Source organism: Lampris incognitus, chromosome 1 (assembly GCF_029633865.1).
Source record: "Lampris incognitus isolate fLamInc1 chromosome 1, fLamInc1.hap2, whole genome shotgun sequence".
Lineage (NCBI taxonomy): Eukaryota > Metazoa > Chordata > Actinopteri > Lampriformes > Lampridae > Lampris > Lampris incognitus.
This window is the reverse complement of record NC_079211.1, coordinates 122077916-122150004: the sequence shown is the minus strand read 5'-3', so window position 1 is coordinate 122150004 and position 72089 is coordinate 122077916. Positions and strand designations below refer to the sequence as shown.

Here is a 72089-nt window from a genome sequence, read left to right as displayed (position 1 = left end):
CTTTTGAGGTGTGGCAGGCACCTGGCACACGATGGCATCAATGTGCGCTGCAACATCATCATGAGAAGCACCATCTCCGTAGCACTGCTCTGGGCCTCTGGAGAGTGCATCAGCCACAGCTAAAGTTTTGCCTGGTGCGTATTCAGCCACTGCATTGAAACGCATCAGCCTCATTAACAGTCTCTGGCACCTAATGGGCACATTATCCAAGTCTTTGCTGTTCATGAGAGGCACTAGTGGTTTATGATCGGTGACAAGTCTGAAATTGTCAAGCCCAAACAAGTACTTCTCGAACCTTTCACATGCCCAGACGCTGGCTAAGCACTCTTTCTCGATCTGTGCGTACCTTGTCTCTGCGTCACTCAGCCGTCGGGAGCAGTAGGCCACGGGCTTCCAGTGTTCCCCGTGCTGCTGGAGCAGAACGCCTCCCAGCCCGTAGCTGCTGGCATCTGCTGACACCACCGTAGCCTTAGTGACGTCATAAAAGGTGAGTACCGGGGCGGTGGCGAGTGCTGCTTTAAGGTCTTGGAATGCTGTGTTCTGTGCAGGTCCCCACAGCCACTCTGTCGTTGCTTTAAGCAGTCCATAAAGCGGCTGACCTACAGTGGACAGCTCTGGGACGTATTTTGCCAAATAGTTCACCATCCCGAGGAACCTCTTGAGTTCCGTCACGTTCTGGGGCTGAGGAAAGTTCTCTATTCCGGCCACTTTGTCCGGGTCAGGTCTGATGCCTGCCTCGTTGATGATATGACCAAGGAAGCGGACTTGTTTCTGTTTGAACTTGCATTTCGCTTGGTTCAGTTTGAGACCTGCTGTTTCAATGACCCCCAGCGCCTCTGCTAGGCGCCGGTCATGGATTTCCTCAGTCTCTCCATGTATAAGGATGTCATCCATGTACACCTCTGTGCCCTCTAGCCCGGTCAGAGTTTCCGCCATCTTTCTCTGGAAAATCTCTGGAGCACTCGTTATACCAAATGGAAGGCGGCAGAAAGCATACCTCCCAAATGGGGTGATGAAAGTGGTGAGCCCCCTGCTGTCTTCATGCAAGGGGATCTGGTAAAACCCACTTGCTGCATCCAACGTTGTGAAGAACTTTGACCCTGCGAGCCTTGGCATTATTTCCTCCATAGTGGGCAGCACGTATTTCTCACGTTTCACCGCTCGATTCAGCCTCCTGAGGTCAGCGCAGCAGCGAACCTCTTTCTTGTTCGGTTTCAGCACCGGCACCATAGCGGCGCACCATTCTGTGGGCTGAGTCACTTTTTCAATAATGCCCTCATTTTCCATGCGCTGCAGTTCTTTCTTAACCAGTGGTACAAGTGGCAGCGGTATCCGTCTGGCTGTATGCACCGCGTATGGCTGGGCACCCTCCACCAGAGCTATTTTCACTGGGTCTATTTTCAGCAGTCCACTTGAACCGAAAACTCCACTGACCTCATTCATCCGCTTCACTAGACCCATCTCCACTGCCTCTGGACGACTCAGCAGGCAGCTGCCTCTCCCCTTGATCACATACACTGGAAAGGAGTATTGTTTCTCCTTGTAGTTGGTTGTGGCTTGAAACTGTCCTATGCAGCTGCTGTTTCCACCTGGGCTTATGAAGCATGTGTCAGGAGGTCCCAGTTTTATGTTTGGCTTCAGCTTTTTAAATGTCCCTTGGTTGATAACAGTAGCGTCAGCCCCCGTGTCAATTTTAAAGGTTATTGGTACATTACTTATTGTTAAACTAACAGTCCAATCTTCCTGACTGCTCTCTTTGCCAACTTCTCCCAGAAAGTACAGCTGTTTAACCTCTTCAGTGACTCCTCTCACCGCTTTAGACGCGCTCCCAATGTCCCTTTTTATGACACTTGTTGCACTTACTGTTCGTTGCAGGACACTTCCGCTCATCGGTGTGCTGCGTCTTGCCGCACCTCCCGCATTCATCTACTTTGTTGGTTGCAGGTCTGCTGCCACCATGACGCTGTCCGCCCTTTTTGTTTTGGCGTTCGTCCCGCCATCGGACAACATTGACGTTAGCCAGCTGGGCCTCTGGTTGGTTAGCTTGGAGGCTGAGCTGCTTTGTTATTGCCTCCGCCTGGCGCACTTGTTCAATGACTTTCACCAGAGTAAGGTCCGCTGTGAGCTGGAACTGACGGGAGAGCACCTTATCTTTTATGCCCACTACCAGACGATCTCTGATATGTTCATCCCTCTTGTCCCCAAACTCGCAGTGTTCAGACAACTCATACAATGTCCGGATGTACATCTCCGCTGTCTCTCCTGGCTGCTGGCTACGTTGATAGAAGCACGCCCTCTCATGTATGATGTTACGGCGGGGAATAAAGTAGCCGTCGAACTTTTTCAGTACGATATCATAGTCCACTTTATCACCCTCCGCCGCGAAGTCAAACGAGCTGAATATCTTTTCAGCCTCGCTTCCCATTGCATAAATCAGCGAACTCACTTGAATCTCCCCGTCGTCTTTATCCAGCTTTGTCGCGAGCCTGAAGCGCGAAAACCGTTGTTTCCACTCCGGCCATTCAACGGGGCAGTCAAACTTGAATTCACTCGGCGGATTAAACTTCGGCATGACCGCTCGTGTTCCGATACACAGACTATTCTGACACCATGTAATGTCCGTAGACGCCTTGTCTTACGGACATAAGAATAATTCAAGAACGAGCTGACTTCGTAGGTTCTTAACTGTGTAGCTTTTACTAGCGTTCATCCGACATACAACCTTCATAACATGCGCTTCCAACTTCCCGTATACGTCACACGCACTGCACGTACACCCGTGATTAGGTCAAGTTAAACACGTGACCTTTCATTCATTACACATAGCCTAGACACCGCAGGAATAAACACACATGAATAATCCACACTCACACAGGTACATAGAATTATATATACAAATGTATTATGAGTAATAATTATTAGAATGAATGAAAGTAATAAGCCTCAATGGCTAACAAGCATCTGCATTCATATACACACAAATGAATCAGACCAACACATTAGCATACAGCTCAACAACCCTATAACTAAGCCGGCAATAAAAATAAAAGAAAGTCAACCCCCAGTTGCAGGCCTGTTTCTTTATCGGGTACGTTGGGACCCTAAACAGCCCTCTTTGCTCCCCTTGGAAGCCCGCACATCCGGCTTGTACTCACAATGAATGCTGCTCTTAGTCTCGCGCTCCCGCCGCAGTGCAGCAGCGAACGTCAGGCCGGCAGCCATCCTAGCTAACTGGCTAGTTAGCCGTTAGCACCATCTCACGGTCGAACCGTGCGCTCGCCTCGGCAGCACAACACGGCAACAGACGACTCCTTCTGCGTTCCTCGATGGTCGCATGAACACAATACTACACTGTAACTGATAACGTTACTTCGCTAAACTAGAAGATGGCCCGACTCACTGTGGGGAGAGCCCCTTACCGCATCCAGTCCATTCGCCCGTCTTGCTGTGCTAGCAACGAACACCGACTGGCTAGCTCGCTCCGTAACGTCGCTGGGTCCACATATGGGACTGACGAGTAGTCAGTTTGTCTCCCCAATCCACACAAACAGTTACCGGGATGGGTCTCGGTCAGACACCAGCACACATCACTGTTCACTAAACAGTTATTTTGCTCTAAACACATTCCTCTGTCTAATAAATAAAGATTTTCAGCTGAAATATTTCATTCATCGAGGTCTATATTGTGTTTTTAGGTGTTCCCTTTATTTTTTGAGCAGCATATATCTAAGGCCTATAATTTAAACACAGGGTTACAGGAATCCACCTTCGTCCGAGCCTAGCAGCGACAGCATATTGTCCATGAGATCCACAGCCGTCCCGTTGCCCAAACCGGATAGGGAAAGGATTCTATCTGCCCTCTCTGCGGCAGATAGGCTGTACCTCTGGAGCAGAAGATGTTTGAGGGCGACGTATTTATCGTGTTGCGGAGGGGCGTGCAACAGCTGCATGGCTTGGCGTGTGGACTGCTGGTCCAGCGCAGCGACGACCAAATAGTATCTGGAGTCGTCTGCGGAGATTCCACGCAGGTGGAACAGCGCCTCAACATGCTGGAACCACAAAGCCGGGTCGCTCTGCCAGAACTCTGGGAGCTTCACAGCCGCGGCGAGAAAGGCCGGCTGTGAGAGTTGGGGCGGCGTGGCCGAAGTGGCTTCACACTCCTCTTCTGCTCCAAACATGTTCAATTCGGGGTCACCAATGTGGCAGGATGAGGAAAAACACAGCAGACGAAGGCGAGTTTGATGTTTATTCCTCAGCTCCAAAAACCCCAAAAAAACAACAAAAAAACCCAGCAGGAACAACCCTGCACCAGCAAGCCCGGGAACGTAAACCACGCCCCCAGCTCACAGTCCTGCTGGGTGAGAGGCATAGCCCCTAGTGTCCGCCACAATGTATAAATTTATTTGCCGGCTCAATGACTCTGATAATGTAATCATCAAGAGTTTAACTAATTTAAGATTCAGAGCCACACACTACCAATCCTGGCAGTGGGACCACTGGTATAGCTGCCTTCTTAGAAGACACTGATTTGTTCCATTTATGTTATTTTATTGTGTTTACTCTGTGTATTGTCTAGGGTTTGTCTTTTACGTATTTGTCTTTGTCTGTTATGGACCCTGAGTCTGCAATAAAGTTTTGAATTGAATTGAATTTAATATATATATAAAACAACCCAGATATCCCCTCGGTGTCATATAAAGGAAAATGAAAAAAATTATTTAGGAATGTTGGAGATAAGTAAAACTTTAACAGTTAACACAACTCTTCATCATCATTATATTTCTTGAAAATCATACCTTTGTACTTCTTGAACTGCGTAATGTTTGTACTTTGAGTTCCGTGCTCAAACTGTTGAACAATTTTACCCCACAGATTGTACCATGCTCTTCAAAGTTGTTCGAACACATAATTTCTTGAAGTTTAATCGACTCTGCATAACTGTAGTCCACCGACTTCCGGTTTCTACTGCAGCGGTCATACCAGTTTCCTGTTTGTTGGTGTGTGCTATTGACAATGGCATATTTTTTGCGATGCCTGCAAGATTTACTGTTTTTTGTTTTTTGTTTTTTTAAATTAAATACAAGGAAATATACAAAACAAGACAGGGAGTAAATGTACAAAAAGAAAGATAAAGTTCAGACAATGGTGGAATGGTGATAATAATGTCACATCAGATTCAAACACAAAAAATAAAAAAAAAACAATCAGGTAAACAGATGGAGAGCACAAAGGAGCAGGTTAAGAGAAATTAAAAAAGCAAGGACTGCGATATAGAAGCACAATTTTTTTTTTGCTTTTCTATTCGTTTTTTTCCAAATATTTCAATGATTTGAAGTAATTTACAAATGTATATAAAAACATGGTAAAAGAGGGAGGGCTGCCTTTCCACTTACAGGTATGTAAATAATATTTATCCAAAAGAATCACAAGATTAATGGTATCTGAAATGTTTACATCTACATTATCCATGAAGTAGATGATATCAATGTATGCAAATGAAGGTATGTTTACTAATTTTAAAGACAACCAATTATGGATCTCAGACCAAAACAAATTAACATAAGGACAATTAAAAACAAATGGTCAATAGTTTAAGCCTCAGAAGAACAGAAGATGCAAGGATCCACTTCAAATTTAAATCTCTTATGTAGAAAATCATTAACAGGGTATATCGCTGATACTATTTTAAAATGGGTTTCTTTGACTTTAGGAGCGACAGGACATGACATAAAAAGAAAAGGACTGCCTCCTAAGGGGGACCTCTACATTATCATGTACAAATTCTGGTAAATTCTTCAAATGATAACAAATGACTATCAGAATTCAACAAAACATAAACAAATAATAAACCATTGCAATACCAATTAGCCTTAAAAATGTATTTTCTATTTATGGTAATAACCCTGTTGTTCCACAAAAGAGAATTGTGTGGTGAAAAATTGTGGGTAAATAACATTTTCCTAAAAAATACTGCTTGTTTGTGGAAGTTGGAGAGCTTTACAGAAATTTTAGACACCTCAAAATCACATTTCAGCAAGAAGTCAATCCCTCCAACCTTGTTAAATAATTTATTAGGAATATGGTACCACATAGAATAAGGTTGAAAAATGCATTCTTTTAACCATTTGACTCTAAAAGCTGCAACAACAGATTCCAGATCAATGGCTCTTAAACCACCATTAACATAATCTCTGACTAATTGTGATTTGTGCAAATAATGAGTTATGTTCTTCCATATGAACTTAAATATTATGGAGTTAGACGATTTAATTACTTTTGAAGAAGTGTACAAAGAGTGGCATGGGTATATAAGCCTTGATAAACCTTCTGTTTTGGACAGAAGGCTTTGACCGAATTTAGATAAGTCTTGTGTGAGCCAATGATTTAAATATTTTTGAATGGCTTTCACCCTGGGAATTACATTCAATACTTCTCTGTTCTGCAAGTTTTTTGTTATTACTAAACCAAGGTATTTTACTTCTTCTTTAACTGGGATATTGGCTGTACTACTTAGATCACAGATATGAACAGCCAAAAGTTCACATTTCCTAAAGTTTAAGGTCAGACCAGATGCTTTAGAGAAAATCTATTTTATCAATTGCTTTTGAAACCATATGTTTGTTTTTTTTAGAAAAAATGCTGTGTCATCCGCAAATTGCGTAATTATTCATTCTTTCCTCAGTATTTCAATACCTTGGATGTCTGAGGAGTTTTTAAAGTGTACCGTAATCAATTCTGCAGCTAAAATAAACATTAAGGGACTAATCACACACCCCTCTCTAATTCCTCATTTAACAGGGAACCTCACTGAAAAACCATGGCTGAGAGATACACTACTGTTTATGTCATTGTAGAACATTTGAATACCATTGCAAAAGTTAGTACCAAAACCAAACATTTCCAAGGCTTTAAACAAGAAGGGGATGGTCCACAGGATCAAAAGCTTTAAAAAAAATCTAAGAATAAAATTAAACTATCATGTGGGAGTCAAGCAAATCTAAAACTAATCTAGTATGACTGTGAATATGTCTACCTTTAATAAATGTGGACTGTGTTTCATCAATTAGCTTACTTAGACCTTTTTTAAGTCTATTTGCGTAAACATGTGCTAAAAGCTTGTGATCCCCACAAACAAGTATAATGGGCCTCCAGCTGTCCAATGATAACCTGTCTTTGATTGGTTTTGGTAAGCATGATTATACCTTGTTACATAGTTGATGACAAAATAGAATTATCTTCACTCTTTGAAAGCATCATAAATCAGATCTCTAATTTCAGACCAAAAGTGTTGGTAAAATTCTGTTGTGAGGCCATCTGGGCCCGCAGACTTTCCAATAGGCATCTGTGAAATGGCAGTGTCCAACTCTGTTATATAAATTTCAGCTTCTGTTCGACCTTTAAAATCATCATCTATTTTAGGAATCCAGTCTTTTAGCAAACCCAGGAAAAAAATCAGCCTCAAGTACTTAGAACTATAAAGGGTCTTTTGAAATATAAATACATGATCATCAGTCGTATCCTGATCGACATACAAATAATTATTCCCATAGAGTTTGTTTATAACTTTTTTGACATCAGGGCTGGGCTTAAGTTTGGTGGCCTCCCACGTGCCCGTTGTCAGTTCGTGTTGTAACCTCCCCGCACCCGCGGTAGCGGCTACTCTCCTCCCACGGTCCTTTTCTCTACGAACTCATCCCAGCCCTTGGTTCATGTTTTTCCCTTGCAAAGTTTCCCCCTAGAAGTATCCTGTCGTGTTCCCGTTTGGATTACCCGCGAGTTTTTTCTCCCCTTACTTTCCGTTTTTTCCTTGTCGCTCATTGCCTTCCGATGTTTAACTATTTGTACACGTAAGGAATAAAGTACGCCAGTTTTCGGCTAACCCCGTCTCTGTCTGGTGTCGTGCGCTTGGGGTCTTCCACAAACCCTAACAGTACGAACTGACCATGACGACCCCAGCCGACACATAGAGCGTACTGGCCAGCCCGCTTCGAGCGGCTCTCATCGAACAGATCCAACTGACTAACTCCCACACCCAGCAGCTAGAGGCGGCCTCCGCCCCCGTGAGAGATCTTCAGACTCGGGTCCCGCCCCTCCAGGCCTGTGTGGGTAACCTAACGAGGCAGCAGGCGGCGTTGGCGAGCCAACAAGCAGAGATCCTGCGGCAGTTGAAACCATCACGGCGGCTCTCACCATCCAGCCGCAGGGCCAGCCTGCCCCTGGAGTCGTGGGTAACCCGCCCCCTGGGCCCGCTGCCCCGGTTAACCCTGTGGGGCTCAACCCAGTTCCCCGGGAGCCCTGCCTCTCCAGCCCACGACCGTTTGATGGCGACTTTGAGACCTGTGCCACGTTCATCATGCAGTGTGAGCTGGTCTTCCTGCACCAACCCAGCATGTTCACGTCTGATGCTGCCCGGGTCGCTTACGTGACCAACCTGCTCACAGGCCGAGCAGCTCAGTGGGCCACTGCTTCCTGGTCCATGAAGGCCAGTTTCTGCCTCACCTACGAGGCCTTTGAGGCGGAACTACGGAAGGTTTTCCACCATCCAGTCGCTGGCCAGGACCCTGGTGCTCGGCTGAGCAGTATCCAGCAGGGCAGTGGCAGTGTCACAGACTACTCGGTGGAGTTCAGGCTGGCTGCAGCTGAGAGCGGCTGGAACAACCGGTCACTTCGGGTCACCTTCCGGAGAGGTCTCAGCGAGGCTGTCAAGGACCAGCTAGCCACCCGGGAGGAGCCCAACTCCCTCGAGGACCTGATCAAGCTCGCCATCCTCATCGACGGACGCCTCCGGGAGAGGAGGCGCGAGCGAGCCCTGTGTGGATCCCCGTCCATTCCCCAGTCGTCCAGCACTCCTAACAGGATCCCTACTCCTGTTCGCCCCACTTTCCCTGTGGCCGTTTCTCCCCCCCGCGCCCCAGACCACGACGGGGGAGGAACCTATGCAGCTGGGGCGCACGCGCCTTAGCCCGGCCGAACGGGAGGCCCGATTCAAGGCGGGTCAGTGCCTCTACTGTGGCCAGAAGGGACATCTGATCAGCGGCTGCCCCACTCGGCCAAAAGACTAGGCTTACTGGGGCCCCGGGAGATCCTAGTGAGCCGACTCTCCTGTTCCCGCCGTCCTGCCCCACAGAACCATCTAGTTAGTGTTACCCTGGCCTGGGCTGACCAGCGGCTCATGGTGGGTGCACTCCTCGACTCGGGAGCTGATGAGTGTTTCCTGGACTCGGAGTTTGCTGCCCAGGCTAACATCCCGCTGGAGACGCTGGAGAAGCCCATGGAGGCCTTCGCGCTGGACGAGCGCTGCCTGGCCAGCGTCACCCAACGCACCCACCCTGTCTCTCTCACCATAGCAGATAACCATGAGGAGAGACTTCGGTTCTACATCATCCAGTCCCCGTTAGTCCCTGTGATCCTAGGGCGCCCCTGGTTCGTGCAGCATGAGCCACACATCGCCTGGGCCTCCGGTACCATCATGGAGTGGAGCTCCTCCTGTCATGCCCAATGTCTCCAGGCTGCTCCCGCCCCATCCCCCCGACGTGCCCCTAGTACCCCGCCTCCCGACCTCTCCTCTGTTCCCCCTGAGTACCATGAGTTAGGTGAGGTTTTCAGCAAGACCCGGGCCCAATCTCTTCCTCCTCATTGGCCTTATGACTGTGCTATCGACCTTCACTCTGGGGCACCCCTTCCCAGCAGTCGTCTGTACAGTCTGACCATCCCCGAGAAAGCTGCGATGGATGAGTACATCTCCGAGTCCTTGGCAGCAGGGCTCATTCGGCCCTCGTCCTCCCAGGTGGCAGCTGGATTCTTTTTCGTGAAGAAGAAGGACGGGGGCCTCCGACCCTGCATTGACTATCACCAACTCAATGAGATAACCGTCAAGAACAAGTACCCCCTTCCTCTCATGAGTTCCACCCTTGAGCCCCTCACCCAGGCTACAGTCTTCACTAAGCTGGACCTCCGGTGTGCCTATCATCTGGTCCGGGTCCAGAAGGGGGACGAGTGGAAGACAGCCTTTAAGACGCCCCGGGGTCATTATGAGTACCTGGTCATGCCGTTCGGCCTCACCAACGCCCCGGCGGTATTCCAGGCTCTCATGAATGACATTCTCCGCGACATGCTCGACGAGTTTGTGGTGGTGTACCTCGATGACATCCTCATCTTGTCCAGGACCCTCGAGGAACATGTCCAGCATGTCCACCGGGTACTCGAACATCTCCTTCGGAACCGGCTCTTCGTCAAGGCAGAGAAGTGCCGGTTCCATTCCCCTTCCGTTGACTACCTGGGCTTCGTCGTTGAGAGGGGACAGACCCGGGCCGACCCCCGCAAGATCCAGGCTGTGGTGGACTGGCCCGATCCCACATCACGGAAGGAATTACAGAGCTTCCTCGGGTTTGCGAACTTCTATCGGAGGTTCATCCGGAACTACAGCTGCGTGGCAGAACCTCTCACCAGGCTGACCTCCCCCTCCCAGCTGTTCATCTGGTCCCCGGCTGCCCGCTCTGCGTTCCAGTCCCTCAAGGAGAGGTTCACCAGCGCCCCGGTCCTGCTCCACCCCGACCCCCAGAGGCAGTTCATCGTAGAGGTGGACGCTTCAGACACTGGGTTGGGGGCTGTCCTCTCCCAGCGGTCAGCGTCTGACCAGAAGGTCCACCCATGCACCTTCTTCTCTCACCGGTTCCTCCCCGCCGAGGAGAACTACAGAGGAGCCGACTCCCATCCTTCCTGAGGCCAGGGTGGTTGGCGTGGTTACCTGGGGCATCGAGACCGTGATCAGGCAGGCGTTGCGCTCCCATCCCGCCCCGAGCCACGTCCCTCCACGCCGCCTATTCGTCCCGGACGCAGTCCGGCCCCGGGTTCTCCAGTGGGGCCATGCCAGTCAGTTTGCTTGCCACCCGGGTGTCCACCGCACCTTCACCTTTCTGGCTCGGCGTTTCTGGTGGCCCACCATGAGGAACGACGTCAGGGACTTCGTAGGGGCCTGCTCCGTCTGTGCTCGCAGCAAGGCCTCTCACCAGGCACCCGCGGGTCTGCTGCAGCCCCTCCCAACTCCAAGCCGGCCCTGGTCCCATGTGGCGTTGGATTTTGTCTCCGGACTGCCTCCCTCCCAGGGTAACACTGTGATCCTGACAGTGGTGGACCGCTTCATTAAGGGAGTGCACCTGGTGGCCCTCCCCAGACTCCCATCGGCTTCTGAGACGGCGGACCTCCTGACGAGCCACGTGTTCTGTCTCCACGGCCTTCCCCTGGACGTCGTCTCGGACCGAGGGCCCCAGTCCGTCTCCCAGGTATGGCGGGCCTTTTTAAGGGGTTGGGTGCCTCTGTTAGTCTCTCCTCTGGCTATCACCCACAGACTAACGGACAGACAGAGAGGATGAACCAGAGCGTGGAGTCTGCCCTCCGGTGCGTGGCCGCCAAGAAGCCCAGCTCCGGGAGCCGGTTCCTCCCCTGGGTCGAGTATACCATCAACTCCCTGGTCTGCCACCGGCCTCTCACCTTTTGAGGTGTCCCTGGGCTACCAGCCGCCTCTCTTTGCTGCGCAGGAGTCGGAAGTGGCGGTTCCCTCCATGCAGGCCCATCTGAACCGGTGTCGTCGCATCTGGGAGGTGACCAGAGCTGCTATGCTCCGGGCAGCTGAGCGCGCCAGTCGGGGAGCCAACCGACGCCGGTCCCCAGCACCTACGTACCAACCAGGCCAAAGGGTGTGGCTGTCCTCGAAGGATCTCCCGCTTCAGTCCACCGCGAAGAAGCTGAACCCCTGGTTTGTCGGGCCCTTTGAGATCAGGAAGCTTCTCAGCCCCACGGCGGTGAGTCTTAAGCTTCCGGCTTCCTTGAAGACCCATCCCGTGTTTCATGTGTCTCGGGTTAAGCCTGTCTCCCACAGTCCTCTGATACCTCCGGCCCCGGCTCCGCCTCCCCCTGAGATCGTGGATGGGCACCCCCAGTGGAAGGTCCGCCGGCTGCTGGACGTCCGGCGCCGAGGACGGGGGTTCCAGCATTTGGTGGACTGGGAGGGCTACGGTCCGGAGGAACGTAGCTGGGTCTCCCGCCAGCTCATCCTGGACCCTGGGCTGCTCACTGAGTTCCATCATTCCCATCCCGACAAGCCGGGCAAGTCGCCTGGTGGCTTCCGTGGAGGGTGGGGTACTGTTATGGCTCGCTCACCCCGCGCCGTGGCCCGCCCACCCCACGCCGGCAGCCAATCGGCTCGTCAGGGCCGGGCTTAGTCATCAGGGCTGGGCTTAAATTTGGTGGCCTCCCACGTGCCCGTTGTCAGTTCGTGTTGTAACCTCCCCGCACCCGCAGTAGCGGCTACTCTCCTCCCACCGTCCTTTTCTCTATGAACTCATCCCAGCCCTTGGTTCATGTTTTTCCCTTGCAAAGTTTCCCCGTGGTAGTATCCTGCCGTGTTCCCGTTTGGATTACCCGCGAGTTTTTTTCCCCCTTGGACTTTCCGTTTTTTCCTTGTCGCTCATTGCCTTCCGATGTTTAACTATTTGTACGCGTAAGGAATAAAGTACGCCAGTTTTCGGCTAACCCCATCTCTGTCTGGTGTCGTGCGCTTGGGGTCTTCCACAAACCCTAACATATCTATTTTTTTCCAAATTAAAAAAATACGATGAATTCTTTTCACCATCCTCGATCCATCTTGCTCTTGAGCGAATGAATGCACCTTTTGCCTTTTCTGTGTAAAGGTCATCTAACGTGTCTTATTAGTAGTTTACACAATCATCAATTTCAATGATGACCATAAGCCAGTGGCCCTCAATATCACTCTTATGAGCAACAATATTGCCGTCCAGATGATTCAGCAAAATTGCCACACTTGATGAATGTGAAGTACCATGGGAGAGAAATATGTCACCACAACCCCGTTGGGATGTCCAAAAATTGACATCAGTATCAGTAGAGTGCATTTCTTGTAGGAATAAACAATTAACCCTTGGCTGCTCCTTGCAAAAAAGAAATATTGCCTTGCGCTTTGTGCTATTCCTTAAACCTCTAACATTTAACGATAATAAAGAAAAAAACATACAGTATAGCTTGAGTTTACTAACTCAACGCAGGATTCAAATAAACAATAACTTTCCAGAATCTTGGTAGGATCAACCAACAGCCAAACACTATTTCAGCCCCATAGTAAGCCATAGATAAAAAGAAACCAGCGTTGAAACGAGCCAGTCAATTGTGAATAGAGAAAAAAAAATGTAACGCAAATACCTAGCGTAAAAAAAAGCCATTCATATTAGTCCCCCTACACTATTTATTTAACACTCACAGCATACCTCCAACAAACCCAGCCACTGAGGATGCACAAGCCAGTGCATCCTTAGCGCCGGTCCCAAGCCCGGACAAATGGGGAGGGTTGCGTCAGGAAGGGCATCCGGCATAAAATCTTTGCCAAATCAAATATGCGGATCATAAATAAGACTTACATACTGGATCGGTCGAGGCCCGGGTTACCAACGACCGCCACCGGTACTGTTAACCAGCAGGGTGTCGGTGGAAACTATGCTACTGTTGGGCGAAGGAGAAGGAGAGGGGGAAAGCATGTTCAGAGGCAGCTGGAGAGGAGGAAGGGTAGACATGTGGAGGTGAGAGTTGGAACTTTGAATGTTGGCACTATGACTGGTAAAGGGAGAGAGCTGGCTGACATGATGGAAAGAAGAAAGGTAGGCATACTTTGTGTGCAAGACACCAGGTGGAAGGGGACTAAGGCCAGGAGTATGGGAGGTGGGTTCAAACTCTTTTACCATGGTGTGAATGGGAGGACAAATGGGGTAGGGGTAATTCTGAAGGAAGAGTATGTCAAGAGCGTGCTGGAGGTGAAGAGAGTGTCAGACAGAGTGATGAGTATGAAGCTGGAAATTGAAGGTTTATTGCTGAATGTTATCAGCGCATATGCCCCGCAAGTTGGGTGTGAGATGGATGAAAAAGAAGAATTCTGGAGTGAGTTGGATGACATGGTGGAGAGGGTACCCAAGGAGGAGAGAGTGGTGATTGGAGCGGACTTCAATGGACATGTTGGTGAAGGGAACAGAGGTGATGAGGAGGTGATGGGAAGGTATGGAGTCAAGAAGAGAAATGTGGAAAGACAGATGGTGGTCGATTTTGCGAAAAGGATGGAAATGGCTGTGGTGAATACATATTTCAAGAAGAGGGAGGAACACAGGGGAACATACAAGAGTGGAGGAAAGTGCACACAGGTGGACTATATCTTATGTAGAAGGCGTCATCTAAAAGGGATTGGAGACTGCAAGGTGGTGACAGGGGAGAACATAGCTAGGCAGCATAGAATGGTGGTCTGTAGGATGACTTTGGAGACCAAGAAGAGGAAGCGAGTGAAGACACAGCCGAAGATCAAATGGTGGAAGTTGAAGAAGGAAGACTGTTGTGTGGAGTTTAGGCAGGAGTTAAGACAGGCACTGGGTGGTAGTGAAGAGTTGCCAGATGGCTGGACAACCACTGCAGAAATAGTGAGGGAGACAGCTAGGAAGGTACTTGGTGTGTCATCAGGACAGAGGAAGGAAGACAAGGAGACTTGGTGGTGGAATGAGGAAGTACAGCAAATTATACAGAGGAAAAGGTTGGCAAAGAAGAAGTGGGATAGTAAAAGAGATGAAGAAAGTAGACAGGAGTACAAGGAGATGCAGCGTAAAGCAAAGAGAGTGGTGGCAAAGGCAAAGGAAAAGGCGTATGGTGAGTTGTATGACAGGTTAGACACTAAGGAAGGAGAAAAGGACTTGTACCGATTGGCTAGACAGAGGGACCAAGCTGCAAAGGATGTGCAGCAAGTTAGGGCGATCAAGGATAGAGATGGAAATGTGCTGACAAGCGAGGAGAGTGTGCTAAGAAGGTGGAAGGAATACTTTGAGGGGCTGATGAATGAAGAAATTGAGAGAGAGAGAAGGTTGGATGATGTAGGGATAGTGAATCAGGAATTCAGTGGATTAACAAGGAGGAAGTGAGGACAGCTATGAAGAGGATGAAGAGTGGAAAGGCAGTTGGTCCTGATGACATACCTGTGGAGGCATGGAGATGTTTAGGAGAGATGGCAGTGGAGTTTTTAACTAGATTGTTTAACACAATCCTGGAAAGTGAGAGGATGCCTGAGGAGTGGAGAAGAAGCATACTGGTACCGATTTTCAAGAACAAGGGGGATGTGCAGAACTGTAACAACTACAGAGGTATAAAGTTGATCAGCCACAGCATGAAGATTTGGGAAAGAGTAATAGAAGCTAGGTTAAGAGGAGAGGTGACGATCAGCGAGCAGCAGTATGGTTTCATGCCACGAAAGAGCACCACAGATGCGATGTTTGCTTTGAGAATGTTGATTGAGAAGTATAGAGAAGGCCAGAAAGAGTTGCATTGTGTCTTTGTAGATTTAGAGAAAGCTTATGACAGAGTGCCGAGAGAGGAGGTGTGGTATTGTATGAGGAAGTCAGGAGTTGCAGAGAAGTATGTAGGAGTGGTGCAGGATACGTATGAGGGAAGTGTGACAATGGTGAGGTGTGCAGTTGGAATGACAGATGGGTTCAAGGTGGAGGTGGGATTACATCAAGGATCGGCTCTGAGCCCTTTCATGTTTGCAATGGTGATGGATAGGTTGACGGACAAGATCAGGCAGGAGTCTCCATGGATGATGATGTTCGCGGATGACATTGTGATCTGTAGCGAGAGTAGGGTGCAGGTTGAGGAGAGCCTGGAGAGGTGGAGGTATGCACTGGAGAGAAGAGGAATGAAAGTCAGTAGGAGCAAGACGGAATACCTATGCGTGAATGAGAGAGAGGACAGTGGAATGGTCAGGATGCAAGGAGTGGAGGTGACAAAGGCATTTGAGTTTAAATACTTGGGGTCAACCGTCCAAAGTAACGGGGAGTGCAGTAGAGCGGTGAAAAAGAGAGTGCAGGCAGGGTGGAGTGGGTGGAGAAGTGTGTCAGGAGTGATTTGCGACAGAAGGGTACCAGCAAGAGTTAAAGGGAAAGTTTACAAGATGGTTGTGAGACCAGCTATGTTATATGGTTTGGAGACATTGGCACTGACGAAAAGACAGGAGGCGGAGCTGGAGGTGGCAGAGTTGAAGATGCTAAGATTTTCACTGGGAGTAACGAAGAAGGACAGGATTAGGAACGATTATATTAGAGGGACCGCTCAGGTTGGACGGTTTGGAGACAAAGCAAGAGAGGCAGGATTGAGATGGCTTGGACATGTGTGGAGGAGAGATGCTGAGTATATTGGGAGAAGGATGCTGAATATGGAGCTGCCAGGGAGGAGGAGAAGAGGAAGGCCAAAGAGGAGGTTTATGGATGTGGTGAGGGAAGACATGCAGGTGGCTGGTGTGACAGAGGAAGATGCAGAAGACAGGAAGAAATGGAAACGGATGATCCGCTGTGGCGACCCCTAACGGGAGCAGCCGAAAGTAGTAGTAGTAGTAGTAGCATACCTCCAACAGTGGGTGACAAGGAGAGAAAAAACGATGCACTTCTGTCAGCCGACCACACGGCGGCCGTCGATGACAGCATGTCTATCCTCGCCTCTTCAACCTTTGGCCAAAGACGAGCATGAGCTTCTCGGTCCTCTGCACAAGTACTCCCTGAAGCGGATTTTCCTTTCGTTGCAAATCTTGGCAAATTGTATGGCGACAGAATAGTGCCAAAAAGCACTCGCGCGATAAAACATGCATTTGGGCGTATTATATTATTTCACACACGTAGATATTAACTGCGAGCGCGCAAATTATCTCTGTGCGCGCGCACTCAGAGGAAACTGCTCCTCGAGAGAAAAAAAATGCTGCGAACGAGGAGAAATCTGTGACCAGCGCGCCAAACAACCACTCGAAAATCGCTCCGCTCTCTCGAAGTTGATTTCTGCTCGCGCGAAGTGAATTTCTGCTCTCTCACCTGAAACTTTTGGCACAGTGGGAGGGGGAACCAGGGGCGGTATTGGCACAGTGGGGGAGGAAACAAGGGGCGGTATTGGCACAGTGGGGGAGGGAACCATGGTCGGTACTGGCTCTGCTGTGATTGGTCGTTTCTGAAGAGCGACATTTGATTGACAGCCCTTTTCTCATGGAAGTCTGCCGAAACGAAGAAGACAACGGCGTCTGGGCAGAAGTTACTTCAGGTAAGAAACCTGAATTCGGGCATTTGTGATGAACGAAAACAGTGGCTTGTGCAAAATTTCATCTAGATAGAATGCACGCAGACTAATGCTGGTAATTAAGTTAACTACACTACACAACATATTTCTCAGAAACATATTTTCATGAAACTCTACTAAAGCCACTATTTTCATTCATTGCAAATAGTCGAATTCAATCCAGGTTATCCTACCTGAAAAAAGGCCTGCTCATCAGCGGAGTTCGAGAACAAAGTGGTAATGGCGTCTTCTTCAGGGACTGGGAGTTCACTTTCCCGGGCTTTCTGAAAGGAGGGCTGTCAATCAAATGTCGCTCTTCAGAAACGACCAATCACAGCAGAGCCAGTACCGACCCCTGGTTCCCTCCCCCACTGTGCCAAAAGCAGAAATCAACTTCGAGAGAGCGGAGTGATTTTCGAGTGGTTGTTTGGCCCGCTGGTCACAGATTCCTCCTCGCTCGCAGCATTTTTTTCCTCTCTTGGGGAGCAATGTACTCTGAGTGCGCGCGCACAGAGATAATTTGCGCGCTCGCAGTTAATATCTACGTGTGTGAAATAATATAATACGCCCGAATGCACGTTTTATCGCGCGAGTGCGTTTTGGTACTATTCTGTCGCCATACCTCACCGCCTGGCATGGGAACTGTACTGCCCACAACCGCAAAACACTGCAGAGGGTTATCAGACGGCCCAGGACATCAGTGGATGCGAGCTTCCCTCCATCCAGGACATATACAATGGACGCTGTGTCAGCAAAGCCTGTAGTTATCAAAGACCCCAGCCACCCCAACTATGGACTGTTCCAGCTGCTACCGTCAGGCAAGCGGTACCGCAGCCCCAAAGCTAGGACCAGTAGGCTCCAGAACAGCTTTTTCCACCAAGCAACCAAGCTTTTTAAGAAAGAACATTACAGACACTAAGGCTGGTGCCGCACTAATACTGACCTATGGTCTTCAGTGGATCATCAGTTTACACACAAACACACTCACACAGGTGTAGCTTGGCATACACAAACACACACAAATATACAAACAACTACATACACATGTGCACATTTATTAAGGCTGGGCCCACACAGCACCCTACATGCACCAACACTATTTATTATTATTATTGCTTTTTTGTTCTGTTTTGTTGTTATTTATTACTATTGTTGCTGCAGTGTTGAGGAGCCGAAACACAAGAATTTTACTCTCTTGTATAATGAGATGTAACAATAAAGAATCTTGAATCTTGAAAAGGACACTGTTGGAGATGTTTTCCTCCTGAACAGGCGATTGCTTCATTTTCTTCAGTTTCAGGTTTTTCAGCGGGGTATGTTGTCTAACAGGTTGTCTCTTGTTCCATCAGAGCGATATTCACATTGTCACACGGTTGCTGAAGAACGGCTAACAAGTAGCCTAGATCTTTGCTAGCTCCCGCCATATCGTTCAATTTAGGAATTTAAGATAAGTTGAAGTAGTCTAACTTGATGCAAAGATTTAGTGCACGATGCCAACTATATTGTTTTATCGTTTGACTGTATGTTTTAGACGATTTGAAGGTCTTTAAAGGAGTTAGGTCTCAGAGCCTGCATAAAATTCGATCCTCAGTCCGCCATCTTGGCACGCCCCCTGCAATATTTACTGTTGAGTACCGTGTTTGGTGTTTTGTTACAGCTGACAGCTTTACGGGAGTGTGCGTTGTGAAGTGGTTGGTGCTAGAATGAATCATCCAGAGGGAGGTGGGAGGGAACTCTGCTGCACGTCATCAAATGCTCACAGCGGACTCGACCAATATTGACTCGGGGTCCTTCGACTACATATGACGTCACTGATTATGTTGCTAGCGCTTTATAATTATTTAGCTGTGTGTTTTTTTACAATCCACGTTGACATAGAGTTGGTTAGTAAAGGTGCGAGGCCGCAGGCTCGGGGGGGGGGTCCTGGGGGGGGGTCCTGGACGAGCAAATGCGCAAGAGGGCCAAAGAGCCCGAGCTGTGTCTAACATCAATCTACTGTTTCCCGCTGTTCCTAAGCTGAACTAGCCCCTACCCAAGCCCCTACCCAATCATAAGATTGGTCAATTCTACTGTGAGCATTTGATGAGGTGCTCCACCTGGGATGACTCCCACCGGAGGGAAGTGGGAGTTCCCTCCCACCTCCTTCCAGACGATGCATTCCAGCACCAACCTTGTGAAGTAAAGAATTTGTTCGACCTCGTACATATCAAGTTACATCCACAATTATGAGGATGAGTATCCTCGTAATTGTCACTGTCACAATTGTCACATTATGAGGATGAGTATCCTCATCTTCATAATGTGACCCCGTGCTATGGAAAACATCCTGCCTCATTCCTGTGCCTAAAACGTCACATCCCAGGGGCTCCAAGGACTACAGACCGGTAGCATTGACTTCATACATCATGAAGACTCTGGAAAGGCTCATTCTGGAGCAGCTTTGGCCCACGATCAAGCTACACCTAGACCCCCTCCAGTTCGCCTACCAACCCCGACTGGGAGTTGAGGCTGCCATCATTTTCCTGCTTAACCGTGTCTAGTATGTCCACCTGGATAAGCCAGCAAGCTCTCACAGAGCTTGCTGGCCAGGGGGTCAGTGTGGACACTGAGAAATACTTTAAGTACCTGGGGGTGTATATAGACAATAAACTGGACTGGGTTAAGAACACTGATGCCCTCTACAAGAAGGGACAGAGCCATCTCTACTTTTTGAGGAGGCTGAGGTCCTTCAACATCTGCCAGACAATCCTCAGGATGTGGTATGAGTCTGTGGTGGCCAGTGCTCTCCTGTTTGCTGTTGTGTGTTGGGGCAGCAGGTTGAGGGTAGCGGATGCAAACAGGCTCAATAAAGTGATATGCAAGGCCGGTGACGTTGTGGGGGTGGAGCTGGACTCTCTGGCAGCGGTTTCTGAGAGGAGGACGCTGTTGAAATTACGTGCCATCATGGACAATGTCTCCCACCCACTCCATGACATGCTGGTTGGGCAAAGGAGTACTTTTAGTAATAGACTCATTCTGCTGAAAAGCACCACAGAGCGCCACAGGAGGTCATTCCTGCCTGTGGCCATCAAACTTTACAACTCCTCCCTCAGACTCAGACCGTCAGACACTCTGAGTTAATGGTCATTGGACTGGCCCTGTCGGGTTTTGTTTGTGCTGTTTGTTTTGTGCTGCAGTAGTGCAGTATAGTAGATAGGGTGTTATGTGCACCATGCTTGTTGATATATTTTGTTCTTATTTCTATTTCTTATGTTAGAAGACTAGACTAATACTTTATGTCTATCTCTGCGCAGATGAAGTGGATTATTAAACCGTGACAAAGAATCGTACTGACTACCGAACTTCTGCTGGAGGGAAAAATGCAGGCTCCGTTTATTCGGTCGTTTTGGAAGAAGAAAAAGACGTAATCAATCCACGCATGCAAGCGCAACACCGCCCACTTGTGGACAAACAAAGTCGTAAACAAAATAATAGTACACAGTAACACATAGTCATACAAATACACTGGTGTTATATCTCAACACTCCCACTTATGAATCATGAGCTTACTGTATACCTTTTCATATTTATAGAAAGAAAAAAAAACTTGGTATAACCCATACCACTCACATTTCACACACCAAACATTGCCTTAGCAAATGTCTTCAGTTTTACCTTGGATGCGGGCTTCGTCATTACACCCGCAACCATTTCGTCTGTAGGGCAATACACCAATGACATCCTTTCCTGTGACTCCTTGGAGTACACACAATGGTCTGATTGGTTTTGTGTAAAACCATCACCTGTCAAACACTCGTGTAACAGTAAGTTCCAATTGCGGCCAGACTGCTTGAGGCCGTAGATTGACTTCTCTAGTTTACACACTAGTTTTTCTCCCTTCTCAATATAACCCTCAGGTTGTTCCATGTATATGTCATAGTCTATGGGGGCATGAAGATAGGCCGTCTTTACATCCATCTGGTGTAAAATCAAGTCATACTGAGCCGCCTTCTGTAGAAGCACTCGAACACTTGTTAGGTTGGCTGTTGGCGAAAATGTCTCCCCATAATCCACCCCAGCTCTCTGGCTATATCCCTTTGCTACAAATCTAGCCTTGTACTTGTCGTGTCCGTCTATATCTGTCTTTATCGCATACACCCACCTTCCTCCCACTGTTTTCTTGCCCTCTGGCAATTTCGTAAGGGTGAATGTTTTGTTGTCTCTTAGAGACTCCATTTCCTCGTCCATTGCCCTGGACCACTTTTCTGATTCCGGCGATTCCATGGCCTCTTTAAAGGTCAGAGGGACACCGCACACTGCCCTGTATGCATAATCTATAGTAGTGAGTGAGCTGTCATCACTGTCGCCCTGACTATAGTCAATCAGGTATCTCGGAGGGTTGCGTTCCCTTTGGGGGTACCTCCCACTGTCTGACGCTTGTGATGTCACCCTTGGGTGCTCCTCGTCATCATCCTCGGGTGCTGACTGTGTACCGTCAGTCTGTACATTTTTCTGTACTCTAGGCTGAGTTGCAGCTGTCTCAACAGACTTTCTCTCTCTTACCCAGTCTTCTGGGTGCAGACCTGGTGTCTGAGTCTCATTTTCACTAGTTGCCTTGTGTACAAATTTAACAAGTCTGTGTTTCTGTACTTTCTCTTGGTCAGGGTAATAGACTAGGTGGGCCGGGCTGTTCTTGTCGTGTCCTACAAAACGCCCCCTCTCACATCTAGAATCTAACTTTCCCTTGTCCTGCTGGTAAGCATAGCATTCTGTCCCGAATTTTTGCATTCTAGCCATGTTGCACTTTTTTCCTGTCATTGCCGTGTATGGCGTAGTGCCTGTGTGCTTGTTGAAGCATCTGTTTCTGGTGTGGGCTGCCTCCTGTACAGCATAATGCCAGAGGCTCTTTGGTAGACCACTATCTATTAGCATACACCTTGCCATCTCGAATAGGGTGCGTCCTTGTCTCTCTGCGACGCCATTTTGATGGGGAGAGTATGGGCAGGACGTCTCATGTCTTATTTTGTTCCGTCTCAACAGGGTTTGAAACTCCTTGCCTGTAAACTCAGTTCCATTATCCGACCTTATGCATTTCACTGTCCCATAGGGAGCTACATCTGCCAGGAATTTCTCGGTCGCTTGCACTGCGTCACTCTTTGTTTTTAAGAAATAAACACACACTGCCCCTGTGCACACATCTGTAAATGATTGCATGTACCTGAAACCATTAATGGACTTGTTTGCCACAGGACCGGCTAAATCAGTGTTTACCAACTCCAGTGGTGTCTTGGCTTTGTCTATAGATTTCCTGTTCCTGTTTTGGGTAAACTTCCCTTCTATGCATACTGCACACTCTTTGTCAGGTTTACACACTTTACCCTTTATATGCATACCATCAGTGATATCCTGTAGCTTTATGATATCGTCATAGTTGCAGTGGCCCATTATCTCATGCCAAGTTTCTATATCATGGCTCACATGGCACTTTTCAACAACACATTCAGTTTGCAAATAGTACATTTTCCCCTGTACAAAAATGTCAAACCTGGTACCATCCGGTGACATCAGGGCATCTCTGCCCTCTTCGAAGAACACACTGGCTCCGTGTGCTGTCGCAGACTTCACAGAGAAGAGCTCTTGGGGGTACGATGGAATATATAGTGCGTTCCGCAGTGTCACTCTACACCGTCGCCCCTCACTGTCGAGCAGACATACCGTAGCATCTCCCCTGCCCTGCACCACACCAAAGGTGTGCTTACCGTCCGCCAGCTCCATGCAGTGTTTCTCTGGCTCGAACGAGCTGTCAAAGCTCTTGAACTTCTTCTTATCATTGACTATGTGGGAAGAAGCCCCACAGTCCACAATCAATCCTGGTTTGAACTGTTGCCGTCGTCCTGGTCCTGCTGAGCTGGTCTCTCCAGCCTGCACTCTGAAGATGTAGTTCTCTTCTTCCGCAGTATTCCCCGGTCCCTGACCTTGACCTGCTCCGTGACCACCACCGCCGCCGCCACCTTGCTCGCGTGCACACCTGGCTCCATCAGCGCGGTCCTTCTTCTTGCACACTTTGTCCGTGTGACCCTTGACCTGGCAGAAGCTGCACCACACGCTGCGTGAACAGTCCGTTTTCCGATGGCCTTTGTCACCGCATCGCCAGCACACCGTTTGTTCATCATCTCCCTCACAGCGTTTCACTGGCTTTTTCTTAGGCGCTGCGTGGGCCTTCATCACCCTCTCGGACGTCTCGTCCGATGCTGTAGCATTAGCTACATCTTCTGCCGCCTCAAAGTTTCTCAATTTGGCCTTAAATTGTCCCAATGTCAACTCACTGTCGCCATGTGTCACCATTAGAGTGAATGGCTTATATCTCTCGGGTAACCCCCTCATCACCATGGCCATCATTTGTCCCTCACTCGGTGCTTCTCCCGCCCCTTTGAGAGCCGTAATGATTTGTTCAGCTCGGATAATGTATTCGGTTATCGTCTCATTATCAGCTTTCTTTAGCCCAGTCAATGTTACATACAGAGTGACAATCCGGGGTCTGCCCTTACCAATGTAATGTTCCCGCAACACCCGTAGACTCTCTCTACCTTTGTCCTTCGTTTCTCTGAAGATCAGTCCCAAGCTTGTGTTGTCCAATAAAGGCGCCAATGCGCAGTAGGCGTCCGCGTTCCGCTCCTCGTCTAGGGCCTGCTCTTCCACTGTCAAAGGTCCCACGGGCTCGGTAAGAATGGTGGTTTTCAGCCCCACACCATGCATGCAACAGAGCATTCGCTCTTCCCACAGTTCATACTCATCGGCCTGTCCGTTGAATGTGGGCCACCTGCTCTTCTTTCGCTCCATCTCCCTAGGTAGCGTTAGCTTAGCTTAGCGTTCCGTTAGCTTCCCGATAGCCTCTCTCGATGCTAACTAGCTTCACACTTGCTAACTTGCTACTCCGTGCTAACCTGCGCGCATCCCGCCATCCGAGGTTATCACACTTCGTGTACTTCTTTTATCAAACTACTAAATAATCCAACGTTATCTGGGCCCATAACCTGTTAGAAGACTAGACTAATACTTTATGTCTATCTCTGCGCAGATGAAGGGGATTATTAAACCGTGACAAAGAATCGTACTGACTACCGAACTTCTGCTGGAGGGAAAAATGCAGGCTCCGTTTATTCGGTCGTTTTGGAAGAAGAAAAAAAATGAACAACGTCTCAGTGACGTAATCAATCCACGCATGCAAGCGCAACACCGCCCACTTGTGGACAAACAAAGTCGTAAACAAAATAATAGTACACAGTAACACATAGTCATACAAATACACTGGTGTTATATCTCAACATCTTATTTATGTTTTATTTCTATTTGTTTCTGTTTCTATTTTCTTATCTTGTATCTTGTTAGTTTTTAATTATTAGAGCGTGTCTGCAATAGAACTCAATTTCCCCTTGGAGATAAATAAAGTATTCTGATTCTGATTCTGATCCTCATAATTGTGGATGTAACTTGATATGTACAACTTGAAACTTTTCACCCGTTTGCTGGTAAGTGCAGGTGAAAATTTGTCGACAATTCTGTGCATGTTGTTGACATTTATCCATAGTAAATCTCTCAGGCATGGCGAAAAATAACACACGCCAACGAACAGGAAACTGGTATGACTGCTGCTGTATAAACCGGAAGTCAGCGGACTATATATATATATATATATGCACAGAATCTCTATCTGAGAACTTTTTTTTGTATGTTACTCGGTAGTAGATTGTTTCTTGCGTTGAACATTATTTGTACTGTGTTAAATTCCAGTATTAAACAAACTAATTTATTCCACGTTTTTGACGTTTTTTGGGGCAAATATACTCTGATATCCTTGTACCTGTCCGGAGCGTTTGGGAGTTTTAGTATATATTTTGAACTTTTGGGATACCCGTAGTTGTAGTTTTGCGCCCTAAGTACAGCTAACTGGTCTCGGACATGAAGATGACAGAAGGAAGCGACGGCGGAAAATCCGTCATAACAATGGAAGACGTTCAAAATCTAATTAAAAAGAAAGACGACATCGAAGAGCAGATAAAAGCTTATTACGACGTCTTGGATGATGTGAGTTTGCTGATCCAAATCTATTGGATATCTGTCCGAATCCGGACAGTTAGCTGCTCAAGCTAGCACGTCGTCGGCTAACCTTGCTCGAGTGTTGTTATTAATTTAGAATCATCTGTCAAGTGTGCGTGTAAACATGTTCATCTCTGCTTTTCAACAGCAGGGTGTTGGAGTTGCAAGTCCCTTGGTTGACGCAGACGGATACCCACGTGCGGATGTTAACTTATACCAGATCAGGGCAGCAAGACACAGTATTTCCTGTTGGTGGTATTTTCGTTTTAAGCTGTTTGATTTCTGGTGACTTTTGTATTGCTGTTTATTGTAATTTCACACTTTTGTTTGAACCAATAATGCCAGATGATGATTCTGTTGTCTTATAACCTTTCCTAACAAAGGATCAGTCTCTCTGCTGTTTGAATGTAGAGTGCATCCTCGAATTGATTAAACTTATTTATTACATTATATTAATACTTTTTCTTACAAGTGGCCGCACCCCCCACAGTTCAACTCAAGCTTTATTATGGACGGTGTGGAGACACCTGGAGGAGTCTTGTCTGGGATCTTTTATACACAATAAAAAACAAAATTGTCTTTTTTTTATCTTACGAAAACCCACTATAATATTTAATGTTTTTAAACTATCTCTTTTAATTTATCAGGCCTGCAGAATGATCACAAGGCCATTATGCTGGAGATAGAAGACGCCCTGCACAGGCTGCACGCACGAGAGAAAGCCAAGCGTGAGCAGGATGAGGCAGAAGCCCAGGCAGAGGCTTTGGCGCATGATGTTACTCTGCCCTCTCCCTTTGCCCGAGTGGAGGTTGTAACACAAGGCTCCCCTGCCAGCAGAGCTGTGAGTGAAATGGTTTTGCCATGTGGGCAGTAGGCCTATCTGCAACAAAAGCAAGTGCTTTGTTTTCATACAATAACGTGATGGGAAGTGAAATGACAAAAAGGGTCTGTTTTTGTGACTGTGAGTATAATACTTGGTTAATTCCCTCTACAGGACATCCGAGTTGGTGATGAGATAATTGAGTTTGGTTCTGTGAACACAGGCAATTTTCAGAATCTTCAGAATATTGCTTCAGTGGTCCAACATAGTGAAGGGGTAAGCCTTTGATGTAAAGCACGATTTGTCTTTGGAGACAACCATAGGTTACCCTTTAATCTAATCACTCATTAAAGTTTGAAATGTAAACTGTCGTCATATTCATATTTTTTATTTTCTATGCTACAGAAACCTTTACGTGTTACAGTGATTCGAAATGGCCAGCGAACTCAGATGACCTTTACTCCACAGCGATGGTCAGGGAGAGGCCTACTTGGGTGAGTGCTGCTCGTCATCACAGCAAAGTTTTAAACGATGCACAGTTTATATTTGCTATACTATTATAGAAGGTTATTATTCAGTAAACAGTGTTAACATTTATAATTTGCTGTTTTGAAAGTATGCCATCTCTGAGGTAAAAATGTGGGGTTTTTTGGCTGGAGTGAAGTGCAGGCATTTTTGAAAATTACACAGCTTTGAAATTGCTCCAGCATTACATGCCTTACAAAAACAAAATACAAAGCAGTTAAATGAAAGCAGCATCCCATGTGTCAGCAGTTGCTGACACCCTTGTACTTATTGAACGAAATTTGGTCTGACTGTTCTAAAGGGGTCCAGACCAGTACTACAAAATTTTATGAAATATTTTCAACCCACCTTAAGTTCCAAGCAGTTAGTATGTTATAAGCGACATCTACAGGTTACTCAACCAGACTTCAGGATTTTAACTTATGCTCTTCCGTACATTATATGTATCTAATGAGATGGATTTCGCTGAAAATATTTGGGGGGGGGGGGTAATGGCGCTGCAGTGTTTCTACCTGTTTTAATGGCCAATGTGAGCAGCATGTTTCATGGTGAACCAACAAACCGATACTCATTTGGATAGTCGTATGATAGGCCTCACCCTTTCTCAAAGACTTACATTTAATGTTCTGGTGTTCATTAGGCGGTTGATAGATCATTTATGGTATTCTAATAATGCTATTTTATAAGTTTTGCATAAACAGGGCAGAAACTTAGTAAATAGTGAATAATTAAGTCTTTCAGGATATGGCAGAACATCCAAACAGGAATTGGATGATCCACTTTAGGAGGGCCTGGTACAGGTTATTATTGTCCACTTATAATTTACCATTTTACATTTTGCCAGCTAAAGACACCAAGCTAGTCTTTCTTATACATATGGATTCAGTTGAGTGCTTTCCCTGCAATAATGCTCAATAAGCAACCCAAAATGTGCAAAAGCAGAAAATAATTTTTACATTGTCAATATATTTATCTTACAAATTACATCTAATGCATTGTTATTGTGCTTTACAATTGCCCCTGACTTAAACACAAAGTTACTAGCTCAGTCAAGAATGGTGGAATCAACTCTCCCAACAGCAAACAAAATGACAGGACCTCAGGAATTTGCATCTGTTAAGTGAATACATCCAAATATTTGAGAAGATGGATGCATTTTTTCCATAAAGGGGGCTATGGCATTGGCGGTATCATAGCGAAATGGTACCGCCATTTTGGTGACACACGGTAACTGGGTACACCTTGGACCCTGGCTGAACTACAAGAGACTCAGAGGAGGTCTGGCCCCTAGACGTGTGGTACGCAGGCGCACCGGTTTGTTGATATTCCCTGATGCCCATGAACCAGCCCCCAGCTATGGGTTAAATAGTGTCACTGCCTAGTGGATACCTCAGGAGAGGATTTGGCTATGGGAGTACACCCCTACAGAAAATCAGCATCTACAGTGCTGTTGTTTTTCTTGCCCTTTTGTATCTGTTTAAGTCTGAGAGTACTGCTGGCGTCATGTGTGACTGCTACTTCTCTCTCTCGTAGCCCCCCTTCCCATCCACCCCTGTATGTCTGTGTTTTGTTTATCTGTTGTCTTGTTTCACCGCCGTTTATTGTAAAGTGAGTTTGAGTGTTAGAAAAGCGCTATATAAGTTTGATTTATTATTATTATTATTACCATAGAAAAATGTATTTTCTGAGATGTTTGTGTTATTTGCTAAACTTAAATTCAAATAAGACTCAATCATTATTTTATCATTGTTTTCTTTCTCAGATGCAACATTGTTCCTATCCAGAGATGATCATCATCAGACTGCGGAAGAGTCAACTGTAGAGAATTTCTCCCAGCATAGCTAATTTGAATAATTACACAATGCAAAGAAATTTTTCAGATTGTTCATATTATGCAGAGTTACTATTTGAAATGTTTTCTGCTAAAATTGGCGCTCTCTAGTGGGATGTGAGGAAATAAAGTATCATGTTACTTCCATGTTAAACACAGTTCTACATTTACGCCAACTGTACCAACTAAATATTTAGAGAGCCTTTCATCCCTCAGACCAAAGATTTTTTTTTTCAGTTCACAAAGGGCAACTTAGCATTTGTTGTTGGTTGTCTAAATGAAAGGCCATGGCACTGCCTGAATTAAATGCCCAGGGAGATCACAGCTCAGCTTTTATACATACACTGATGAGCCAAAACATTATGACCACCTGCCTAATACGCGGTTGGTCTTCCGTGTGCCGCCAAAATAGCACCGACCCGCCGAGGCATAGACTCTACAAGAACTCTGAAGGTGGCCTGTGGTATCTGGCACCAAAACATTAGCAGCAGATACTTCAAGTCCAGTAAGTTGTGAGGTGGAGCCGCCATGGATCGGACTTGTCCACATCCCACAGATAGATGATCAATTGGACCAAGATTTGGAAAATTTGGAGGTCAGGGCAACAGCTTGAATCATGTTCCTCAAACCATTCCAGAACCATGTGTGTAATGTGGCAGGACACATCCTGCTGAAAGAGGCCACTGCCATCAGGGAATACCATTGCCATGAAGGTGTGTACCTGGTCCGCAATCATGTTTAGGTAGGTGCCATGTGTCAAATTTATATCCACATGAATGGCTGGACCCAAGGTTTCTCAGCAGAGCATTGCCCAGAGTATCACACTCCCTCTGCCGGCTTGTTGTCTTCCCAAAGTGCATCCTGGTGCCATCACTTCCCGAAGTAAATGGCACACATGTACACGGCCATCCACGTACTCTAAAAGAAAACTCAACCATTCAGACCAGGTGACCTTCCACTGCTCCAAGGTCCAGTTCTGATGCTCATATTCCCATTGTAGGGGCTTTCGATAGTGGACTGGGGTAATTATGGGCAGTCTGCGGCTATGTAGCCTCATATGCAGCTGGGCGCGATGCACTGTGTTGTGACACATTCCCCCCATAACCATCATTAAAATTTTCTGTGACTTGTGCCACAGTAGACCTTCTATTGGTTTGAACCAGACAGGATAGCCTTAGTTGCCCTCGTGCATCGATGAGTCTTGGGTGCCCAACACCCTGTCACCGATTTGTGGTTTGTCCCTCCTGGGACACCACTGCTGACTGGGGTGCTCCCAGTCATGGTTTTAAAAGTGCTATATGAATAAAAATTTCCTTGCTTGCTTATTTACAATCTCCAGGGGTTCTCAAACTTTTCCATGCCGAGGCCCTCCAAATGGCATTAGTTTCTGGCTGGGGCCTCCGCTTTGCAAGATGTCTTTAAACCCCATTGACAATACTATGGCAAATGTGAAAAGAAAAAACTTGGAATATATTTCCTTTTATTAATGCAATAATGATTACATTTGTATTTCAATCTTTAATTATTCCATGTGACGAACCACTCTCCCTGGTGGGAGTGGTTTGTAGTAGTAGTTATTTTGTAATAAATCATTTTGGTTCATTGAATGGTTTTGATGTCCCCCTTTTTAGTTGCACCCTGTAGAGCCAGGGGTTTTAACATCCATCAGATTCGATATTTGTTTTCCATTATAAGCATTGCTTGTCAGTTTAGCTCAACAACATCCAAAATTATATCTATTAATTATATGTTATACATTTTATAATACACATATTAGATTTTTTTTTTGTTAGCATTTCCCCTCATCTTTCCTCCAATTTGCTGAGGCCCCCCTGACAGCCCCCACTTTGAAAACTACTGAAATCTTCCCAGACCTTAACGTGTGCCATTGTTTGGAGATGATCAATGTTATTCGGTTCACCTGTGAGTGGTCATGTTTTGGCTCATCAGCGTAGTTCTCCATTAACAACTTTAAATTTCACTTTGCTTTCACAAAAGTCGCTGTGTTATCCAATCAAATTGACCTTTGTGATTAACTCGAGACTGGTCTGGTCCAGAAGGCAAAGACGGCTATAAGGAAAAATACTGTTTGCTGTTGCTGGCTAGTCTGTCCTCACTGAACTCCTCTTGTGCAACAGTGATATTGAACTCTTCCATTGTTGACATTTTTGGAATACCTCTACTTTTTTTTTTTTTAACTTTTGAGTTACTTATTTTAATTTGATAGCATTCAGACGTTTATTAATTCTAGAGAAGTACTCTTATTCTGTCTGGTTTAAAATGTAACCCGTCCTTCTTAAATAATGGGATTTCAACCTAACAAGTTTTGACTAGCACGGCAGCTGGGTTTGGAGAGTAACTCTGTTTACTAGCCAACTCCATCAAAAGAACAGCAGCCAAAGGAGTGAGAATGTTTATCTAAACACAAATGGCAGTTACATGCAAACTTAATTTAAAAATTTTCCCCAGAGTATATTCTAAGAATCTAATTTCAAATGTTGCTTTAAATTTTAAAGCATATGGTAAAATTAACATTACAAAAATGGCAAGAGTGGGAGATGCAAATTCAACTTAAAATGTTCCTTGGGAATGGACATGTAACTTTCCCCCCTCCAATAAGATTAAACCTTTACTGAGGCTTGGTTTGATGGAGGAGCTCTACAGTTGAGATGAGAAATGGGAATCCCTCATCAGTCAGTCACTTTTAATACAGTCCATTGATTCAAACATACATCACTGAAATTGTCAACTACACCAGTCAGTAGTGGTTTATTCAGTAATATCAAAAATAGGCATATTAAGTGCACAGTATCCTTCTGACACACATCACGTGGATGGCTTGATTTTCTTCTTCTTGGGCTTAACCATCTGTGGTAATTGGATTTTGAAAGCAGTCCTACAAACCAAAAGGCATACACAATTTTGGTAAAACAAACTACAATCAACAAATTTGACACCTACTTAGGGCTGAGGCAAAAAACAAAAACAATTAAAGCAAATGGCATGCTTTCAGGATTAATACCAGTAGCATTAAAAACAGGTATAATGCTTTGACTTCAGTGTTAATGCATGGCATGGATTACCTTTTAAACAAAAACATTAAAAAAAAAGGGCTTACTCGCAAGTTGTGCAGATGGGACTGAAGTTGCAGAATACTTAAAGACAAGAGACATCATTTAATTGTCAAATACTAGTTCTACTATTAAATGTTATTTCATTAGATATGAACTATCATAATCATACTTACTTGACAAACATACAGAACAGACATAACCAATTTCAATAAGGTTACGATGGCAAAAGCACGCAGCTCTGTAGTCTACATGAACGGGTGGTGGGAGTACCAGCTGCGCACGCTGCTCGGAATCAGGCAGGAATACCCACTAACCAGGAAGCAAAATATCAATCACTATCCCAAATAATCTTAATTCAAAGTTGAAGTTGATTTGTATAATTTCCATAAAAGCAATCTTGTTACAAATGTGAAACACTGCAATGGACACTCACCAAAAGGTATTGTGCCAGGGCAGCCTTGTGTGGTATCTTAAGGTACAATCCTCCAGTTAGGTCACAAGCCTAACCAAAAACAAAGTGAAAATCCTGGCTCTGCACATGAAAAACCCTTGATGGTTAGAGCTACAATCCTGAAGATTTACTGGCAAATAAAATTCCTTTTTTGATGCGTTCTGTCACTGGCATATTTAAAATCAGATTAGCGAAGAATATCTTAGTCTTAAAGTATATCTTGGTTTGGAGATGGTAGCACTGATGAAAAGACAGGAGACAGAGCTGGAGGTGGCAAGAGTTGAAGATAAGATTTTCATTGGGAATGATGAAGGAGGACAGGATTAGGAATGAGTATATTAGAGGGACAGCTCAGGTTGGATGGTTTGGAGACAAAGAAAGCAACAGAGGCAAGATTCAGATGGTTTGGACGTGTGGAGGAGAGATGCTGGGTCTTTTGGGAGAAGGATACAGAATATGGGCCAAAGAGGAGGTTTATGGATGTGGTGAGAGGAAGATGCAGAGGACAGGAAGAGATGGAAACGGATGATCCGCTGTGGTAACCCCTAATGGGAACAGCCGAAAGTAGTAGTAGATTATCTAAGAATATCCAAGTCATTAACTCGTTCATGTTCATTTTAATGGTTACTGTCAGCTAGGACTTTCATGGGAATAGTGATACAGTGCATGGCATTTTATGTGGCACTGCCACAAATGTGGAGGAAGGCAGCAGGTAGCGACAGGTTTGAAGTGTAAGCAAAATCATTATGGCTTAAACAGATATGGTAGAACAAGCTTGAAAAAATGTTTAACAGATACACCAATTGCAAAAATCCAGGTTAAGCATGATTTGTTTGGTGGTAGAAATGATGCAGTTGTAATAGCGCTGGTGATAGTTTCATGTCAAATGGATCTCAGGCTTTTGGAGTGGTAAAATGTCACTGTTATTACCATGGTGTCTATAGGTTTCCTTAATTTATCAAAGGCATGGATGTAGCTTGAATACAGGTTAAGATTGCACAACACAACCAAAATGTCCCAACATCAAAACATAACTTCACTTGTTTTAAGTATCAAAATTCATGGATCATACCCAACTCAATGCAAGAAGTTGTGTGAGTGCTGGTTAAATGCCTGGTTTCTAATTCTGTCCTATTTCTGTACCTAAAACTGCTCAAACCATCTGTGTGTGACACTGCAGCAATTACAGAGGTACTGTAGTCTGTGGCGGTATCAGGATGTTAACCTGATGTTGTAATACTTTGCTGAATTTAGTATCAGAGGTTAACACTACTGAAAGTACTTGTCATTCTTAAACGATCCACAAAGAATATACATACCTGCTGAAGTAGACCTGAGTCTGTGTCCAACACACAAGCATCTACTAGGATATTCTAAATGCAAACACAAAACAGAGGTGAACATTCTTAATGAAGGAGATCCATAAATTATGGTAGATGCAATGGTAGAAGGAAAGTAAGCTCAATTGTTTTACCTGCTTTTGGGCAGCAAAAATAACATTCATGAAGTTCATATACTGATGGGCACAGTCATCCGCTGCTTTTATCACCTATCCAGTGAAGACCATACAGAGACTGTTTAAATCACATCAATAAAAGCAGATAATCCATGAAAGCAGTCTTTTTTTGGTCTTACCAATATCCTTGATTTGATTTCTTGTCCAGCTGAAAAGCAGAAATGGTACATTTGAAATATTTGACAGCAATGAAAATTGAGAAACAAAAACCATAGAAACAGTAATTATTTAGGCCTAATAACATTTAATTTACCTTCCAACTCCTTTATGACTCTGTGAATATCTGACCATTGAAGGTTAAAGAATTAATTATAATAAATAAAAGCGCAGTAGTTTCAACGCTAAGCTATCCTGATGGTTATGTGCACAACAGCTAAAAAGGTACCGCACTCCATTTACTTTTTACTTAAAATGCTCACCAATATATCGTATGTCTGCCCATACAACTATACACTATACACTATTTATCCATGTAACAGCTGGACTAAATATAAATATCAATGAAATAACCTTTGTGGAAAAAGTAGACAGAAAGTTTGCCAGTCCTTTACCTTATTTCGATATGAAAGCTCTTCCTCTGTCATTGGTGTATTGTTGTTCCTTCAACTTCTTTAATCTCTTATGCTATTTGCAACTTAGCGTTTCACTGAGTACTAAGGTGTTCTGGCTGTATAAACCAAACTGGTTCAGTAAATGCCTAAAATGTCAAAACCGTATATCTGAAGTTCAAGATATCTCTACAAAAAAGATACAACATAGCCCTTTGGCAAGGGAACCAGCCAGCAAAGTATCTGTTGAATGTCCCTTCACATCAGCTGTAAGACAAAAATCACGTAATAAAAAATAAGAGCAGGACTGTCAACATTGCACAGCCATTAAGATAGATGACCATAATATAAAATGATAATACATGGTGTGAATGTGCTAATGGGAGTCAACAGAAACAAGTTAATGAACATGTACCAGGTATGTTTGTGGCTGAATTCAAGTTAAAACCCCATTTTAACTTGAATTGACATTTCTATGTCCTATTCTTAAGATTATCTACTATTATTATTTCTATGTTATTGTCAATATGTAGTTGAACTGGGCTCAAAACAGATAAACTAACAAAGAAAAACCTTCACAAGTGACCCTACTCCATTTCAATAACATTACTCATCCAATGAGAACATTCACAGACATCATCCAATGGTGAGATATACTCAAAGTTAGCTGCCTAGTTTTAGAGTTTATGTAAAACCTAATGAATTATATGAAAGACAAGTACTTACTTTTTGACATGAAATTCTTTATTTCTTCAGCAATATGGTTATTAGCAACTGACAGAAGTTCATACTTTCCATCTCCACTAGAGCATGTATCATCTCCGAGACCATCTCCTATTTTCCCATTCTTGCAAGGATATAGAAAGTGGCTAAGTGGAACAAGAAATAGATTTGGAAGATGAGGTGAAAAAACTGATAGAAAATTAGATTTAGACTGCAGTACACTGCTGGTCTGTTACCTCTCTTGACAGTGGCTGGCAATGATAGCCAATTTGTTTGTCGTAGTCATGGCCATGTGCGAGTTCCCCATCACCATAATAGCATCCAAACACTTTGATAAAGTAAACTGGGTGGAGGCAAGAGGAAATCGAGCCTTATTAAAAAAAACAAAAAACATTTTAAACCGTTTGTGACCTGTAACACTATCATAAACAAAATATTACCTCTGGATCACGTTGAGCTTGCTGCCCCCACCATATGGGATTTACGTCTATAACAATGACCAGCAGATTGAATTCGTCCTCTGAAAAAGGCAAAGTACAAATTAATCCGTAACAAATTCATTCGTCTAATATTTGCATGTATTGAGCTGTTTTTAATAGAAATGAATCACTGAATTCGCAAGGTCCCCACGACGAGTTTATTGACGAGCAAACTCCTTCACTTGTGAAAAAATAGCATTTAGAAAGCATTTAGAAAGTACAGTCAATAACATACCCGATGCCATGACAACTGGATTTGCTATTAGCATAAAAGAGGACGTTAGCAATGATCTTAAACTTCTATCCGTTGGATTCCATTTTTGAAGGAATCAAACTTTACACAAAAGTATTTTTTGGGATGCTAATGCCTTAAAAGTCTGAATGTGTACAGAGTACAGACATTAAATTGTTAATAAAATCTATGAGATCACCAAAACTTGTGAAGTCATGCCGGAGAAGCAGCAGCAAAGACTTGGATACGTCATCAGAGAGAGACACTGGTGCGGGGTGTGTTTGTTTATTGTGGTCGCCAGTTCACCAACCCACCTCGGACAAAAGTTCCGCCTTAACTCTACGCTTTCAACCGGTGATACTTGTTGTGGATCCATGCCGGGGATGGATAATTAAACTTAACTCTTATCGTAACACAAACCCAAATTCTAAACCTAAACCTCACCCGGATCGTTGACCTTTTGCTCGTAACGAACGTTAGGGCGCTATTAGCCTTCCGGAACTACTGCAAACGTTGCTACTGCAACCTCATTGGTTGAGTGGAGGGACAAGGCGGAGCTTCGGTCCGAGATAGATTGGTGAACCATAATAGTCCATGGGCCAGAGCCCAACATTTCCTATTTCGGTACACTCAAGGTGGCAAAACTTACTTATAATTTTTGAAAGGATCCATGTCTGTAGATGATATTTTGGTATGATAACAATTCCTGAGTGGCAGCTGTATCACAGTTATCAGCTCATGAAGTTAACCACCCCCTAAAGTAAATTGCATTTTAGACGCTGGTGCATATCCTGGTTTAGCCTCATGGTCAGGACATTTTTCAATGTTCTATAATATTGTCTTTGGTATCATTTTAAAGGGGACCTTCTTAGCTTTCATTCAAGCCCTGTTGTGGATATTTCTCACAAATATAGAGGTCACTTGAGCTCTTCAACCCGTCAATAACACACATCTTTCTGCAATTTTCGCCTAAACTATATACTTTCTTTTAGCCCTGTGGCATCTAGGAATATCAGGGACACAAAACACAAAAACTGGAATACTCACAGGACTGTAAAGATTCAGGAAATGTATAATATACCCATACTATTTCATTGTGTGAGGTGATTGTGAACCTTAAATTAGAAGGGCATTATTACTAAGAAACTAACTAGACCAAAGCCAGTTAGTCCATGGGTCAGACCAGATATCGATATCACCCAAGGTGACACAACTTCACTGGTGCCATTTTATTTGGTACACTAACAGAAGTAAAATAATACATGATAACCTTTCCAAATGAGCAGCTATTTCATTTTTCTTTCAGGAAACCTGTTTCTGTGCCTCTCACGATTGTGTATTTGCCCAGATTTTTACAAATATAGCATTTCAACACCCCTGGTACTGATTAGCCTAGCTTAAACTCTGGGACAGTTCTTAGTTGGCCAACAACCAAGGATAACCAGTACTGTGTACTTCCATTCATTGTGCTAAGCTAGGCTAACGTGCAGCCAGATAGCTTTCTACTAAACACATATAGAGGAAACTGGTATCTATCTTCTTGTCTCACTCTGGAGAAGATTGTAAGCTAATTTCCCATAATGTTAGCATGTTCTTTTAATGTATATGTTAATATGATTAGTTAAAGTGGCTACGAGGAACTTTCATCTTGTGTTGATTTTAGCGGCCTCATGTGGACAAAATACAGCTGTTGCATAGCAACTAGGTAATGTATCTATTTGTGGCTATGTAAGATAAATAATGGTAATATGACGCTGGTGAAGCAAAGTAAACTTTGTTTTAGTAGTGTTCATACACCTAAGTTACATGTATTTGTTTGTATGTGGCAGGTGAAAACTGACTGAATATGGCCACTGGTGAACAAGCAAGTTTTTACCCAATACCAAAGTGCCCACGGGTGGAGTGCATTATCCACTGTTCTGATGATACAGATAAGCTGGTTTCACTACAAAGTGTCGACTCATGGAGAACTCTGCTCAGGGCAGCTCAGATACGAAATCATGCACCAGTTTTGAAACTGGCAAAAGACATTCCTGAGGGACAGATTCCAGCAATCTACTACCACAGAAAGTGTCGCAGTATCTTCACTATGAAGCAAATTCTTGATGGCCTCCTTGCAAAAGAAAAGAAAAGTTGTGTCTCTGCTGAAGAGAAACAATTTAAGAGAGTAGCTCGACATGCTCCAAGTACATCTAGGACTTATGATGCAGAGTGCATATTTTGTCAGAAAAACAGCAAATATTCCAAGAGACAGAATACGAGAGAAGTACTGGTGCAGTGTCGAGAACTGCTAGCTGATGCAAAGATCAGGAGTGCAGCCACAAAGAAAAGGGACAGCAGAATCCTTGCCATTGTGAGTAGAGACCTTGTAGCAGCTGAAGGGCACTACCACAGGTCATGCTATAGACTTTACACCAAAGAAGAGGTTTCCAAAGGAGAGGTTGCCAGCAATGAAGATGATGATGCTGCAGCCCAGTATGAAGCTGCTGTGAATAAGGCATACAATGAGCTGTTCCTCTTCATCAGGATGGAGCTTTTTGGCAATCCTCAAGTGATGACAATGACTGATCTCTCTTCTAGACTGGTAGCTTCAATGAACTCCCAAGGCATTGCCCAAGTCAAGGAATCAACCAAGAAGCACATAAGGCGAAACCTGGAGAGTGAGTTTGCTGGAGCCTTGCAGATATTCCCTGATGAGAAAGGAAAATTCCTCCTCTATCCCGATAAGTTGTCCATGAGGGAACTTGCCAAAGAAAATCAGTCTCTCAAAAGGGAGCTGCAGACCCTGAAAAGTGTCAGTGCACAAGATGTTATAGCCAAAGCAGCCATCAAATTGAGAGCAGACATTAAAAGTCAAGATGTTCCTCAAACCTGGCCGCCTGAAGTCAAACCAGAAGCAGAATGTCCTACCATTCCAGAGTCGCTCATTATCTTCCTGTACTCTCTACTCACAGGCTCAAATGATCCTGATCATGCATCCCAGAGAGTGCAGTGCCTTCTGCAGTCATTTGGCCATGACATAGTATATGCAGTGACATGTGGAAATACCAAGCCTTCCAAGCACATTGTTCTGCCATTCAGTGTCAAATCGTTGACAGGAAATGTAGAGTTGATAAACATCCTCAACCGACTTGGTCACAGTGTGTCCTATTCACAGATGGAAGAGATCAACACTGCCCTGTGTCTCCAGAAACTCTCATCATCAGGGAGTGGCATTGCCCTTCCAGCTAACATCCATCCTGGCATATTCACAGCTTTAGCCTGGGACAATATCGACCGTCTTGAAGAAACTGTCAGTGGTGAGGGAACATCTCACAGAGTCAATGGGATTGCTGTGCAAGCAAAGCCAGTCAACCCATTTCCTGTCCAACCCATGCCCACTGTTCCCAAAACAAAGAAGAGAAGCATTGATGGACCCCCACCAATGTTACCAACTTACAATGCTGGACAACGGGTAGGGCCACCACAAAGGAAAAAGGCAGATGCCGATACTGCAGCCAATACTAAGCTTGCCAGAGAGAAAAACCTTCTTTGGGTCCTAGCACGCATGTCACAACAAGAAGAACAGTCAGTCAGCAGCTGGACAGGCTTCAACATCCTGACTCGAGGAGAGATGACGGTCATCCCCGACAATATAGGCTATCTGCCTACCATCAATGCTCCAGCGACACAAATGTCTACTGTCAACGAGGTGCTTAACCAGTCACTGAGCATCATGCAGTGCTTAGGCCTGAGGAAGATTGTCTGTGTCTTTGACCAAGCCCTGTATGCGAAGGCTGTCGAGATCACATGGAAACACCATGACAAGTTCCATGATATCATCGTTAGGCTTGGGGTATTCCACACCATCTGCGCACTGCTGGCAATAATAGGAAAGCGTTTCCAAGATGCTGGACTCAAAGACCTCTGCATTGAGTCTGGCATGATTGCAGAAGGCTCAGTTGCTGGTGTTATGGATGGCCGCAAGTACAACAGGGCAGTGCGACTACACAAGCTCCTGCATGAGGCTCTCATGCGACTGACCTTGAATGGTTTCCTGTCCTGGTTGGAAGAAACTCACAGGAATGACATGGTTCACCTGAATGAGACACTGAAGACCATTGACAGCCTTGGGAAAGAAGTCTCACAACATGCTTTGAAGGAGGTCCTCGAGAACAGCTCTTGTACACGCATCATGGATCTATTTGAAGTCTACCGTGAGTTCCTTAGAGGTGGAAACGGCAGCCTCTCGAACTTCTGGATGTCCTATTTGGACATGGTTGAAATCTTGTTGGGGCTCATCCGAGCATCCAGAGAGGGAGACTGGATGCTACACTTGGCTAGCATTCGAGCAATGATCCCATGGTGCTTTGCTTATGACAGGATGAATTATGCACGCTACCTCCCCTACTACTACGCCCAGATGTCTGAGCTGCCCATCACACACCCAGATGTGTACACAGAATTCATGGAAGGAGGCTTCTCAGTCCAACTGGGCTCCACCAATCCCTTTGGCCGAATCCCTGTTGACCAAGCTATAGAAGAAACGGTGAACAAAGACACCCAAACAGCTGGAGGGACAAAGGGATTCAGCTTGAAGCCAGGAGCTGTGACCAAATATTATCTCACAGCTGAGTATAGAAGCATGTACCTCAGACAGCTGAGAGACCTGACAGGTCAAGGCAGGTGCAAATGATCTCATCCAGATCTACAGAGTCCAAGGATCAAGAGAGATGAAGCAGATGTCCAGTCTCTCATGGACCTTATGGAGAATAACTGGCTCAATCCTATGTCCCCTGATGAGATTGATTTGGTTAGCCTCGCCACTGGCAACATGGCTCCACCTGATGTGACCATAGATCTCTTGAGAGCTCTTGAGAAAGGAGAAGAGGCCTACCAAGCATTCCAGCAAACAAGGTTAGATGCAGACCCACCACCTGTGAAATTCCACGACAAGATGACCAAGCAAAGTCTGAAAACATTCTCCAATGTCAGCACAAAACAAGCTCATGGAAAGAAAGCACAGGATGTGGTTCTGAAGGCAGATAGAAACCTTTTCAGTCACATGATCATGGTGGCAGAAAGCAGGAAGGTGAATCTGAAGGATGTCCTTGCCTACCCATTGGGCCCACTACCATGGGCACTGGCAAATGCTGATGGGTCCTTACGAAAAACAAACAAGGCTGCACTTGCCAGAGAGCTTGAAAAGAATGTATCTCCTGCAGAAGACATCCCAATCCCATCTACTTCCATCATTGATGGGATGAGCCTGGTCCAAAAAATGAATGGCAACAACAAAACCTTTGCACAGGTGGCAGAGTCAGCCTTGACCCAGGTCCTCCATGAGGGAGCACAGAGTGGGAGGATTGATGTTGTTTTTGATGTCTATCACCAGACTTCGATCAAAGATGCTGAACGACTGAACTGGGGTGGAGACATCACTCTCCAGTACAAGAATCTTGCAGGGGGACACCACGTCCAGCAGTGGAGAAAATTTCTGTGCAGTTCCTCCAACAAGACCAGTCTCATCAAGTTTCTGGTGGAAGAGTGGAAACTCCCACGATACAGAGCTATGCTGCATGGCAAGGTGTTGTACATGACCTGTGAGGAAACCTGCTACAAGTTGACAGAAGATGGGTGTGAGGAAGCAGCAGAACTGCACTCCACACATGAAGAAGCTGACACCCGTCTGCTCCTGCATGCATTGCATGCAGCAAATGCGGGCTCAAAGTCAGTTATCATCACAGCTGAGGACACTGATGTCATGGTGCTTTGTCTTGGCTTCCAGAAGGACATCACCTGTCCCATCTACCAGAAGTGTGGGACTCAGAACCGCACACGGTTTGTCGACATCACCAAACTGGCAAGTTCACTTGGAGACAGCATCTGTGACAGCCTAATTGGCTTACATGCCTTCACAGGCTGCGACACTGTCAGTGCATTCTCTGGTCGAGGGAAGCTGAATGCCCTGAAGATAGTGAGAAAGCACACTTCCTGCCAAGAGACTTTTAGTCAACTGGGACAGACATGGAATGTGAGTGATGAGCTGTTCCAGAAAATTGAGCAGTTCACCTGTCGGATGTATGTTGCTAATAGCAGCACTGCTGAGGTGAACAAACTGCGTTACCAGCTCTTCTGCACCAAAAGGGGAGAGGTTGAGTCCAGCCAGCTGCCACCATGTAGAGACTGTCTCTTTATGCATGTTCAACGAGCCAACTATCAGGCAGCAATATGGAAGTGCTGTCTGCAGGCTAACCCTGTCGTGCCAAGCCCTACTGAGTATGGATGGACAGACGATGAAGGCAAGCTGGCCATTTACTGGATGCGCTCCCCACCTGCACCAGATGTGGTCTTGGAAATGCTAACATGCAAGTGTGTGCATTCATGCAAAATGCCAAGCTGCATGTGCCTGTCAAATGGACTTCCATGCACAGACATGTGCAGGTTACAGACCTGCAGTAACCAAAAACAGCAGGATGGTCCAGAACTGGACTTTGAACTTGGGGAGTCAGATGATGAGAGAAACGAGCAGTTTGATGAATGACAGTGTGATGATTCTGATGGTATTACTGTGGTAGTAGTCTATTGATGCACAGGATGTTGATTCTGGACTTGGTTACCCAGAGCTTGATAACAATAATGTAACCATATTCACATATACCCATTACCCTACCCATTACCATTACATATACCCACTAATGATATGGGATTACATGTATCATTGACTAAGTATATGTAAATGTCAATGTTGTTTAAAATATTAAAATAGTTCATTACCTCACTATGGTATTCCTTTTTATCATGTATTTTGATTGTGTATTTAAACAAATGTATAGAGACCAGTTTGTGACCTAACTGGCTTTGGTCTAGTTCTCATTTAAGGCTCACAATCACCTCACACAATGAAATAGTATGGGTATATTATACATTTTCTGAATCTTTACAGTCCTGTGAGTATTCCAGTTTTTGTGTTTTGTGTCCCTGATATTCCTAGATGCCACAGGGCTAAAAGAAAGTATATAGTTTAGGCGAAAATTGCAGAAAGATGTGTGTTATTGACGGGTTGAAGAGCTCAAGTGACCTCTATATTTGTGAGAAATATCCACAACAGGGCTTGAATGAAAGCTAAGAAGGTCCCCTTTAAAATGATACCAAAGACAATATTATAGAACATTGAAAAATGTCCTGACCATGAGGCTAAACCAGGATATGCACCAGCGTCTAAAATGCAATTTAGTTTAGCGGGTGGTTAACTTCATGAGCTGATAACTGCGATACAGCTGCCACTCAGGAATGGTTATCATACCAAAATATCATCTACAGACATGGATCCTTTCAAAAATTATAAGTAAGTTTTGCCACCTTGAGTGTACCGAAATATCGTCCGGCCCATGGACTATAAACTACGGTTTATGTTCACGTCGCATAGTGTATGAATGACCGGGTTTTCGTGAGTGTATCCGCGAACAAGTCTGTAACCTCCAGGCTCGAAGTAATAAATGCATGAAATGCTTCAAACACCACCGAGTATTAAAAGCACGATTTTCTCTCCGTCCTTCCGATAGCAGACCATTGCAGCAAGGGCTGGTTTAAATAGTGGCAGCGGCAGCTACAAGTGGCGCTACCCGCAGAAGAACGCAAAAATGCATGCTTGTTGTCATGCTTTCATAAAAAAACAAAAATGTGTTTCCATCTTCTAAACATGCACATGTACCAAGTTGATCCACAATGACCGGTTTGTAACCTACTCGAAATACAATCATGTAAGTCCTGATATGCACCTTCAAAACGTTATGACAAGAAGAAGCCGTGAAGGTTCCGAAAATGGTAAACTAAGTACTTTCGGCTACTTCCGTTAGGGGTCGCCACAGTGGATCATCCGTTTCCATCTCTTCCCGTCTTCTGCATCTTCCTGTCACGCCAACCACCTGCATGTCCTCCCTCACCACATCCACAAACCTCTTTGGCCTTCCTCTTTTTCTCTTGCCTGGCAGCCCCATATTCAGAATCCTTCTCCCAATATACCCAGCATCTCTCCTCCACACATGTCCAAACCATCTCAATCTTGCTTCTCTTTCTTTGTCTCCAAACCGTCCAACCTAACCTGTCCCTCTAATATACTCATTCCTAATCCTGTCTATCTTCATCAATCCCAACGAAAACCTTAGTATCTTCAATTCTGCTACCGCCAGCTCTGCCTCCTGTCTTTTTGTCAGTGCCACCATCTCCAAACCATACAACATAGCTGATCTCACTACCATCTTGTACGCCTTCCCTTTAACGCTTTCTGGTAGCTACCCTTCTGTCGCAAATCACTCCTGACACTCTTCTGCACACTGCCTGCACTCTCTTCTTCACCTCTCTTCCGCACTCTCTGTTACTTTGAACAGTTGACCTCAAGTATTTAAACTCATCCATCTTTGTCACCTCTACTCCTTGCATCTTCACCAGTCCGCTGCCTCTCTTTCCTTCACACATGTATTCCATCTTGCTCCTACTGACTTTCAATCCTCTTCTCTCCAGTGTATATCTCCACCTCTCCAGGCTCTCCTCAACTTGCTCTCTACTCTCACGACAGATCACAATGTCCCCTGCGAACACCATAATCCACGGAGACTCCTGCCTGATCTCGTCTGTCAACCTGTCCATCACCATTGAAAACAAGAAAGGGCTCAGAGTCGATCCTTGATCCGAAAATATTACAACGTCCTTTGCAATTTCAGACAAAAAGCTTTTGATCACTAAGAAAAGTCACTTGATAAAAACATTGGGGTGAAAATGGCAAAGTCAAACATGATAGGACAGAAGGGCATGCAATGTATACATTTATTTGATGTAGTTAAATTTAACTTTAAGGTAAATAAATTATTTTTTCATCTGACCAGATTTTTAGGAGCCTAAACCCCTTCTGTGAGTATGATCTGTGTGAGGATCTGTTGGGTCATTGAAAAGCATAAGTAGGGCTCAACATACAAGCAAGCACCATGTTGAGGTATTTCATGCTTGTATCTCATTCCATCCTCAGCGATACTAATCGACAGCAAAGTTCATATGTTGTGTTTTGTCAAATGATTTAACAAAGAAAGCCAATTTTTTTTGTCATTGTATTCTTACAACAAATTTGTTCTCTGCATTTAACCTATCCTATTGTATAGAAACAGTGGGCAGCTGCAGCGACCAGGTACCAACTCCAATTCTTCTTTCCATTGTCTTGGTCAGGGGCACAGACAGGAGTATTAACCCTAACATGCATGTCTTTTTGATGGTGGGAGGAAAAGGAGCACCTGGAGGAAACCCACACAAACACAGGGAGAACATGCAAACTCCACAGAAAGTACCTGAAACGGCCTGGGGTTCGAACCTAGGACCTTCTTGCTGTGAGGCAACAGTGCTAACTACTGGCCCACCGTGCCTTGCAGTGTCAGACTTAATGTTTCAGATTCTGCAGAGCACACATCGGTCACATTTGATTATTAGATTTTTCTGTACAAATTTTTTTTCAAAAGTATTTTTATTGGAGATGTAGGTACAAATACAGTATCCAATATTAACAAATATCTCCATGTTTTATATTTTTAAAGACATGCAAAACAAACAGAACAGACAAAACAACAAATGAACCCCCCCCCCCCCACGTGCCTTGGGAGTATCTGAAAATAAAATGAGAATACCATATCTGTGTCATCTGTTCATAATAAGTTCATGGGTTTGCATTGATTAAGTGTCATAGGCAAGAGCATTAAACAATGTACATTTGTAAAATACATGTAGAAATTAAGCAAGCCAGCCAAAGCTGCAAGGCTACAGATGAATAATGACAAATTCAGCATAGTTTTTTAAAATATGATTTATTTATAAGATTTTCAACACATACAACAACATAACATAGCATAACGTAAAACATACATACATACATAGTTTTGAAAAGAAAGCAAAAAAAAAAACGTTCAAGGCAAATCAAGACAATTTGGTGATAGTAACATACTATACATACTGTGTGCTTTTTATATGGGGAAAACAGGACTCAGCCAGGAAGTACAAGATATTGGTACAGTGCAGGGGGGGTACCTAGTTAATGGGGATAGAATCCAGTTGGAGGGACCTGACATGTCCCAGAAAGGATTGCCAGATTTTATAAAATTGTCCATGGAGTGTTTAATTTTCTCCAGCTTCACAAAGGATAGGGCATCCTTTATCCAGTGGGTATGAGAGGGGGAATGGGGGCTCTTCCAGTGCATCAGAATAACACGCCTCACTCATAATGTGAGAAAAGCTGCAAGTTCCACAAAATAGGACAGCAATGAGTGGCCAGTGGGGAGGACACCAAACAGGGCAACTAAGGGAGAGGGGTGGATGTAAGTAGATGTGATAGCTGAAAGGGAATCAAAAAATGACTTCCAAAACAAGGACAGTGCAGGACAAGCCCAGAACATGTGGATGAGATTAGCTGGTCCTGCGTGACATTTATCACAGTTTGGATAAGTTCCAGGGTAGATGCAGGCTAGTTTGCTTTTAGACCAGTTCACTCTATGAACCAACGTACACTGCAAAACCCCATGATGGGTACAAATAGACAATATGTGGACCCACCTCAAAACTGACTGCCAGACCTCAGGCTTTATTTCAATATTGAGATCCTCAGACCAAGTCCTGCATAAAAGATCAGAGGACGAGGGTTGGCACGTGAGGAGAGTGTTGTATATCTTTGAAATAGTACCTTTGAGGTAAAGATTAATATTGAGAATGTTGTCGACCAAGGTGGAAGGAGGGATAGCAGAGAAGCCAGGGAAGCGATTGCGAATAAAGTCTCGGATTTGCAAGTATCTGAAGAAGTGTGTCTTCTGCAGGTTAAATGCCCTGATTAACTGATCAAAGGATGCAAATGTGCCATCAATATAAAGATTCCTCACAGAAGCAATCCCATGGTGTGCCCAGGTTGCAAAAGACCTATTAGTGACAGAGGGAGGAAACAGAGGGTTGGAGTGTACAGGGGATGAAAGAGGTATTGCCTGGAATCCAAATTGATGTCTGAATTGAGTCCAAATCTTGAGACGGGTTTTAACTATTATATTACTAGAGCATGATTGAGATGGTAATGCCAGGCATAAATTCAACATAGTTTTGATAGACGTAGGACATCTGTAACCCTGTGGTTAAATTATAGGCCTTAGATATATTATATTGCACTATTAGATAAGAGTTTTGCCTATGTTTGTTATTTTGTTTACCTTTTGAATATGAATATATTATATTGTTGATATTGTTCTGCAAAACAGTTGTTTACCAATGTGAAATGCATTTACTTTTATTGTTGAAAACTTACTATTGTTGTGATTGGTTGGCTGTGGAGAGAATAACTTACCTTGGTTGAGAGGGCAGCGGGGAACGTCAGCGCGAGCAGACTGAACTGGGAGAGAAAGGAGGTCACTCGTCCCTTGTGTGGGCAAAACAGAGCAGTTTGATGTCGAGTTGTTATATGCTATTTTGCGGTGAGAGAAATTTAATTGAAGTTTAGTGAACAGTGATGTGTGCGGGTGTCCGACCGAGACCCATCCCGGGAACTGTTTGCGTGGACTGGGGAGACAAACTGACTACTCGTCAGTCCAATATGTGGACCCAGCGACGTTACGGAGCGAGCTAGCCAGTCGGTGTTCGTTGCTAGCACAGCAAGACGGGCGAATGGACTGGATGCGGTAAGGGGCTTGCCCCACAGTGAGTCGGGCCGTCTTCTGGTTTAGCGAAGTAACGTTATCAGTTACAGTGTAGCGTTGTGTTCATGCGACCATCGAGGAACGCAGAAGGAGTCGTCTGTTGCCGTGTTGTGCTGCCGAGGCGAGCGCACGGTTCGACCGTGAGATGGTGCTAACGGCTAACTAGCCAGTTAGCTAGGATGGCTGCCTGCCTGACGTTCGCTGCTGCGCTGCGGCGGGAAGCGCGAGACGAAGAGGAGCATTCATTCTTTGTGAGTACAAGCTGGATGTGCGGGCTCCCAAGGGGAGCGAAGAGGGTTGTTTAGGGCCCCAACGTACCCGATAAAGAAACAGGCCTGCAACTGGGGGTTGACTTTCTTTTATTTTTATTGCCGGCTTAGTTATAGGGTTGTTGAGCTGTATGCTAATGTGTTGGTCTGATTCATTTGTGTGTATATGAATGCAGATGCTTGTTAGCCATTGAGGCTTATTACTTTCATTCATTCTAATAATTATTACTCATAATACATTTGTATATATAATTCTATGTACCTGTGTGAGTGTGGATTATTCATGTGTGTTTATTTCTGTGGTGTCTAGGCTATGGTGAGTGACATGTTGAGTTAGCCTTAAAAGGGCCGTCCACCATATTTTTATAACCTTAAAGGGCTAGTCCACCTTTTTATTGGAAGTAACCTAGTGACACCCAGAGATGTGTAGACCATAGTATATATAACCTTAAAGGGCTAATACACCATATTTTAGAACCTTAAAGGGCTAGTCCACCGTTTTAATATAAGTTACTCGGTGACACATTGAGGTGTCTAGACCATGTTAGATTGCCTTAAAGGGGTCATATGCAATATTTAAGCGCCTTAAAGGGGTAGTCAACCTTTTTAGTTGGAGTTACCAGATGACACTGTAAGACCTTTAGAGCCTTTAGAACATACTTTAAACACATAAGAAGTGAAGTTAGCATACTTCAATAGTTTATTGGATACCGAGTTGTGTAGAGAACTCAGGAGCGTTGTCCTTGACAGTTAAAAGGGATAGATAGCGCTACACAGATCTCTCATCACCATCTGATCTCTACTCCGAGGGTAATACAGACAGGTTTGCAAAATAGGAGAGGAAAGGCTGCCATTTGCAGTAAAAACGTTCTTTTGATCCCCTCAAAGTATATTTACAAATTTCTAAGGTTAAATACGACATTATATCTTTCAACCACCCAGAATGTGATGGTGATGAGGGAGATTTCCAGGCTAAAAAAAAATCCTTCGGTGAGTCAGAAGAGATATGAATGCAATAATATCACTTTGGTTAGTGCTCAATGATAAGAACAAATTATTTGTTGGTACTCCAAAGATGGCGATTTGTGGATTTGGTTCAATGGGGACTCCTAAGACATCTGAAAGGGTGCTGAAAACTAAAGACCAATAATTTTGAAGTGCAGATCATGACCAAAACACATAGGTCAGATCTGCGGGTGAGTGAAAACGTGAAAGAGGCTTACAGCTCTTCTTCCCTCCCTCCCCTGGGTAAGTCAGATCACAACTGAGTATAGCTGAACCCCTGCTATGCGCCTCTTGTGAAACGGCAGCCTGTGACCACAAAAACAGTGAGGAAATGGTCGGAGGAGGTCTGTGTGAAACTCCAGGGCTGTTTTGAGGTAACAGACTGGCAAGCTCTCTGTGAGCTGCACGGGGATGACCTGGATGGGGTCACAGGGTGTGTCACCGACTATATAAACTTCTGTACGGACTGCATTGTCCCTGAAAAGACTGTCCATTGTTATTCAGATAACAAGCCATGGGTAACAAAGGACATCAAAGCCACCCTGAATGAAAAGAAGAGGGCCTTTAGAGGAGGTGAGAAAAATCCAACTGGACCTTAAAGTGAGAATCAGTCAGGCTAAAGATAACTACAGGAGGAAGGTGGAGCAGAAACTCCAACAGAACAACATGAGAGAGGTCTGAAGTGGTATGAAGACCATCACTGGTTTCAGGCCGACTGGCAGCAGAGGAGTGGAGAGCAGCTTGGACAGGCCAATGAACTTAATGTGTTTTTTAACAGATTTGACACAATTACCCCTCCCCATCCCCCCCTGGTCTCATCTGTTGCCTGCTTGCCTTCACCAACCGTCAACTTCACTGCCCCCCCTCCGCCTTACATCACCCCAGCCTCCAGTTGGGACTGTACTCCCCCCCCCCTCCTTGGGTTCTCGGACTAATGGCCCTCTCCATCCTGATGACCCCCCCCACACACACACACACACACCTGTAACACCTAGTGTGCATTACAGTTGACCATGTCAGAAGACAGTTGATGAGACTTCACGCAAGCAAGGCGGCAGGCCCAGATGGTATTAGCCCCAGGGTGCTCAAAGCCTTGCCCCTCAGTTATGTGGAGTGCTTCACCATGTCTTCAACATGAGCCTTAGACTTCAAAGGGTCCCCGTGCTGTGGAAAACATCCTGCCTTGTTCCTGTGCCTAAAACGCAGGGATCCCAGGGACTCCATGGACTACAGACTGGTAGCATTGACTTCACACAACATGAAGACTCTGGAAATACTCATCCTGGAGCAGCTTCAGCCCACGGTCAAGCCACACTTAGACCCCCTCCAGTTCACCTACCAACCCTGACTGGGAGTTGAGGATGCCATAATTTTTCTGCTTAACTGTGCCTACGTCCACCTGGATAAGCCAGCAAGCACTATGAGAGTCATGTTCTTTGACTTTTCCAGTGCCTTCAACACCATCCGACCAGCTCTACTGGGTGAGAAGCTGACAGCAATGCAGGTAGATGCCCCCCTTATGTCCTGGATTGTTGACTACCTTACTGGTAGACCACAGTATGTGCGCTTGCAACACTGTGTTTCACACAGAGTGGTCAGCAACACTGGGACTCCGCAGGGGACAGTCCTGTCTCCCTTCCTTTTCCCCCTCTACACCATGGACTTCAACTACCACACAGAGTCCTGCCATCTTCAGAAGTTCTCTGATGACTCTGCTATAGTTGGATGCATCAGTAAGGGCGAGGAGGCTGAGTACAGGGCTGTGGTGGGAAACTTTGTCACATGGTGTGTGTGAGCAGAACAATCTGCAGCTCAACATGACTAAGACAAAGGAGCTGGTTGTTGAGCTGAGGAGGGACATGACACCAGAGACCCCTGTCTCCATCCAGGGGGTCAGTGTGGACACTGGAATACCACAAGTACCTGGGGGTGTATATAGACAATAAACTGGACTGGGTTAAGAACACCGAGGCCCACTGCAAGAAGGGACAGAGCCGTCTCTACTTTTTGAGGAGGCTGATGTCCTTCAACATCTGCCAGACAATGCTCAGGATGTGGTATGAGTCTGTGGTGGCCAGTTCTCTCCTGTTTGCTGTTGTGTGCTGGGGCAGCAGGTTGAGGGTAGCGGATGCAAACAGGCTCAATAGACTGATCCACAAGGCTGGTGACGTTGTGGGGGGCGGAACTGGATTCTCTGGTGGCGGTTTCTGAGAGGAGGACGCTGTTGAAATTATGTGTCATCATGGACAATGTCTCCCACCCACTCCATGACATGCTGGTTGGGCACAGGAGTACTTTTAGTAATAGACTCATTCTGCCGAAAAGCACCACAGAGTGCCACAGGAGGTCATTCCTGCCTATGGCCATCAAACTTTACAACTCCTCCCTCAGACTCAGACCGTCAGACACTCTGAGTTAATGTTCATTGGACTGGCCCTGTCGGGTTTTGTTTGTGCTGTTTCTTTTGTGCTGCAGTAGTACAGTATAGATAGGGTGTTATGTGCACCATGCTTGTTGATATATTTTGTTTTTATTTCTATTTCTTATTTTATCTTTTATTTCTATTTTTTCTGTTTCTCTTGTTTCTATTTGTTTCTATTTTCTTATCTTGTATCTTGTTAATTTTTAGTTATTAGAGTGCGAGTGTGTAATAGAACCCAATTTCACCTCGGGGATGAATAAAGTATTCTGATTCTGATTCTGAGTGAGAGCAACGGTCACACCGTGGATGTAAGCCTGGATATATCTCAGCTAGCCTGGATTTGCTAAAATGAATTCTATGTAACACCTTAAATTGAATGATGTTAGGCTGGCACATCATGAGGAGGAGCTAACCTGTTTTAACGCTCCCTCCCAATAGTCATCTGTTAGCTCAATATCTAGTTCCTTCTACCAGTGTGCTTTGATTTTCTGAGTTGAATGATTTTCTAAGATTAAGAGGCTCTCATACAAGAATGATACTAGCCCTTTTTGAGCAGGGAGGATAGGGTTTAACATATTTTCCCAAGCGAGTTGGGGTGGAAGAGAAGGAAATTGTTTATGTATAAAGTTATGCACGTGAAAAAACCTGAACATATTGGAGCGAGGTAAATTATATTTTGTATGTAGATCATCAAAGCAGGGAAATGTGTCATTGTGAAATAAATCTTAAAACATTGTAGACCTACATCTTTCCACTTAGAAAAAGTACAGTCAAGGGTTGAGGGAGGTAATAGATGATTGTTGGTGATGTCTGTGAATGTTCTCATTCATCCAGGTCATGGTTATCCAAAGGAGTTGAATCAAGTGCAACTGGACTTGGTATATACCAAGTCCAGTTGCACTTGATTCAACTCCTTCGGATGATTGTTGGTGATAGGTCCTACTACAGATGATGTTTTGAGTGTACACAGCATTTTCAATCCCCAAAGCTGCCTAGGAGCTGGGCTAGGCATATAATGTGATGCATATCTCAAATGTTGAATGTTTTAGGTGACTTGCCTTTTTTCGCTGTTCTGTAGAACTCGAGTCCCCTCGCCAGCCTCCACTTAACCCACACCCACAATGTAGTGTTGTAGTCAAGACCGCACCAACCGAGACCAAGACATTATCGCGACTAGAGAGTATCGAGACCGAGACAAGACCAAGACATTTGGAGGTCGAGACCAAGACAAGACCAAGACATTTGGAGGTCGAGACCGAGACAAGACCAAGACTGTATATATCAAAGAAAAATCACAACAAAACAGAACAAATGACCAGTATCTTTTTTTTTAATCAAGTTTGCTTTCACATAAATCCAACAGCAACATTTCTTTTCAGCAAGGTATTTTTTAATAATTTTCTTGAACATTTTGCATTTTGGTGCTTTGCCAGCTATTTTGACTCATTTTCAAGCAATTAAGTCTTTTTTTTGTTTATATCTTGCAAGATGTTAATCTGGATTTGTTGAATTATTGTGCCTAAGTGTAAACAGATAAATACATCATCTGAAATAAGATACACTTTCTTTTAGTTTTTGCATGAGTCTTATAAAAGACATGTAGATTTCCAAAGATGCAAAAAAGTGAGCACACTCACATAGAAAAAGAAAAAACAACTTAGGTGCACGGCTATGAAGAACTTTCACAACAACAGAGAAGGCCAGACAATGTCCTTTTTATAAGTATTAACTCTCCTGGGCAGCCATAACAACTTTGCTTCATAAAATTAAAGCATAAATTAACTAGGAATAATTTAACTGAAAATTGTGGCATGCCAAGCATGAACAAAATGCGTAAAACCCTTAAAAGTCTGAGCTCAACACTAAGAATACACTCACAAAGGGGTGGTTGTGAAAGACCTCAAAGGTCCCATTTCTGGGCCAGGGTTAGGGTGAGATGGGATGATCCTGCATGGCTCTAGGGATGAGGAGGTTAAACAAAAGCTTGGTTGCACTTCAGAAAAATTAGAGCCTGAAGCATTTTGTGACCTAAACGGGCTCGGTGGGGCCTCATGATGATGCCTCCTCTACTAAATACCCTCTCAACTGGTGCAGAGGATGCTGGAACTGACAACACCTTCAGTGCCAAGTTATGGAGTTGTGGAAATCTGTCATGGTTTTTGTCCCAGAAGACAAGTGCATCATCAGTTTCAGTATCCTGTATGGCATCAAAGTATTTACTTATCTGTGCCCTGATACTTGTATCTTGGCCTGTGCTGCGTTTTTTGTGAGCCTTGTAACAAGAAAGAAGGCGTAGGCATTTGACTGGAGGTGAATCACCAGGTGACTCTCCATTTCTGGCTCCGTAGTCCATTGCACTACCTTCACAGCCCATCAAGTTTTCAACTTCAGCGATCAAAGTGTCTGAAAAACACAAGCAAATGGAAGAAAAGAAAAAAAACAGGTTAGATTAAAGGATATACAGTGTCTGCAGGTATCAAATAATAAACTGCTCTCACAATATTTTTCTCTTGATGTAAAATGTATGTGTGTATACCTGTCAGTGTTTTCTTCAGCTCATCTCTAAACTTCATGAGTGGCGTTGCATTTAGCCCATTTGTAACATCCAGATCCACCCAGCTTAATCCAAACTGTGGATCAAGCATTGTAGCTAAAAAATACACATTATGGCTTAAAGGTTCCTGTCCCCCACTGTCTTTAGTCATATTTGTTTTGCCAAAGATTCCATTGAATCTTTTAATCAGAGACTGATGGAGGGCCTTTACTAATGGCCAACACTGTACTCGTGTCTCCCCCATCTTCACAAGGTGTGTATGCAGGTCCAGAACAGTCAGAACAACCATGCTAATGGTGACGGATTTCTCTCCCTCTGTCAGGTCTGTTGCCTCTGAGAATGGTGTGAGAACTGAAGTCAGCTCTTTAAGCTGGTTCCACTCATGAGTGCTGAATACCACTTCTTCATAGTCCTTGCTGCACATTTCAGTCAGAGCTTTATGGTCCAGAGCTGTGAGGGCCTGCACTTGTTTGAAAGTGCTGTTCCAGCGAGTGTTGTTTGCAGCAGGAATAGTCTTCGTAGAGTCAAATGCAGCCTCAAATTTATCTTTGAACTGTGAGCTGCCGTGTAACAGAGTTGAGAAGCATGATGTTTTCGCAATGCTGCGAGAGATGGCTTTAACTTCCTTCATGCCATCATTCACAACTAACTGCAGGGAGTGAGCAAAACAAGAAAGACGCTCACCTGATGACCAGAGTAGCTCTGTGTCCTCCACAGAATTCATGTCCTCCCACAGGTGCTCATCATCTAGATTCTCCTCCTCACTCTCACTGTCATCTGACTGCTGTTGTGGCATCTGAACTTTAAAAGCACACTTCATATTGGCAGCATTGTCTGTGACAATATAACTTATCTTCTGACGGATACCATATTCGTCGGTGATCTCCTCAAAGGCAGAAGAAATTCGCTCTCCACTATGTTTGCCTGTGAAACGTCTACAGTCCAGCAAGTAGGATTCAAGGGCATAGGATTCATTTGACTTGTTGCACACATGAGCAGTTACTCCGAGGAAGGAACGCAGTCTACGATCAGACCAGATATCAGTAGTTAAGGACACTGTTGAGCTTTTCTCCAGCTTCTCAAGAACAGTCTCCTTAACTTTCTTTACCAAAACTGGTATGTGTTTCTCACAAATTGTTCTCCTAGAGATTGGTGTGTACTTGTTATCTACAATCTCAAGAAAGTGTTTAAAATGTTCATTTTCCACAAGGGACAGTGGCAGGCAACACCCAATTATCAAATCTTTGACAATGGCATCGCTGATGGCTTGCTGCCTTGGGGAATGGAGACTGTAGATCTGCATTTTCTAGGCAAAGGACGCCATAGTTGGCTGTGTAGCATCTGCCTGTTGTCGAGCCTTGTATTCCAGGAACCGGAAATTGAGGAGGAATTAAAATGATTAAGTCCCACCAATACCAAGAGAGAATTCTCAGAAGACTCAAACGTTACATCTCTAACAGGCATGTGCTTAGTGCAAACAAGCAACAAATTATAGAAGCCAGAGAGACATCATGCATCACTATATAGTATCACTATATCACTATATATTCACTTCTTTGAAATGAATGAAATCAAATGTCACTTTAAATTACCGCTTTTAAACAAGCTTTTACATTTTTTAGCATTACCCTTACTGAGTTTTTATTGTCTTAAAATGTGCTTTTTAATGTTTTTTACAATATTTTTTAATCAAACAAATTTGATTAACCATACTCATTCAGTGTTATCGACTTTGAACTAGCTAGCACAGCGTTAGCTTTCTGGCTCATTGTTGAGCCAAACGATCTAATTTCTGCAGCCGAAGCACCAACATGGAGGACGCTGTAGACTAGAAATATCTCCCGATGGTCGCATCTAAAGTTCAACCCATTTACTGCATTTACTGGTGTAGTGAACAACGTTTGCATTGCATAAGAACCTCCCAAGTAACGCCTGGGGGCTCGACTAATACTGGCGTCTGGGGGCTCGACTAATACCTGGCGGGTTCATTGTTTGTTATTGCAAGCTAACTTGGCTGTAATATACACTCGGTGCTCTGAAAGTTAGCAAAAAAAAAACGATCGTGGGAAGAAAAGAGCTTATTTTGGCTCAATGTCTTAGGATGGGGTGTTAACCCAGCCACTGAGGATGCACAAGCCAGTGCATCCTTAGCGCCGGTCCCAAGCCCGGACAAATGGGGAGGGTTGTGTCAGGAAGGGCATCCGGCGTAAAATCTTTGCCAAATCAAATATGCGGATCATAAATAAGGCTTACATACCGGATCGGTCGAGGCCCGGGTTACCAACGACCGCCACCGGTACTGTTAACCAGCAGGGTGTCGGTGGAAACTATGCTACTGTTGGGCGAAGGAGAAGGAGAGGGGGAAAGCATGTCCAGAGGCAGCTAGAGAGGAGGAAGGGTAGACATGTGGAGGTGAGAGTTGGAACTTTGAATGTTGGCACTATGACTGGTAAAGGGAGAGAGCTGGCTGACATGATAGAAAGAAGAAAGGTAGGCATACTGTGTGTGCAAGAGACCAGGTGGAAGGGGAGTAAGGCCAGGAGTATCGGAGGTGGGTTCAAACTCTTTTACCACGGTGTGAATGGGAGGAGAAATGGGGTAGGGGTAATTCTGAAGGAAGAGTATGTCAAGAGCGTGCTGGAGGTGAAGAGAGTGTCAGACAGAGGGATGAGTATGAAGCTGGAAATTGAAGGTTTATTGCTGAATGTTATCAGCGCATATGCCCCGCAAGTTGGGTATGAGATGGATGAAAAAGAAGAATTCTGGAGTGAGTTGGATGACATGGTGGAGAGGGTACCCAAGGAGGAGAGAGTGGTGATTGGAGCGGACTTCAATGGACATGTTGGTGAAGGGAACAGAGGTGATGAGGAGGTGATGGGAAGGTATGGAGTCAAGAAGAGAAATGTGGAAGGACAGATGGTGGTCGATTTTGCAAAAAGGATGGAAATGGCTGTGGTGAATACATATTTCAAGAAGAGGGAGGAACACAGGGTGACGTACAAGAGTGGAGGAAAGTGCACACAGGTGGACTATATCTTATGTAGAAGGCGCCATCTAAAAGGGATTGGAGACTGCAAGGTGGTGACAGGGGAGAACGTAGCTAGGCAGCATAGGACGGTGGTCTGTAGGATGACTTTGGAGACCAAGAAGAGGAAGCGAGTGAAGACACAGCCAAAGATCAAATGGTGGAAGTTGAAGAAGGAAGACTGTTGTGTGGAGTTCAGGCAGGAGTTAAGACAGGCACTGGGTGGTAGTGAAGAGTTGCCAGATGGCTGGACAACCACTGCAGAAATAGTGAGGGAGACAGCTAGGAAGGTACTTGGTGTGTCATCAGGACAGAGGAAGGAAGACAAGGAGACTTGGTGGTGGAATGAGGAAGTACAGCAAATTATACAGAGGAAAAGGTTGGCAAAGAAGAAGTGGGATAGTAAAAGAGATGAAGAAAGTAGACAGGAGTACAAGGAGATGCAGCGTAAAGCAAAGAGAGTGGTGGCAAAGGCAAAGGAAAAGGCGTATGGTGAGTTGTATGACAGGTTAGACACTAAGGAAGGAGAAAAGGACTTGTACCGATTGGCTAGACAGAGGGACCAAGCTGCAAAGGATGTGCAGCAAGTTAGGGCGATCAAGGATAGAGATGGAAATGTGCTGACAAGCGAGGAGAGTGTGCTAAGAAGGTGGAAGGAATACTTTGAGGGGCTGATGAATGAAGAAAATGAGAGAGAGAGAAGGTTGGATGATGTAGGGATAGTGAATCAGGAAGTTCAGTGGATTAACAAGGAGGAAGTGAGGGCAGCTATGAAGAGAATGAAGAGTGGAAAGGCAGTTGGTCCTGATGACATACCTGTGGAGGCATGGAGATGTTTAGGAGAGATGGCAGTGGAGTTTTTAACTAGATTGTTTAACATAATCCTGGAAAGTGAGAGGATGCCTGAGGAGTGGAGAAGAAGCATACTGGTACCAATTTTCAAGAACAAGGGCGATGTGCAGAACTGTAACAACTACAGAGGTATAAAGTTGATCAGCCACAGCATGAAGATTTGGGAAAGAGTAATAGAAGCTAGGTTAAGAGGAGAGGTGACGATCAGCGAGCAGCAGTATGGTTTCATGCCACGAAAGAGCACCACAGATGCGATGTTTGCTTTGAGAATGTTGATTGAGAAGTATAGAGAAGGCCAGAAAGAGTTGCATTGTGTCTTTGTAGATTTAGAGAAAGCTTATGACAGAGTGCCGAGAGAGGAGGTGTGGTATTGTATGAGGAAGTCAGGAGTTGCAGAGAAGTATGTAGGAGTGGTGCAGGATACGTATGAGGGAAGTGTGACAATGGTGAGGTGTGCGGTTGGAATGACAGATGGGTTCAAGTTGGAGGTGGGATTACATCAAGGATCAGCTCTGAGCCCTTTCTTGTTTGCAATGGTGATGGACAGGTTGACAGACAAGATCAGGCAGGAGTCTCCATGGACGATGATGTTCGCGGATGACATTGTGATCTGTAGCGAGAGTAAGGTGCAGGTTGAGGAGAGCCTGGAGAGGTGGAGGTATGCACTGGAGAGAAGAGGAATGAAAGTCAGTAGGAGCAAGACGGAATACCTATGCGTGAATGAGAGAGAGGACAGTGGAATGGTCAGGATGCAAGGAGTGGAGGTGACAAAGGCATTTGAGTTTAAATACTTGGGGTCAACCGTCCAAAGTAACGGGGAGTGCAGTAGAGAGGTGAAAAAGAGAGTGCAGGCAGGGTGGAGTGGGTGGAGAAGTGTGTCAGGAGTGATTTGCGACAGAAGGGTACCAGCAAGAGTTAAAGGGAAAGTTTACAAGATGGTTGTGAGACCAGCTATGTTATATGGTTTGGAGACAGTGGCACTGACGAAAAGACAGGAAGCGGAGCTGGAGGTGGCAGAGTTGAAGATGCTAAGATTTTCACTGGGAGTAACAAAGAAAGACAGGATTAGGAATGATTATATTAGAGGGACCGCTCAGGTTGGACGGTTTGGAGACAAAACAAGAGAGGCAAGATTGAGATGGCTTGGACACGTGTGGAGGAGAGATGCTGAGTATATTGGGAGAAGGATGCTGAATATGGAGCTGCCAGGGAAGAGAAGAAGAGGAAGGCCAAAGAGGAGGTTTATGGATGTGGTGAGGGAAGACATGCAGGTGGCTGGTGTGACAGAGGAAGATGCAGAAGACAGGAAGAAATGGAAACGGATGATCCGCTGTGGCGACCCCTAACGGGAGCAGCCGAAAGTAGTAATAGTCTTAGGATGGGGTGTTGAAGTTTTCAGATTTTAACTTTCCCAGTGTAGCTAATTTAACGGTTAATTTAGCTGTCTTTATGTGTAAGAGTTGAAAATGACCTCACTCAGATATAAGTGAATTCTCCCAAAATTTGTATTTTAACATGTTATTGTAATCCAATGCTTTTTGATGGTTTGTGTAAACCCCAGATGTTGTACCGCATTCACTAAGGTTAAATATGAGGCTGCGCGACTGTTTGTCTATTTACTCTCACTTTGACACATTTTGGGCATTTGCGCTATCCGTACCTTAGAGCTAGACCATTTCCGCTGGAGACTTGTATGCAGTCGCGTTGCAGCAGAAATCTCATGGATTGTTGTTTTATTTGTGAATGCAGGCAATAAAAGCCACTGTTAGGAACCCCTGGTCTGAATCTCTATCACGAACACCTGCACAAGTGAGGGTCGTTACATATGCTTCCTCTCAATGTGCCGATAAAAGCTTGACGTTATCCCGGCGTTTTCTGTGAGTTGTGCACTGCAGAATTTGCACACTGCAGAGTGTTTTCGCTTGCATGTCCTTTTATAGATAAAGTCCTTATGGTTTTGGAAACCAAACTTAATGATGGTTGAGTTTGCCGACATTTTTCATGGGGGTTTCCCGGGGGCGCAGCGTCTCCAGTCGTCTTGATCCACTCTGTACAGGGGGCGTGTCACTCCGGGTGTCACAAAGAGTGTGTGACACCGGGAAGGCAGCAGCTGCATTCTTCTTTTCTCTGTTATCACAGTGCTGGCCCGGTCTCGACCGGTCTTGATCAAAAATCCCGAGTTCGCCCAGTCCGAGACCGAGTAAAAATGCCTTCGATTCCGAGACAAGACCGAGACCCTTAAAAAGCGGTCTCGAGACCGGTCTCGAGTACTACACCACTACCACAATGTAGAACCTCTACTTAATGAGGGCCAGTATGTTAAAAAAATCTGTAAAATTTTATTTTTTACAGTCAAACCAGTGTTACATGTTGTTATTCGGAACATTTTGTCTTTAAAAAAGTGTCAGTGTTAACATGTGCAATGTAGTATGCAATGTAGTGTGCAATGTAGACCCATGTGGCCTCTGCCTCAATTAAAGGAAATCCATCCATCCATTCCATCCATTATCCAAACCGCTTATCCTGCTGTCAGGGTCATGGGGATGCTGGAGCCTATCCCAGCAATCATTGGGTGGCAGGTAGAAAATCCAAAGGAAATCCAATGGCAAAAAAGTTTTGTCTTCAATCCATGAAGGACATTCACTATTTTTTTTAGATTAAACATACATTTGCAAAACCGTGGTCTACGTTTGGACTCAAATGAAAAGACAAAGATCAATCATTCTGGTCATACTTTGATCAAAACATAGGCAAATGCGATTTAATATTTTTCACAGAACATATTTCACCCCACACAGGCTACACAGGATTGATGGGAATACAAATGCATCCAAAAAAATTAGAATATTGTGGAAAAGTCCAGTATTTTCCATAATTTAATTCAAAAAGTGAAACTTTCACATATTCTAGATTCATTACACATAAAGTGAAATATGTCAAGCCTTTTTGTTTTAATCTTGATGATTATGGCTTACAGCTCATGAAAATCAAAAATCCAGTATCTCAAAATATTATAATATTACATAAGACCAATCAAAAAAGGATTTATAATACAGAAATTTTCATTTATGCACTCAATATTTGGTCGGGGCTCCTTTTGCATGAATTACTGCATCAATGTGGCGTGGCATGGAGGCAGTCAGCCTGTGGCATTGCTGAGGTGTTATGGAAGCCCAGGTTGCTTTGATAGTGGCCTTCAGCTCATCTGCATTGTTGGGTCTGGTGTCTCTCATCTTCCTCTTGACAATACCCCATAAGCCACAGAAGGTCATTGCTGAAAGGGCTGGCTGTTCGCAGAGTGCTGTATCAAAGCACATCCATGGAAAGTTGACTGGAAGAGAAAAGTGTGGTAGGAAAAGGTGCACCAGCAACAGTGATGACCGCAGCCTTGAGAGGATTGTCAAGCAAGGCCGATTCAAGATTCAAGAACTTGAGGGAGCTTCACAAGGAGTGGACTGAGGCTGGAGTCAGTGCAGCAAGAGCCACCACGCACAGACGTGCCCAGGAACTGGGCTACAAGTGTCGCATCCCTAGTGTCAAGCCACTCCTGAACCAGAGTCAACGTCAGAAGCATCTTACCTGGGCTAAGGAGAAAAAGAACTGGACCGTTGGTCAGTGGTCCAAAGTCTTCTTTTCAGATGACAGTAAATGTTGCATCTCATTTTGAAATCAAGGTCCCAGAGTCTGGAGGAAGATTGGACAGGCACAGAATCCAAGTTGCTTGAAGTCCAGTGTGAAGTTTCCATAGTCAGTGATGATTTAGGGTGCCATGTCATCTGCTGGTGTTGGTCCACTGTGTTTTATCAAGCTCAGAGTCAACGCAGCCGTCTACCAGGAGATTTTAGAGCACTTCATGCTTCCGTCTGCTGACAAGCTTTATGTAGATGCTGATTTCATTTTCCAGCAGGACTTGGCACCTGCCCACAGTGCCAAAACTACTAGTAACTGGTTTAATGACCATGGTATTACTGTGCTTGATTGGCCAGCCAACTCGCCTGACCTGAACCCCATAGAGAATCTATGGGGTATTGTCAAGAGGAAGATGAGAGACACCAGACCCAACAATGCAGACGAGCTGAAGGCTGCTATCAAAGCAAGCTGGGCTTCCATAACACAGCAGTGCCACAGCCTGACTGCCTCCATGCCACGCCGCATTGATGCAGTAATTCGTGCAAAAGGAGCCCCGACCAAGTATTGAGTGTGTAAATGAACATACTTTTCAGAAGGTCGACATGTCTGCATTATAAATCCTTTTTTTGACTGGTCTTATGTAATATTCTAATATTTTGAGATACTGGATTTTTGACTTTCATGAGCTGTAAGCCGTAATCATCAAGATTAAAACAAAAAAAAAGGCTTGACGTATTTCACTTGATGTGTAATGAATCTAGAATATATGAAAGTTTCACTTTTGAATCAAATTACGGAAAATAATGAACTTTTCCACAATATTCTAATTTTTTTGAGATGCACCTGTATATCCTCCATGTTTCAGAGGTGTAAGATAACTGAAGGCAATCTGCTCCATAGGCTCTGGAGTTGCCCTTACCTTGAAGAGTTTTGGAAGTTCATTATAACCACTGTTCAGGTATCATAGAGTACGAGATACCATATGATCCCAGGATTTGGCATTTGGTTATTGGGTGACATTGACATGCTAACAGTAACTCACCATAAGAAGCATTTCGTATTACTTGCCAGCACAGCGGGGGGGGGGCTTATAAACGGGAAATCAGAAAACTCACCTCTACAAAAGCACTGGCTGAATGAACTTTCATCATATTGCACCCCAGAGAAGATTCTGTACAATGTCAGGAGAAAACCTGCAATATTAATCAAACCTGGGGCTCCTTCTTGGACTCTCTCCCTTCAATAAATCCTGATGCTGATTTTTGTGTCTTTGGTTACAGGTCCAGGGTCCCCCCGCCTGCCGCCCAATGACTGCTGGAATAGGCTCTAGCATCCCCGTGACCCTGAGAGCAAGATAAGCGGTAAGATAATGGATGGATGGATGGTTACAGGTGAAACCCATATGACATATAGGGCTACTAATGCTGGATATATTGGGAGAAGGATGCTGAATATAGAGCTGCCAGGGAAGAGGAAAGGAGGACGGCCAAAAATGAGGTTTATGGATGTGGTGAGGGAAGACATGCTGGCTGGTGTGACAGAGGAAGATGCAGAAGACAGAAAGAAATGGAAACAGATGATCCGCTGTGGCGACCCCTAACGGGAGCAGCCAAAAGTAGTAGAATAGTCATTGATTTAGAAGTGTAGTGATATGCCGCTCCTTAAGGGGCGCACTATGCAACTCGCTAGGGTAGAGAGTGCTACACGCAGTCGTCATCTTTTCTTTTTTTCCCCCTTTTTATGAAATGGACTCTTGAGCCGACGACTGAATTTCATAATACATTGATTGATTGATTGATTGAAGTTACAAATGTAGCGAATTCGGGGGACAACGCAATCACAGGAACTGCCGCGGCCGGGAAGCGAACCCGTATCGCCCGCACCGCAGGAGACATCGTTAACCGCTCGACTAAAGGATCAGACTCGCCAGCCGGCGGCCAGTGTGTCTTCTTATCCATGCACATTACACTACCCCACGCGCCCAAAATCACCGAACATCAACTCCAGTAGCGTCTAAATCAAACCATCTTGTCAAATTACCGACATATAATATTGTTTGGAATAATGTTACAGGTATATTTCACAAGATATTTACACCTACTTACTACGGAGTCAGAGCACCGTCACACCGCAATCTCCAGGTGGTTCACACAAGAAAAAAAAGAGTACCTAAGATGCACTTGGATAACTTGCACGGAGTTACAATAAAAGTCAGCAACACTGCCACTTACTGGTCAAAACATGCAATGACAACCAAAACTATAAAAATACACTCACAATCTGCTTCACAATTTAAATACATCAAATGACATTTTACATGGCTTGACAGTGTAACAATTATATATATTAACAGTTAAACTATACTAAATTTACGTGGAAAATCATTTAACATATTTAACAGATTTACCACCCGGCTACACAAAGTTTAGAGTATTGACATTTATTGATTCTGAAAAGTGTTATGTTTAATCAGAATCTCATCTGTGAGCTTACGAGACGAAGGTCTGACGAGTTTTAAGTATTTGGAACTCCGGTGAGTAAAGCACGTTTTTGTGCTAGTTTATTGCTAACCACTGAAGGGAAAAGATAACGCTGGATCATATAGCTGTTAAGATACTCGTCATAAAACCAGTCGGAGTTATAAGAATGTCTAATGTTTGAATAGCCTGTACTTTGGTAGTACATATTGTATCATAGTTATGAGAACGTTAATGTTTAGAACTCACTTTGGTGCATGTAGCATTCCAGCCGGACTTTATTCAGACGATGCACTCCAATAACGACTGATGGGTCCATGGTGCGGTATCAGACCATTTATTGCAGCATTTACTAGTCACACCGTAGACACACCATAGAACCCCCGTAAGAGCTGAAAGCATATACATAAAACAATCATTAAATTATATGTGCGACCACGTTTCCCCCATAGCTAGCCACCAGTACGGGGTGCATAGCACAAGCTAACTTTAGATTATCATTAGCGATCTCCAAATCACAAAGAACACATTGTAAATAAAAACATAACGAAATTCGAATTAAACAGTCAATCGGCACTCATACCTGTTCGCCTTCCAGCTAGGTGCTAAATAAATGATGATGATCAATGAACTATAAGTTGTGAATTCGTTCTGTGCATAGCGAACATGACCATTGTCTTCAACTTTCAGTTTAGTTCTGCCGTTTTCTCGCAGCGGCGCACAGCATCATGGGAGACCAGAGTTTTTCAAATAAAGGTCACATAACAAAAGGAAGTGTAATTCGCTGTTAATATCAATCAGGACTGTACTTTAGGCACCAAATACAAATCAATAATGAGCACCATACAAATCAATAATAATAAAAAATATTATGACAAAATTATATGGGTCATTTACACTCCCACCAAATCATTAATGTTTTGAATATAGAAAATCAAGCATAAGCAAAAATAAATGATTTCTCAACTCAAAATGACCATAAACCATAAGTATCGTGGGAAAGGAGTGTCAAGTATTTTAAAACAAAATAAAAAAAACGCATCTCAAGAGATGCAAGGCATGTGTTAGTTAGTAACTAACTAGTCACTATCTAGTAACAAGACCAGTTTTTGAACTGGCCGTTCAAGCACTGTCTGCTTTGTGAGCTGTTCACCTTTTTTGCCTAGGTTTCTATCCCCTAGACAGATCTTCACCCTCCTAACCAGTCCATCTCTATCTACTACAGTCTCTAAAACTCTACCCAACCTCCATTCATTTCTAGGCAGATCATCTTCTTTCATCACATTGCTGGTTTTCACTGAGACGACTGCAGCTGTTAGCTCTAGTCTTGGGATTGTGGTGACCTTCGTGGGAGCAACTCGTGATTTTGCCATGACTAGGGCGCAGTGAACGTCTCCTTCTTCATTTCTGAGTCTCAGATATGAACACTGTCCGTAGCCAGTCGTGCTTGCATCGGAGAAGTGGTGTAACTCCTGTCTGGTGACCCTCCCAAAGTTTGCAGGTGCATAGCTCCGGGGAATGTCTATCTTCTCCATGTTTGTAGGGTCATTTTTCCATCTCTCCCACCGTGGGCGAAGTTCATCAGACAGAGGATCATCCCAACCCGTTCCATGTCTGCACATTTCCTGCAGTACTCCCTTTCCGATGAGCAAGAATGGGGCGACAAACCCTAGGGGGTCATACAAGGAGGCAACCGTAGACAGTATACCTCGGCGTGTTGCAGGTTGATCCTTGAGATTGACGTTGAACTTCAAGCAGTCTGACTCGATGTGCCATTGGATCCCCAATGCTCTTTCTGAAGGTAGGTCATCCAAGGTAAGGTTAAGATCTTTGATTTCTGATGCACGTTCAGATGACAGTATGCTTTCTATTACAGCTCTGTCGTTGGACACAAATTTGTGGAGTCTAAGGCCACCCAGGGCACAAAGTTCTCTGGCTTCTCGAGCGAGCTGAATAGCCTTCTCTGTACTGTCCATACTTGCGACACCGTCATCGACATAAAAGTCTCTCAGAATGAACTGTGAACCTAGGCGGTATAGGTCTCTGTTCTCAGTAGCCAGGTACTTCAAGCTGTAGTTTGTGCAACCAGGCGATGAGGCAGCACCGAAGATATGCACCCTCATTCGGTACTCTTGAGGTTGCGTGCTGAGATCTCCTTTCTTCCACCACAGGAAGCACGGGTAATCCTGATCCGTCTCGCTCACGTGGAATTGGTGAAACATCTTTTCTATGTCGCACATCAACGCAGTAGAATGCAGTCAGAAGCGAAGGAGAACACCATTGAGATTGTTCATCAAGTCGGGTCCGGTGAGCAGATGATCGTTTAGACTGGTTCCCTTGTATTTGGCAGAGCAGTCGAATACCACGCGCAGTTTGTCTGGCTTCTTGGCGTGGTAGACACCATGATGAGGTATGTACCATTTTTCTCCTTCCTTCCCATCATCATGTACTTCCTCTGCGTCACCCTTTTCTATGACATCCTCCATGAACTTGATGTACTGTTCTTTGTATCTTTCATCCTTTGACAGCTTCCTCTGTCTCTGGCTGAGACGAACGATGGCAAGCTGTTTGTTGTCAGGTAGGTTGGGTCTCTCCTTAAAAGGTAAGGGCATTTCGTAGTGACCTTGACTGTTCTTCTGGATGCAGTTTTTGAGTTTGTTCAGGAACAAGATATCTTCCTGGGACACCGTCTTTTCATCCTCCTTGGCATCTTTGAAGTCGGACTCCAGAATGCGAATAGCATCTGCAGGGGTGACTGGCGGGAGCTCCTTCACAGCTACCCGGAAACACTGTCTCGCCACGCTTGGAGTGTCAAGGCACGGTGAAGAGCAACCCACGATGCTCCATCCAAGGTCGGTTCGGATTGCGTAAGGCTCTTCATTTCCTCCTGCTATTACATCTCTTGGTGCCATTGCCCTCGCACAGTTGTATCCTATTAAAAGACCAATATCACAATCTTGCAGCGGTGGAATCTCGTCTATGACTGCGGAGAGATGATTCCATTGTCTGGCTGTTTCACTTGTAGGAATGTGGGCGCGGTTCACCGGTATACCGTCCTTAGCGTAGGCAGGAGGAAGGTCAATGTGGAGGGAAGATCTGTAACTGCGCACACGAAGCCCCGAGACTCGTTGGCTTTTCACGATAGTGCCACATCCTATCATTGTCGTTAACTTCAGTTTCACTGGACAGGACTCTGCCTTTAGAGCGCTGCTCACTTTTTGGTCGACGAATGTGGTGTCACTCTGTGTATCCAGCAGGGTGTAGACAAGTTTTTCTGTTCCTGAGTTGTTCTTGGACGACACCCATACGGGCACAATCATCGATGTGTTGGTAGACTGTCCAGTCGTGACGGCATGTGACATTGCAGTCGCGGCAGCTTCTGATTCATTAGCGTTGCTTGGGGGAGTGTTTTCCCGAGCTGCAGACGGTTCCCTTTTCACGTGGTTGTCATTGTGAAGACAGGTGGGGTGTTTGCCTTTGCAGGTGTTGCAGGTATGTCTATGTCGACAGTCCTTCGCACTATGGCCGGGTTTGGTGCAGCCATAGAAGAGCTTGTTCTCTTTCACGAATTCTCTTCTCTCCTCCAGAGTCTTGGCGATGAACTTGGGACATGCATGTAGCCCGTGTTGACTGTCTTGGCAGAACGCACAGGGGGGTTTTTTCTTTCCGCTGGCTGGCTTTTGCTTGTCACTGTCCGTTTCAGTTTGCGTACTCAGAACACTCGCCTTGTTCCTCTTAGGGTCCCTGTTATTCAGTTTTGCTGTGCTAGACTCGGAGTTGCGTAAGGCATAAGGTGAGGTGATCGGATTGCATGCGATCGCTGCCTCCTTTGCCATGAAGGTGGTGAAGTCCTTGAAGCTGGGGAATTCTTGATTTCTGTCCAAGACTTCCGTAGCCTTCCTGTTCCATCGAGATGCTGCCCAGTCTGGCAGTTTGTGGACCAGCTTCATGTTCTCTTCACAGTCGTTCAATATTTCGAGGCTCTTCACATGAGACATTGCGTCTTGGCAGGCGTTCAAGAAGTCGGAAAAGTCTCTAAGTCCCTCTGCATCCCTTGGTTGGATTTTTGGCCACTTTGTGAGCCTGTCTCTGAAGGCTCTCTGTATGACGAAGGCCTGTCCGTATCGGTGATTCAGTTTGCTCCATGCGTCCTTGTAAGACTCGCCATCGTTTCTGTAGAAGGTCCCTTCCAGTGTCTTACGAGCTAGGCCGCCTACATATTTCCTCAAGTAGTAAAGCTTGTCTGCTGAGGAGATGACCTTTGAGTCAATGAGTGACATGAATGAAGTTCTCCACTCAATGAACTGAATGGGGTCGCCATTAAATACCGATGGCTCTGGCACTGGAAGTCTATTCAGGGCTATACTATCTTGGAGGGCCCGGGCAAGGGACGACACGTTTACGTCAGGTGACGATGCCGTTATATTGAGGGTTTGGTTGCTAGTAGCTGGGGAGCCGTTAAGATTTCTTTCAGGATCATTAGAGTGGACACTGCCGCCCTGTGATGTTCCCTGGTTATAGACTTGAAGTCTGGCCCGTGCAGCCCTTAAGTCCTTTTCTGCCTGTAGATGTTCAAGAGCACGTTTTTCAACTTCAAGCTGCCACCTTTGTTGCTCCTCTAGCGTCCTTCGTTGCTCCTCTAGTGTCCTTTGTTGCTCCTCCAAACGTTGTATCTTCTCCCTTTGCTTATCTTCTTCAAGCAACCCTTCGAACTCCGCTTCCTTTGCTGCAAGCTCTGCTGCCGCGTCCACACGTTTGACTGTTAAAGTGCTGCCTTCGTGGCTGTGGACTGACTTTGACACTCTTGAGACAGTGGATCCATAGATTGAGCGCGCATAGCCGCCCTTGAGTAGCTCCTTGAGACGTCGTTGTGCTTGTTCTGCATCAAAATCTAAATCGATGTCTACAATCCTCTCGTAGGCGATTTTCTTAATCTCTGTTGTAGCTGCCTCACATGCATCAACACGGCTTCTCATTTCGGCTGAGGGTGTGAAGTGACCTCGGATGTCATTATAGGTGTTCAACACAGCCTCTTTATCCTTCTCCAAAGTATCAAGCAGAAATGCCAGCTCAGTTTCCTTGAGGTCTTTCTTTAGCCGCTCTCTTGACTCACGAGCTCGACTCTTCCATTTTTCGTACGCTGAGAGGAGCTTTCTCTCCTTCTTCCTCACCTCCTCTTGTTGCAGTTCAAGCATTTTAGGAGTCGAGATCTTCACTCGAGTCGAGCGTCGGAGGCTATCCCCAATTTGTTCTTCAAGTTGACTTTGGAGGCTACTTAGTGTTTCTTCCTTAGTTTGAATTTCCTTCTCTAAGTGTTCTATCTCGGCAGTCTCTAACATTTCATGGAGAGCCTCTTGTAGCTTACTAATTTTAAGCTGTAGTCTATTTATCTGATTCTCTAGCTCTGACTGTGGGGCAGGATTCTCTGTTTCAGTCATATTCAATTCTGCCATGATAAATGTGATGTAATGAATTGTTTGCCTTTACTATAGCCCATAGACTACCCGAAGAGAGGAGCAGAGAACCTGGTATAGCTACAGACTGCTTAGAGGACTAGAGCCTATTACTGTAGGCTGACTGTTATATTACCGACTGCAAGGTTATAATATCAATCTCTCCACTGAATACAACATTCAGTTACCATTCAGACTGTATAAATCATGCATTAAACATTTTCCCCCTTTTTTTTTACAGTCAATAAGGAAGGATGATCAGTAAATGGATAGTAATAAAAATAACAGTCAATAAACAAAGTCACTAGATTCACTTGTTACTTTGTGTGAACTTATTTATTCTATAAAGTCCCATCAGCTTCACATTGAGAAACATCAAATTCAATAAATGTCCATTGTTGTTGATGTCTTTTTCTTCTTAAACCTTTTCTTCTCAAACCATATGTTTATCAATGTTCTCAGTGAAGATGAATTGTTCCTTATCAGTCAATTAAATGTTCCATACCTTTAGAGTCTGACCGTCACACCAAACCTTCAAGCCAGCTGCCTGATGAGAGTAGAGTTCCTTTGTCTAGAAGACCCGTAAAATGGCGCCGAGTTGCCCGATGAAATGGCGCCAAGACGCCCGATGAATTGTCCCTTGTAGACTAGTCGCAACTTAGCTCCGTAGCTCGTCCTCATAGACCTCCTCTGGCAGCGTGGTGGCGGGGTTGATGAAGAGGCTAGCTCTTACTGTAGCATTCCAGCCGGACTTTATTCAGACGATGCACTCCAATAACGACTGATGGGTCCATGGTGCGGTATCAGACCATTTATTGCAGCATTTACTAGTCACACCGTAGACACACCATAGAACCACCGTAAGAGCTGAAAGCATATACATAAAACAATCATTAAATTATATGTGCGACCACGTTTCCCCCATAGCTAGCCACCAGTACGGGGTGCATAGCACTAGCTAGCATTAGCTTATCATTAGCGATCTCCAAATCACAAAGAACACTTTGTAAATAAAAACATAACGAAATTCGAATTAAACAGTCAATCGGCACTCATACCTGTTCGCCTTCCAGCTAGGTGCTAAATAAATGATGATGATCAATGAACTATAAGTTGTGAATTCGTTCTGTACATAGCGAACATGACCATCGTCTTCAACTTTCAGTTTAGTTATGCCGTTTTCTCGCAGCGGCGCACAGCATCATGGGAGACCAGAGTTTTTCAAATAAAGGTCACATAACAAAAGGAAGTGTAATTCGCTGTTAATATCAATCAGGACTGTACTTTAGGCACCAAATACAAATCAATAATGAGCACCATACAAATCAATAATAATAAAAAATATTATGACAAAATTATATGGGTCATTTACAGTGCATACTGTATTGTAACGTACACGAATAAGTAGATACGTTAGCCCCTGGCTAACGGACTGGACCCTTTAGTCGACTGGTTAACGTAGTCGCCCGCGATGCGGAATACAGGAGTTCGCGTCCGGGCTGTGACGGTCCGGCTGGGCCACCCCCCCGAATTCGCTACATTGGTGTCAGAAGTTGGATCCCTGGCTGTGACGGTCCAGCCGGGGACGCCCTATCCCGAAGGAGGGGGGTAGTGTAATGTAGACGAATAAGTAGATATATTAGCCCGTACGGGTTGGATCCTTTAGCCCAGTGGTTCTCAACCTTTTTGGGGTCCTGGACCCCCTGCGTATTTTTGATCTACCCTGAGGACCCCTCCACCTGATCTTGGGGGAGGGGGTTGCAATTTGATAGAAACAGTAGAAACTGCATTTTAAATTGCATTATAGCATTTATTCACTCTTTGGGGCAAAAATAAGAGTTTTCAGTTGTAACTTACTAGATATAGTTAACAAAAAAGAATTATTATGCAGTAACTTTCAGATATATGTAACAAAACGGCGGGAGCAGGAATGGAGGACCCAAATGCATGACTCAGAGACGAACTGGGCGAGAACAATGCTTTAATTAAACAAGAACTTACAGACAGCAGGTACAGCCAGCAGGGAAGACTCACAACAGGATGTGGCACATCTGGCGACCAAGAGTCTCTGTGATCTGACGAGGAGCCCGGGCAACCAGGGGGAATATATACATATATGAAAGATTGGGTGCAGACAAGCCAATCAGAGAAAGGGGAACAGGTGCGTGAAGCCGGGCAATCAAGAGCAATCAGGGTCACTCAGGCACACGGGCGCAGGTGAACCGAAACACCTATCAGGGGATGGAGTCCAGGCAAGCCCCGATGACCCAGATCACACAACCATGACAGGACCCCCCCGCCAAGGGATGGATTCCAGACTTTCCAAATGAACAGACCAGGAGCGCCAAGCAGGATGGACGGAGGAGGTCTGGGGAAGGGCTTCGGGACCAAATGGTCTGGGAGAGGATGAATGGATCCCAGGTGGATGGCCCGAGGGCTGGACCGGTGGACGCAACTAATCTGGAGGGCGACCAGGATGCAGGACAGAAGGGCAGAGCAGCACCAGCAGATGGGCAGGTGGATGACGTGGAGGCTGGCGACACGGACAGATCAGCCGCTTGGGAGGTCAGTGACTCGGGCAGTACTGCCGCTCTGGAGGCCGATCACTTGGGCAGGACAGAGGCGGCGGGACGGCCGCTCAGGGAACAGGCTTCAAATGCGGCGGGATGGCTGCTTGGGGAACAGTCTTCAGAGGCAACGGGACAGTCAATGGGGAACAGGCTTCAGAGGTGACGGGACGGCTGCTTGGGGAACAGGCTCCGGAGGCGGCGGGATGGCCGCTCGGGGAACTGACACGATCACTGGCCAGAGGAACAGCAGCCAACAGGTGATGCATCTCCCTATCGGCCTGCAGTCAGCCAGTATGAGTGGCACCTGCCCTTGATTGGCCTGTGATTAGGTGCACCTGTGCTGGGGACTATTTGACCGGGTGCTTTGCAGACATATGTCGTTGAGTCTTGGAGATGCTTAGTGTCGGTCTGCGAAAGCCCGTGTGTCCTGAACTCTTGTCTGCCTCCTCTGTGTGAGAGTGTTTCCTTTGTTTAGTGTTTTATGTTAATTCTTGATTGCATTTTTGCCTGCCCGTTTGGCAGTGGTTTTTGGTTATTTTGTGTTTGCTGAAGTTCAGTAAAGTGACTTAGTACTTACCAACTGCCTCTGCCTCTTCTCTGCGATTGGGTCCAAATGCACGGCGTTACAGGAACAGGCTTTGGAGGCGGCGGGACGGTCGCTCCGGGAACAGGCTCCGGAGGCGGCGGGACGGCCGCTCGGGGAACAGGCTCCGGAGGCGGCGGGACGGCCGCTC

The 72089-nt window shown here is 45.1% G+C and overlaps 2 protein-coding genes across 3 annotated transcripts; one reads left to right on the top strand and one right to left on the bottom strand.

The window, feature by feature from the left end:
* Positions 1–25025: 25025 nt before the first annotated feature.
* On the top strand, positions 25026–29943 carry psmd9 (proteasome 26S subunit, non-ATPase 9). 2 transcript variants are annotated; one of them, XM_056282628.1, is made up of 6 exons: positions 25026–25197; positions 25361–25457; positions 25857–26050; positions 26204–26305; positions 26435–26523; positions 28317–29943. In XM_056282628.1, exons 1-6 carry the CDS (start codon positions 25072–25074, stop codon positions 28342–28344), a joined length of 636 nt encoding a protein of 211 aa, XP_056138603.1. In that variant the 5' UTR covers positions 25026–25071; the 3' UTR covers positions 28345–29943. The 2 variants fall into 2 exon arrangements, with proteins under 2 accessions (XP_056138603.1, XP_056138596.1); XM_056282621.1 differs by having other exon boundaries at positions 25028–25197; positions 25358–25457; positions 28317–29939.
* Positions 29944–31082: 1139 nt separating this feature from the next.
* On the bottom strand, positions 31083–35666 carry gtf2h3 (general transcription factor IIH, polypeptide 3). Its single transcript, XM_056282608.1, has 13 exons — positions 35412–35666; positions 35138–35217; positions 34934–35040; positions 34701–34843; positions 34179–34241; positions 33680–33709; positions 33546–33574; positions 33385–33459; positions 33230–33283; positions 31893–31961; positions 31633–31768; positions 31504–31540; positions 31083–31281 (listed from the first exon to the last, which is right to left on the bottom strand). Exons 1-13 carry the CDS (start codon positions 35443–35445, stop codon positions 31212–31214), a joined length of 927 nt encoding a protein of 308 aa, XP_056138583.1. The 5' UTR covers positions 35446–35666; the 3' UTR covers positions 31083–31211.
* Between the last annotated feature and the right edge of the window lie 36423 nt (positions 35667–72089).

Bases quoted from the DNA above. Each gene is read 5' to 3' on its own strand.
- psmd9 (XM_056282621.1), top strand. From the start codon at position 25,072: ATGAAGATGACAGAAGGAAGCGACGGCGGAAAATCCGTCATAACAATG. The intron at 26,051-26,203 runs GTGAGTGAAATG...TTCCCTCTACAG, and splicing joins GCTCCCCTGCCAGCAGAGCT to GACATCCGAGTTGGTGATGA. The intron at 26,306-26,434 runs GTAAGCCTTTGA...TCTATGCTACAG, and splicing joins TGGTCCAACATAGTGAAGGG to AAACCTTTACGTGTTACAGT.
- gtf2h3 (XM_056282608.1), bottom strand. From the start codon at position 35,445: ATGCTAATAGCAAATCCAGTTGTCATGGCATCGG. The intron at 35,218-35,411 runs GTATGTTATTGA...TGCCTTTTTCAG, and splicing joins TCCAGTTGTCATGGCATCGG to AGGACGAATTCAATCTGCTG. The intron at 34,844-34,933 runs GTAACAGACCAG...TGTTCCACTTAG, and splicing joins GCCAGCCACTGTCAAGAGAG to CCACTTTCTATATCCTTGCA.